At 33.0% G+C, this 72,089-nt stretch overlaps 3 protein-coding genes across 4 annotated transcripts; all 3 read left to right on the top strand.

Annotated features, from left to right (window-relative positions):
- The first annotated feature begins 2,275 nt into the window (after nt 1-2,275).
- LOC139516656 (uncharacterized) lies at nt 2,276-14,392 on the top strand. The gene is made up of 8 exons (XM_071306877.1): nt 2,276-2,427; nt 3,140-3,267; nt 3,934-4,121; nt 6,559-6,655; nt 7,521-7,581; nt 9,064-9,249; nt 10,160-10,281; nt 13,917-14,392. The coding sequence occupies exons 1-8, from the start codon at nt 2,379-2,381 to the stop codon at nt 14,130-14,132; spliced, it is 1,047 nt and encodes a 348-aa protein (XP_071162978.1). The 5' UTR covers nt 2,276-2,378; the 3' UTR covers nt 14,133-14,392.
- Nucleotides 14,393-39,172: 24,780 nt separating this feature from the next.
- Nucleotides 39,173-53,783, top strand: LOC139516655 (uncharacterized). Of its 2 annotated transcripts, none has more exons than XM_071306876.1 (8): nt 39,173-39,665; nt 41,624-41,685; nt 42,413-42,600; nt 47,228-47,342; nt 48,028-48,091; nt 50,554-50,742; nt 52,586-52,701; nt 53,114-53,783. In XM_071306876.1, exons 1-8 carry the CDS (start codon nt 39,581-39,583, stop codon nt 53,333-53,335), a joined length of 1,041 nt encoding a protein of 346 aa, XP_071162977.1. In that variant the 5' UTR covers nt 39,173-39,580; the 3' UTR covers nt 53,336-53,783. The 2 variants fall into 2 exon arrangements, with proteins under 2 accessions (XP_071162977.1, XP_071162975.1); XM_071306874.1 differs by having other exon boundaries at nt 39,285-39,665; nt 48,028-48,094.
- Nucleotides 53,784-63,354: 9,571 nt separating this feature from the next.
- Nucleotides 63,355-66,110, top strand: LOC139516654 (uncharacterized protein KIAA1958-like). The gene is made up of 2 exons (XM_071306873.1): nt 63,355-64,638; nt 65,374-66,110. Exons 1-2 carry the CDS (start codon nt 63,561-63,563, stop codon nt 65,922-65,924), a joined length of 1,629 nt encoding a protein of 542 aa, XP_071162974.1. The 5' UTR covers nt 63,355-63,560; the 3' UTR covers nt 65,925-66,110.
- The last annotated feature ends 5,979 nt before the right edge of the window (nt 66,111-72,089 follow it).

Raw genomic sequence — 72,089 nt, 5'->3', positions numbered from 1 at the left:
ACGACTAGAACACACCCGTGATATCATGGGTCCGTGACTGAATTAAAGTATATAACTATGCGCAAGCCTTATTTTAGTATTAGTATTGTCATCTGATAAAGTCATGCCGATTATAAGATACACAGTTTTTCTCTGCTTTCAAGTCTTTCTGTTTGAACCCGTCGAACTGAAACAGTAATATTAATTATTTGGAAAACAAAAGGTCATGGAATGGAGTATTTTTTAATCAACAGCATTGTCCTATATAAGTTATAAATAAAGTTGAATTCTTTGCTTCGTTGTTTTACGTCATGCCCACTAACAAATTGAAAACTGTACCTATACGCCTTATTTTTAGTCCAGATTTTTAGTATTCGTATTGTTATCTTAGAAAGTCTTACTGATTAAAATACTACAATAGGTAACAATTTGACAATTTAGTAGTGTCAACCCTGTGGTTATGACCCGTGTATATAGCATATTGATCCTGAATACAACGTTTGGTGGTGCGCCTGTCAGATGCGGAACGTACAGATAAGGTAATAGGTAACAGGTGAATATACTATTGGTATCGGTAGCAGACTCGACCCGGAACTTCTTAATTATTGGCAATATTAATTACGTGGAAAACAAAAGGGCCTGGAGTGGTGTAATTTTTAATGTACACCTTTGTACTATATTAGTTATATATAAAGTTGAATTCTGTGATTCGTCGTTTTTACGTGATGACGGCTGACAAATTGGACCTCGTAACTTTAGTATTATAGATATATTTTTAATTTGTCAGCATGAGTTCGAATCCCGGCGAGGGAAGAACAAAACATTTGCGAAAGCAAATTTACAGATCTATTATTGTTGGGCTGATCTTTAGACGAGTTGTATATATAAATATAAATATATACTTTCAGTTAAAAGTAAACAATCGTTAAGTTATAAAATGGACAACATTCCAAAGATGTACAGGGGCTACATCAAAGAGACATCTTCTTCTCAATAATTTGTATTTCTGAGTTACCTATAAGTCTTAAAAGATCAGTTAAAAACTGAGACATTACTGCCAAGAACCTTTAATTCCTTTAAACGGTATTGTTGGGACTGAACATATTCTGGAAGCTGAGGAGTTATAAATGATTATATAGATAAATCAAGAAAAATTAGATCTGTTTTGTGTCAATAGAAATATGAATAACGGATCACCTATCATTATATCAATTATTGTTTATGTGTTTATGAACCAAATCAGAACATGCCAATACAACTATCAAATTGAATATGTTTATAAAGTCCGACTTGGTTGACAAGTTATGTCTTCTGTTCCTGTGGAGTATTCTTATGTATAACGACTTATTTCATAATTTGTCAACCAAACTTTGAACTTCAAATAATTTATACGAAACGATATTCAATTATTAATTCATCAATAACATTAATATAGTTTTAGATCTCATACCAATCACTTTTACAAAGAAGTCTTGATTAACAAACAAAATAAGTTTACGGCTTGTGAGTTATTAATTCATGAAAGTGTTTATCCGTGTACAAACACCGTTAAAAATTTCTCTATAATCAGTTGCTTAGGGTTCACCGCAGGGCTCTTTGATTTTGTTCTTGTTCAGAAATTTGACCTGGGGTTGAAGTCCTTACACTTTGATCAGTGATCGGAGCACAAAAATCATGCTCGAAGCATGAAATCCAGCATTTTGAAAGTTTGATATTGGAGTGTGAGTATAATAAACTGACTCGAAAGTTTTATGACTTCAAGGACAGACCCACAATTCCAAATGAAAGTCTGGTTCTAAGTGTCTAAGTCCTACACATGAAAAAATCCTCTCGGAAGAAACGGATTATACTGGTACTTATAAAACACATTTTGCGATTTTAGATACACCTGTGACTAAGTTATAACACATACAGTAGAAGTCTCAGGAAGTCCACTACTTTCCGTCTGTACTTCTGGTATTTTCGTATACTGAATAAATGTTTTTTATTAGTATTACGAAGGATATTTCAAATGGAACTAAAGTTACGGCAAATGAAAAGAGAAATATCTCAAGATTTATCAAAGGCAAACGAGTATCCTAGTAATAAAACTGTACTGAGTGACTACTCAAGTACTCGTTGCCATCCCTAAAAGGAAAACTAATATAAGTATAATAAATTTACGATCGACAGGTTGTCTATTATATCTTCTTTTGTCGTGCGACACGTTCCATTCAGCTACCGGAACAAGTACTTGACCGTATTTTCCTTGTGAAAAATCATTTCCTGAATGATCTTTCCGGGTGTTTTCCTTACCATATAAAAGATCGACACTAACCTAATCCATAGCAAAGTGTATTACAGTTTGAAATATAGACGTACTTTTTGAAATATAAAGGTGTACAGACCAATCGAAACCAATGGACGAAACAGATGGAGTTACCAGATGTAGTAAAGAAGAAGGAAAAGGTAAAAACTTATTCCAAATTAAACACATTTCTTAACACTTGAATTCGTATCATGAAATATTCGAAAGTATAATTAATTAACTGATATAAAAGGGTCAATATGCTACATTGAGAATATTTTATCACGAATTTTTTAAGTAACATCTAAAATCCGATTTGTTATTAAGATCATTCTGTTTCTATAATCTTGTATAGTTACAACAAAAACCTTTGCGCTTATATATTTAACTAAAAACGTGCATTGTAAACCCTAAAGTTATCAGAATGCTTGACAAAAGCTCTGACATTTTGCTGATTCCATTTCCCATATATAAGCAAATCCTTTGATCACATCTGTTGTTTTGTATTTCTATGATGTATATATATTCATATAAGTTAAGGTAGTGGATCAAAATGTCCTAATGAATCTCTCGTGTACACCATCCATATTTCATTCCTATGGAATGACTGAATATGGTTTAGAACATTTTGTATTCATAAATCCTTTCGGTCAGATTTGATAAACAAAATATGATGGTCAGTTATAATTTTGAAGTCTGAATAGATCTACCCTAATATTTGTTTTAATATTACATAACATTTATTGAGCCAGACGATCATAAAATAATGTTTATAGATCCACATATACAACTCAATACTACCAAATATTCCTCATCTTTAATTCAGAGAGATTTTTTCCCCGAATTTTAGAAACAATAGCGTATATATTTTAGATTACAAGCATTTAACTGACAACAACACAAGCGAGTTTCTTAGTAGTGCAATTGAAGGTATTGATAAGAAGAAGGTTTTATATCATGCTGAAGACATCGAGTTTGAATCTGAAAATTGTAATTGTAATGTAAGTTTTATAATATAAATACACGAATTTGACTTTAAGATTGTTATTATTTGTGATTATATTTGCCTAATCAATGAACATATATTTAATTTTGTATTAATCATCATTTTCTCATTGATAAACTTGGTTTTTAAAAAATGATTAAACAACATTTTCTTGTGTGCAACTGTATATAACTAGCTCTTTAGACCTGATTTTAGACATGATGAAAAATTAATATCATACACCCTTTAACCTGTTTAACTAAAAAAGAAAACGAAACGTATGGATGTTTAAAAGAGGACACTTACATTATATACAAGACATTTAGAAGAAACATCTAATTTTCATACAAATAACAGTCAAACAATTATGATCGAACTAAAAAAAGACAACTATAGTAGATAACTAATCACTAATCATAAAACAATTATTCGAAAACGATTCCAGACTACAAACAAAAATCTACTACTAGTTTAAGAGAAAAACAACGAAACAATAGAAATACTGAACTGACGAAGAAAAATGGGTATAATTACTAATTAAACAACCAAACTGTATCAGGTAATTTTAAACACCGTGTACCAGTGGTTAAACCAGTAAAATATGCATTATTTCACAAATGACAGTTGATTTCAATTATTTAAAAAATAATACACATGACTAGTTATTGTCCCTAATTTACAGAATGTAAGTAAAACGGATATTCAAAGAACAAAGCTCTGTTTAACAGAAAACGAAATAAGTAGAAACAATGGCATGGTAAATATAGAAACTCGTTACATTTCTAAAGAAGGATACTTTCAACATACCGTTGAGTCTGAACACCAAAAAGAACTATTGTCTTCTAAATGCAGTGGTAGATTAAAATTTGGGTAAGTATATAATTAACTTTAGTAATCAAGTTTTTATCCCAAAATAAAAATATCCCATCAACGAATTATTATTTTTTATTATTTGATTCCCATCACGATGCAAAGCTAGAAGTGATAAACGATATAAAATTAGAATCCATGTCGGTATCAGTATTACACTTCCAACCAATGCATATATCGCGATGGGATCGTGTCGGACACATACTGTTGAAAAATCTGTGATATTCAAAATTGATACTTTTTTGCGTATTCAAATTACATAATCTGCATAACGCAGTATTTCCTTTAAAAACGAATATCTATGATGTTGTAAACGTGTCACTTGTCATGATTATTAATTTACGTTTCATACGAAAAAAGTAAAATCACAAAAATACTGAACCGCGAGGAAAATTCAAAACGGAAAGTTCCTGACTTTGTACAGGCATTTTCTAATGTAGAAAATGGTGGATTAAACCTGGTTTTTTTAGCTAGTAATACCTCTTACTTGTATGACAGTCTCATCAAATTCTATTATCTTGACAATCGCAATGAGTTATTGAAAGTTAATTCTGTAATGCGTTTACTCACCACTGACCAATATGGAATTACAAGGTGTATTAATTTAATCATATTATACAACAAGAACGCATAAAGGTAAAACGAAATATCATGCAAGTTACCAGCCCAGTAGCCAGTACCTCGGTACTGGCATGAAAATACGGATTTTTTGTGTTATTAAAATTTGCTGTTACAAAATATTAGAAATTATTATAAATTAAGGAATGTATCTCCCTCATGCAAAGCTCTGATTCCTTTCACGAATTTGGTTATACTTTTTGGACCTTTTGGATTATAGCTCTTCAACTTTTATATATGCTTTGGATTTCAAATATTTTGGCCACGAGCATCACTGAAGAGACATGAATTGTCGAAATGCGCATCTGGTGCAACAAAATTGGTACCGTTGATTTTATTACTACCACTGGGTCGATGCCTCTGCTGGTGGACTATTAGTCCCCGAGGGTATCACCAGCCCAGTAGCCAGTACCTCGGTACTGGCATGAAAATACGGATTTTTTTGTGTTATTAAAATTTGCTGTTACAAAATATTAGAAATTATTATAAATTAAGGAATGTATCTCCCTCATGCAAAGCTCTGATTCCTTTCACGAATTTGGTTATACTTTTTGGACCTTTTGGATTATAGCTCTTCAACTTTTATATATGCTTTGGATTTCAAATATTTTGGCCACGAGCATCACTGAAGAGACATGAATTGTCGAAATGCGCATCTGGTGCAACAAAATTGGTACCGTTGATTTTATTACTACCACTGGGTCGATGCCTCTGCTGGTGGACTATTAGTCCCCGAGGGTATCACCAGCCCAGTAGCCAGTACCTCGGTACTGTCATGAAAATACGGATTTTTTGTGTTATTAAAATTTGCTGTTACAAAATATTAGAAATTATTATAAATTAAGGAATGTATCTCCCTCATGCAAAGCTCTGATTCCTTTCACGAATTTGGTTATACTTTTTGGACCTTTTGGATTATAGCTCTTCAACTTTTATATATGCTTTGGATTTCAAATATTTTGGCCACGAGCATCACTGAAGAGACATGAATTGTCGAAATGCGCATCTGGTGCAACAAAATTGGTACCGTTGATTTTATTAATGTTGGATGTGTACCGATTGGTATTTCAGTTTTAGATGCTTGATTTTTTTTGAAAGTTGTTAAAGGCTTTTAACTAGCAGTCCGTAAACCACGTACTCTCAGATCTGTACTAAGTGTCTTTTTTTTTTGTTTCTTTTTTGGCGGATGAGTGGTGGATATATTCCCTACCGCGTTCTGTCTGTGTTTTTTTTTATGTTTTTCCTTGCATCGATCTGATATATTCAGCCTTTTACAACTGATTTTTATATTTTGTTTCTTCTCCATGTGTGCCAACCGTCGTGTTGCCCGCGTTAGTTCTAACCCGACGAAAAGTATAATTTAGTAGGTCACATTCATAGTAAAGAGCATGTTGTAGGGAAATGTTTGAACGGATATTTCTAATTTATTTCACTGGAAATATTGATTCAATAGCTTCCTTGTAAGCAGCAAAATTCCTATCGAGAGAAACAAATGAGAGGAAATGCAAGCTCTAGAGTATTCTTGGAAGATCATAATTGGGAAGATGAAAAAATCTCGTTTGTCGTAATGGTTTGTCCTCAACCGATCCCCATTGTCAATTCTTAGATGTATGTCAATTTACAGAACAGAATGAACAATATCTATTGAAGCTTTAATTTTTCATTCAAGAATGGAGGATATTAAAATAAAGTTTATAATTACCTCTATTATGCTGCATGATATAATAGTATTCCTCATATATGAAAACATTCACTGGAAATCTTAACTTGGTTTTCCCTTTTCGAAGTTGAATTAATTTCTTTTATGATTTTCATTTAGAAAAAGAAATCAGCTTCTAACCCTATTTGACGAGGATGTCACATTGATGACTCATGATGACGTGTTAGTCCGTTTGCGGAATAATATGGATACAAAGGTAACAATATTCCGTTTTTAAAATGTAATTATTCATGATGTCATGATGTGGGAATGGACATCGGATATCGCATTTGTTTTATAGTTATATCAATGTATGTATGTTTGTTGTACATGGACATGTACTGTCAACGTGTAGTAGCTCGACAGTCCGATCCATATCTTCAATTTAATTGCTTGAACATTTTCAATCTATTTACTGCCGTGAACATATCAAACTTTACTTTTGTAATTTTAAATGTTTGCTCCTTTTAATTACGAATATACCAAACACACGATACAGTTCCTTCAACATGACAAGTATATTTTAAACACCCAGAATAATATGATATAATTTGTGTATTTTATAAAAGGTATTCACCAATAACTAAAACGTTGACAAATGATAGTCTATAAATGAATGTCAACAGCATGCTCAATTTTGTTTATTCATACCAGTGTTTCTTCTTAAAGAGTGACGAAAGATACAAGAGGGACAGTCAAACTCATAGGTCGAAAATAAACTGACAGCGTCATGGCAAATAAAGAAAAAGAGAAACAGATAAGTTATAGTACACAAGCCACAACATAAAAAACTAAAGACTAAGCAACAGGAACCCCACCGAAAACTTGGGATGATATCAGGTGCTCCGGAAAAGCGGATCCTGCTCCACATGTGGCACCCATCGTGTTGCTCATGTTATTACAAACCCGGTAAATAGTCTTATACGGTAGGTCACATTCGTGAAATGGGATTGTAGTTCCCAATGAGGAACATATCCGATATCATCTGTGAAACGGTAATTCTTTGATTTAAACTTAATTTTTATGATATCAATCGTTTTTGATAATTTATTTCTTGTCAGTGAGGTATATTTTTCTTGCAGAATCAATGCAATACAGGATCAGTGGAGGAAAACATTTGTGCAACTGGCTACATTTCTTTAAGTAAGCAATAATTCTTGTTTAAGATACAGTCGACTCTCGTTATCTCGAAGTCAGCCGGACCGGAGAAATATTTCGAGATACACATAGTTCGACTCAAACGAAAACCGGAAGTTTGCCTGAACAAGGGACACAACTCTTGCTTAGCATGGTAAAGCTAAAATAAATCCGGGTGAATATGGGAAGGGGATCGATATTCTGGTATTAGATCAATGTATTTGTATGTCATGGTCTTTCGTTTTTATAATAACATTGTATTACTTATTCAATTGTTTCAGTTACAATGTTTCCTATGGCTTTTATCCGAGAGAGTAATTTCGAATCGATAGTTTCGTTATTCAGGTCGTTTAAAGTTGACAAAATTGTTTATTCTCGGATACAAAAGACTTTAGAAAATTTAGATTCCTCTTCATTTTGTTTTATCTCACTCTTTCTTTTAATAAAAGAAAATGCAACAAGATTAAAGACGCCGAATGAGTAGTTTTTAGGTGATCATCAACGGAAGTCATAATCCTTACTTTATACACACCCAAGCTCATTAGTGTAAATCACAATTAATTGTTTTGTAAACATTTGAAATACTTTTTCATGAACATTAACAATGTATCACTAATTATTTATAAAAATTCTATAAAAAATAATCTTAGGTAAACACTCGTGGAAATAGCATGTCATAAATCAATACAGTGGTCAGTGACTGGAAATTTAATTACACGTGTATTGTCAGATTAACTCTTCAATCCATTTAAATGCCGGAGGTCATGTTTTGACATATATGTATTAGTTCGAGATAAATAATGAATTTTGAATGCTTTTGTTAACATGGGATCGTAAATTTAGTTCGACTCAACCGAAATTTCGACACATCCAATTTCGACTCATCAGGAGTCGAATGCATACATTTATATGGAACAAAGGTTGGGACCACGTGAAAACTTCGACTCATCCGAAATTTCGAGTCAACCGAGTTCGAGACAACGAGAGTTAACATATATATAATAAGTGATAACTGATAACACAATCGACCGTACATTTTGATATTTTACTTTTGCCTGTCTGTTACAGTCATTGTGTTAGACAAATTTTTTTTTTAAATTATTTGTCATTTGCTTTTAAATAATTTTCGAACCTTTTCAGATTTGTATGTGTATACTTGTTCTATCTGTTTTATGCTTTTATGGATCATTTGAGTAAAGCTCTTTTAAACTATTTTTTTTTTATTGTTTTGTACAACTTAACCACTGTCCCATGCAAAGGGGAGTTTGGCGCAAGCAAACATGTTTAATCCTGCCAAATTTTGTATGTGCCTTCTTTTTCGTTTGAATGGTTTCACACTTGTCTGTGATATTCCTACTTCTAAAATCAATGTTATGGGATAAGCACAAGAGAGTAATCCTAATAATGGATATTGTGATCCTAGTGTTAGACAAAAAACTAATGATCTAACAAAACGATCTTTTTTGATACATTTATTGATTCTTACAGGTTCAGCTATTTGTGGAGCAGATCATTATGAGACTTCAGGATCAGCAAACAAATTTGTAATGAAACGTATGATTTCCCTGAATGCAAGACAAACCTCCAAGTTTATGCAAATACAAAACGGACAAATTGCTTTTACAGAACTTGTTTCGTCACGTTCGTTCATGAAAGTTGGAGATTTCCACAAAAGTAAGTCATGTACAGATGATTTTGCAGTTATAAAAAAAAGTTTTAAAGTACCAAAGCCACTGTTAAAATTATCAATAACAAGGTTTCCTTTTTGCTATCTGATTATTTGGTGGTTTTGAAAAAGGAATCATTGTTCAGAGTAGTTTTGCTAGCACTGCAGTTAATCAATATAAGAAACCGACATTAAACATTAGAATTCATCTGTATGATATTTTTATGTCTTTTATTTAAAATTTTAATTCAAATTTCAATTACGAAGAATGAAGAAATAAGATAAAAGTAGATTGCAAATGAAACAACTGTCCTTTATAGACCAAAACAGATGTAAGCAAGTATATGTCACCGAACGGCCTTTAATAATGAGCAACACGCATACGATACAGAAAGTTATATCAGATTAGGAGATGTTAATATGTTAACCAATAGAGAAACAACAACAACCGTTTTTGTGTACAACACAATAGATGAAAATCAAATATGATGGAGAGCGACAAACAACAATAACTACATAACAGAATCATATTCTCCAATACTTAGAAATTATAAAAAATTGTCTCCTAATTATTGATATCTCGTATTCGTGTTATTGGACGGATAAAATACAAACAAATGATGTAGTTGCTAATTGAGTAAAATATCTGAAGCTAATCAGATGTAGTTTTTTTCACAAATTTCATAAAGTCGTAAATGCAATTATTCAAATCTATTTCCCTCTACATAAAATTGTGTACCCATGTAACATGTAGTTTAATCTTTGTTCAAAAAACTTTGACAGAGTATATAATTTTGTTATTCAAAATATGTGATATGCAAAAAGTGTTACTGTAGCAACCAACCCCCATCCCTCACCGCCCACTCTAACCCCCACCCCAAACCTTTTCATTCTCAAAGATGTTTTTCTTTTTTGCAGGCCATTTTATAGAAGAAAGATTCCTAAATCAAGATAAAACTTTCTGGTTAAGACGTTATAGCAGTGAAGATAAGGAAAATAAGCAATATCTTAAAATAACACAGGAAGGAAACATTACATTGGTAAGGTTTATAGAGATGGTATGAGACAGATGTTTTCTCATTTATTTTACATTCGAAAATAAAAATCTTAACTCACGTTAAATACAATAGCTTCCAAATTCTTGTGCACCGACTCAAAGTCTCATATTTTATTACTAAAAGAAATGTAAAAGAACCAAAGGGACATTAACACGTATAAGCCATAGCAAATGAAATGAAAGACCAAAAACTAAACATCAGAACTAAGTATTGAAAACACATCATAGAAATCTAAAGACATAGCAATACGAACCAAATCAAAAACAGGAGGTGATCTCATGTTATCTGGAAGTGTAATCAGATCCTGCTTTACATGTGGCACCCGTCCAGAATAATATACTAAAACTATCATTAAATAAACAACAATTACAATGCATGGGCTTTTTATGATATATCAGTCTAGTATTTTTTTTTTTTTTTTTTTTTTTTTTTTTTTTTTTTTTTAAATTTGATCATACTTTATTGATAGTTTGACATTTGTTAGTGGATACATCAAATACCGGTACCTTATCCCGGCCTCGTTAACCGTTAGTAGCATTTATAAAATATAGTCAATTTGGTTAGTATTTGTTAGTTTTTTTAAACTGTAATATATACATTTATAAATCATTGTAAATTATAATATATCCAACTAAAACATTATCAATACAGAATGATGATCAATAAATCTGAATAGATAAAAAAAAATATATATATATATATAAAGAATAAATAAATAAAAATCACAGAAATTTGGAATTTTGGAAAAAGGAAAAAAAAATATATTTTACTTACAGCATTCATAATGTATCTTGCAGGATTTATTTATTCAAATATTTGCGTACATGCAATAACTTAGAGGTAGTTACATGTAGTTATAAACATCGACTAAAACATCAAGCATATATATATATAAACCAACATATAACAGTATCAAATCATTAAACATAGGTGGTGATGTGGATAAGGAAAGAAATGTACATAAAAATAATTCCGGTACATGATGTACCAATTTTTTGATAATCAACCTAGTCTTCTAAAATTGGAAGCCAGGGGTCCCAGCAGATATTGGCCATATGAAAAGGTTTTCTTTTAAAAAATAAATTCTTTTCTAATGCTAGAGATTCTTTGAGGTAGTTTTTAAGTCCTGTAAAATTTTACCTTTTTTTCACATAGTTTTGTTCTGTAAAGATAGAATTTTGTCAGGAGTATTATTAAGTTTTTTATCATATTATTTCCGTTGTTACCTAAATTTCCAAATAAAATAATATCTATATTAAATGGAATCAATATTTGTGTTTGGTTATAAATCCAATCACCAAGTTCAATCCATAAATCTGAAAGTTTATGGCATGTCCAAAATATGTGCTCAATATCTTCAATAGCTTCATTACAGAAAGTACATTTATCTGATTGTTTTATCTTAATTTTAAATAAAAATTCATTTGTGCCAATGATTCTGTGCACTATTCTGTACTGGAACCAATGAAGTTTAGAGCTTTTTGTGGTGTAGAAAGACATATTATGCACTTTTTTCCAATCAAAATTTTTATTTAATCTTAGAGACCATTTATCTTCACAACTAGGCCTTGTACTACTTTTTTCTAAGAAAACATTATACATATCTTTTGACCCTTTATTTGACAAAAAAAATGTTCTAATATTATTTGGTAGAATTGGTCCATGAACTTTATTAAGATTTTCTATAGAGATATTATGTTTAAGAGAATTTTGATATGATTTTATTGCTGATATAACTCCATTATAAACTAGAAAGTTAGATTTAATTTCATAAATATTTTTGCATTGCTCAAACGACATTAATTTACCCTCATTATCTACCAGATCATTAATCAATAAAATACCGTTATCAGCCCAGTCTTTATAGAACACACTTCTGCTACCTATTTTAATATTTCCATTATTCCAAAGTGAATCTGTTAAAAATTCTTCTTCATTTTTTGGTTTAAGTTTATTTAGCATTTCTGTCCATGCTTTAAAAATCTCTTTCCAAAAGGGGTTTTTACATTTGTTTGGTGGGCCTAGAAATACTAGTTTTTCAATATCAATATTTTCTGTGCTTTCTATAAGCTTTTTGAGTTTTGTATTGTTTTTTAGCAACCGTCGGACCCACGTTAATTTTAACCCTTTTATATATTCTTCAATATCTAACATTTTCAGCCCCCCAAATTTATGTTCCAGACATAATATTTCTCTTTTAATCTTGTCAGGCTTGTTTTCCCAAATAAATGAATAGATTGTACGAATAAGTTGTTTAAGAGTAGTATTGCAGGGTGTTGGTAATGTTAAAAACAGATGATTTAATTTTGAAATAATTAGTGTCTTGATAATTGTTATCTTTCCCACTGGAGTAAGTGTTTGTCTAGACCAAATATTTATTATATTTTCAATTTCTTTTATTTTAGGATAATAATTCAAAGATTCCATTTCTTGCAAATTGACAGAAAAGTTTATTCCTAATAGTGTAAACCTACTGGAACCCCATTCCAATCCCCACTTTACACACATGGTGTCTTGACTATATTTTTTCTTTCCTATCCACACCACCTAGTATTTTTGTCTTATAATTAAACTTCGAGTTGATTTCCGATGAATTCTGTAAGTTATATGACCTGATGTTAACATAGGTGTAAATATAAACAGACAGACAAGTGCAATCGTAAAAGTAATATTTTTATAGCCATTTTCTTGTTAAAAGATCATTGCTTTATCTGTATTTGAATGATTCTGTGTGAGCCAAATCAGCCAACAAAAGGGTTGTTCACTTTGACTCTCTTGATTTACTTTTCAAAGTTTACACTCTTTACATTTTAATAACAAACATGATTAGCCCATGCATAGTTTTATGTGTTTCAATTTAAGTTTGCATGAATAGGGGTTCAAAAGAGTTGATAAATTGTCATTGAAATTTGGAATTTTGAAATATTCCGCTTTTTATAATATCTGAAACAAAAAATGCCTACATTGTAGCTAATGCTCTGTTATAAAAACCTTGAACCGAAGTACTTGTCATTCGACAGATAATTAAGACTCTCCGGACTCCGGACTGGTAATCAACAAAAAGTGGTTTCAGATTCGTGGTAGTAACGGACGCAAAAACCTACAATGTATTTGATGAACAATCTTTTATCAGCCATTGTTGCGATCTTGAAATCGTTTGAGAATTCAAATATATAAATAAACTTAATATAAATTCAATTTATTAAAGGGGCATTAGTTGTCAAACTCAAAAATCTCATTTGTTTTCATAACATAATTAAACGTGTTTCCAAGTTACAAAAAGTCACACAATACATGGACTCGTTAACATTTCGTTTATAGTTATTAGGACCCTATCTATTTTACCATCGAGGTGATTGTAGGGGGATATGACCTGATGTAAACAATTGTCATAGGATTACAGAGGAAAGGACGTCTAATGACGATTTTTCGAGGTCGGTTAGATTTCATTTCCTATCTTTAAAAACACATAAATCATCGTTTTACCTGAATTTAAATTATTTTTCGTTGGATAAATCCTCTGAGCAAGAATCTGTCATCGAAACGGTGACATTTCACAATTTCTCTTTGATAAATGTTTGAAACAAAATAATAAACGTTTTGTTATTGTTTTGCAGCGAAAGGATGGAGGCAGTGACTTTCAATTAAAGTGTTCCGCTAAAGAAGCGTATTTTATAGTTGAGGAAATGGATGGAAAGAAATTGCTTTGTTTCAATGGACATAACGTTCAATTTGTCGAATACCCACAAAGCCGGAATGATACAAATTATATTGATTGTATTCCAGAGAAATTTAGATTCCAAGTGAACAGAGTAGTTTGTAATAGACAGTGAAATAATCATTTATCAATAACTAATAATTATCTTTACTTTGCCATGAGCTGCTAGCAAATGCAAGACAACGTAGTATACTTGCTATTCAGTATTTTAAGAGATTGCCACTGCCTATAATTGGTGAAATCGTTGGTGTCTTCATATCCATGGAGTAGTGCAGATTTAACTGATTCAATCTAGAGAACACCGGAATCAATACTAATAAACAAACAAAAACATTATAATATGTGTAATATAACAATAAAAATTAATTACAGTTATTGTAGTATAAATTATTATTCGATATTAAAGTTGTCATTCTTTGAAAATTTCTTTAGGTTACACTTTGTAAATACAGCTGTTTCTCAAAACACGCCTCTTTTGGGGAGATCTTGAATATTCATAGAAAATTAATTTTGTTTACATACTGGTTCCAAGTTATGCTCTCTGTGTTCCATCTCACAGAGAGATAACTATGGAATGTTACCAGTAAATAAACATGTGCATATTGTTTACATTGAAATCTGTGGCAGTCTTTCATTCAAGGTAGGGGTAGTTAAGAAAATTTGTGTTCGTTTAAACTCTGATAAGTTCAGGACATATAAACGTTGAAAATATGCCACAAAGGCCTATATTTTGACCTTTGAAAGAAAATGTGGTGCATATGAACTTTCAATTCTAGGATAAGATTCTTTTCAAAACTTCATAGTAAAAGTGTTACAGTTTTAGCCGTAAAAGGAGTTCCTATTGGAAATAACATTGTCAATATTTACAGAATTGCAACCTATAGCCACGAAAAAGCAAAGATAAGTCTGTTCAAACTAAAAACTACATTTAAAATACAGTAACTACAACTTGATATACTAGAATTGTAATACAAAATGTCGGAAAGCTGTGTTCAAAGCCTTGATGACTCAAACAAAACGGGAACTGATAACTTTAACAGCAAATACATTTAAGTCTGCCTCAAATCTTGACTTTCTTCTAGGGGTCAGTTGAAAACAAAACTTTACAACAAAAGAAAGGATTTCAGTTTCCCAATTGTGAACTTTTCATTTCTGTGAAGCAAACTTCCAGCAGCGCCTCAATACGAAGTAAATATCTGCCAATTGATAGCCCATGGCTTGTATTTCCTATCATGATTTCTTAATAGATGATTTCTACTCACATGGAGCTATTATACAAAGAGTTTCAATCGGTGATATTGAAATAATTTCTTCGTAAATTTTATCTCTAAAACCGTAAAAGATTTTTAGCAAGCTGTTTACACCAAATTGTTCGTCTACTCTTGAGAATGATTTGGTTTATTTTGACTTGAGTGATCGGAAGACATCTTATGGGAGTTATTTCCCTTTGTAAATTTAAGATAGGCGATTTGTTGGATAAATTCATACGTTATAAGTCGTAGAGGCCTACAGTTTTTTTATATGAAGTCCTTGGTCCATTTGAAGGAAATTGAGGTCAAGGGCAAAGGTCAAGGTTATGTTCTAAATTTTGAATTTTGCTTGTTATCGTTATTCTACAGAAACTGTGACAGTAAATAATATGATGTGTTTGCCAAATAACTGTTTACAATAAGGCACAACTTCAACCTATTTCAGTCGAAGTGTTTTGGTTAACCCTTATACGAGTTTTCTCCCCTTATGTATTTGAAATCAGTATTTCTCCACAACCATACAAATGATTGACCTGGGGTCTTTTGATTTGAGATCACTGACCTATGACATTGAAATTGAGGTCAATGTCAAAGGTCAATTTGACGTTCTAGATTTTGACCTGTGTTAAAAATTATTTTCTGTTCATAATAAAACAATTTTTAAAAGTCTTCTGCATATACCTATTAATCTTATTTTTTTTATATCAATTTGAAGAACCAAATTACATCAACAAGGAGTGACATTTCTAACATCGTTTTTTAAATTTCATTCTTATTATCGAGGTGGAAAGACCTTCAATTGTTCTCTGAAGAGTTGGTTTTTAATTATATCAATTATTGTTAATGTGTTCAAGTACCAAAATCAGAGCATGCCAGTACAAATATCAATATGTTTATAAAGTCCGACTTGGTAGACAATCTCTTTCTTCTGTTCATGAGGAATATTTGTATATATAACAACTTATCTCATAATTTGTCAACCAAACATAATTTGAACTTCAAATAATTTATACGAGACAGTATTTAATCATAAATTAAACAATTACATAAAAGTAGTCTTAAATCTCATACCAACCCCTTTTACAAAGAAGTCTCGCTTAACAAACACGAGTAAGTTTACGGCTTGTGAGTTATCAAATCATGAAAATGTTAATTCGTGTACAAACACCGTTAAAAATGTCTCTATAATAAGTTGCGTGGGGTTCACTGCAGGGCTCTTTGATTTTGTTATTGTTCAGAAATATGATCTGACCCATAATTTCAAATGAAAGTTTGTTTCTATGTTCTTAAATCCTTCACATGAAAAAAACTCTCGAAAGGAACGGACTATATTGATACTTCTAAACCACGTTTTGCGATTACAGATACACCTGTAACTAAGTTTTAACACATAGAAGTCTCAGGATAAACGTATTAAAATAATGTACCAGAAGTCCACAACTATTCGTCTGGACTTCTGGTATTTTCGTATACTGAATATTTTTTTTTTATTAGTATTACGAAGGATATTTCAAATTGAACTAATGTGACGGCAAATGAAAGGAGGAATATCTCAAGTGTCATAGGCAAACGAGTATCCTAGTACAAAAACTGTACTGAGTACTCGGCTTTTCGAGCAACTACTCAAGTACTCTTTGCCATCCCTAAAATAACAGATACAATGGCATACACGTTTTGTTATCCATCGTCTTTTGAGAAAACAAATATCAGTATAATAAATTAACTATCAACAAACTGGACACAATTGCCTATTGTGATATCTTCCCATGTCGTGACACATTTCATTCAGCTGCCGGAACAAGTACTTGAACTATTTTCCTTGTGAAAAAATCATTTCCTAAATGATCTTTCCGGGTGTTTTCCTTGCCATATAAAAGAGGGACGAAAGATACCAAAGGGACAGTAAAACTCATAAATCTAAAATAAAATCCATATAAAGGATTCACATTAATCTAATTCATAGCAAAGTTTATTTCACTTGGAAAAATATAGACGTACTGATTAAAATATAAAGTTAGGCAGACCAACCGAAACCAATGGATGAAACCTATGGAATAACCAGATGTAGTAAAGAACAAGCAAAAGGTGAACACTGATTCCAAATTTAAAAAAAATCTTAACAATTGAATTCGTATCATGAAATATTTGAAATATAATTAAATAACTTAATTAAAACGGCCAATGTACAACATTGAGTATACTTCATCAAGAATTTGTTAAGTAACATCTACAATCCTATTTATTATCAAGATCCGTCAGTTTCTATATTGTCTTGTACAGTTACTAAAATATATTAAGCCTAACATAATAAGCTAAAACATGCATTGTGACCTTAAAGTTAGAAGAGTGCTTGACAAAAGCTCTGACATTTGGCTGAGTCAGGTTGTTTTGTGTATAAACAATCCCTTTGGTCTCAATCTGTTGTTTTCTATGTCTATGATGTCAGTTCACACAAGTTAAGCTGGTGGTTTACAACTTCTATCTCGTTAAACAACTATGTTTGGGTTGCTTACACAATATTTTGATTAGGGGTCAATTTAACTAGCTTGCCCACCGTGTGCTCAGGTAACTTTCTGGACCAGATCTCATGTTTGTTTTGTGTACTTTTCCCTGCTCTAGTTTACCTATTTGGTTTAATATGTTTTGTCCCAATACCTTTTAACGACAGAACTTATAAAAATATTGGTAGATTACACTGATTCATCATTGCCAAGTGATGAAATTATTTGCAATGAACGAGAACAATTTTTTTTTAAAGATTTGTTTTAAGCAGTTAGGTACTTCTTCAATCATGGAATGTTCGTTATAAATGACTGTCATCAGCAATTTAGTAACGTTTCGATGCATGTTGTATGATGGAGAAATGTTCTGCACACATTTAACGGTTTATCAAACAAATAATGAAACAAGCTTAAGAAGGAAATAGTTGATTAAAAAATATAGTCACGTATTTGCTTCGAAATGATACCGTGTGAAGCTATTAGGTTGATACGATATTCCAGCCATCTTGAAATTTCTACGTTACAAATATTAGTTATCGTTGGTTATCTCATGACGTGGGAAAGATTATATTGTCTAGATTGAGATATATTAATTGGAAACATGTCACGGACAGGAAAAGATACTGAAAAATTTCAGTATAAATATTCAAGATCGAATTGACATCCGAACAATGTAAAAAAATATAACTTATTGCACAGAAGACTACGTTTTTTTATATATGCATGCATTGGTTCAAGAATTGGATAAACATTATTTTCACCAGTCACTCGTTCGTTTCATATTACTTTAAAGGCATGATGTATATCTTTATGTATAATTCTAATTGTGCTGCACACTTTTCTTTCATTTGTTACTTTTGTTCACATTAGCGATTTCGATTTAATGACCGCTGTTTAGAAGTGCTCTTATATTTGATTGTCGTCCAAATTAAACAATGAAGACAAGTTTTGGAAATAATTTAATGTAATCTTTCGTCAACACTACTGTGGGTTCATTTATTTTCGTGGTTATTAATTTTCGTGGATTGCTGAAAACTTGCACTTTCGTGGATATTTCATTTCGTGGTTTTACCAATCTCTGTATACAAAGCCTATTGAAAATACGTTATTCGTTGAACATTTGAATTTGTCGTTCATCTGTACCAAGAAACGCACGAAAATTGGTATCCAACGAATAATAATGAATCCACAATATATAATTTTCGCTCCTTTTAAATGACTGAATATGGTTTAAAACTTTTTGTGTTTATAAATCATTTCGGTCAGATTTGATAAATATAATATGACGGTCATTTATTATTTAGAAGTCTAATTAGATATACCTTAATACTTTTTAGTGTTACATAACATTTATTGAGCAAGACAATCATAAAAGAATGGTTATAGATCCACACTGTCCGCTCAATACTACCAAATACTCATTATCTTTAATTCAGAGAGATTTTTTTCCCGAATTTTTTGAAACAATAGCGTATATATTTTAGATAACAAGCATTTAACTGACGACAAAACAATAGAGTTTCTTAGCAGTGAAACGGAAGGCATTGATTAGAAGACGGTTTTATATCATGGTGAAGACATCGAGTTTGAAAATGAAAATTGTAATTGTAATGTAGGTTTCATAATATAAATACACGAATTTGACTTTTGGTTTTTTTATTTTTTGTGATTATATTTGCCTGATCAATGAACATATTTTTAATTTTACAGTTATAATCAGTCTGTCATTGACAAACTTGGTTTAAGAAAATGATTAGACAACATTTTCTTTTATGCAACCGTATTAAACTAGTTCTTTTGAACTGATTTAAGATCTGATGAAAAATTACCCCTGTATACCATTCAACTAAAAACGAAAAGAATTAAAATATGACACTGATGGATGTTTTAAAGAGGACACTTACATGATATTCAAAAGAATCAGCTGTTCATACAAATAACAGTCCAACACCTATGATCGAAGTAAATAAAAGCAACAGTGGCTAGATACCGCTGTTCAATATACATGACTCGAGTATGGGATAAAAATACCAGGTTACAAACAAAATATGAGGAAAAACATCAACTACTAGTATAAGAGAAAAAAACGGAACATCAGAAACACTGAACAGCAAGAAAAACAAACTGATTTTGAGTTGTAGAGAAAATCAACTTGATTCATCACCATTTAAAGTTCTTAAATCATTAAAATATGCTTTATTTCACAAATGACAATTTATTTTAATTATTTAAAAAAAAAATGCACATGACTAGTTAATTTTCCTTATTTACAGAATGTAAGTAAAACGGATATTCAAAGAACAAAGCTCTGTTTAACAGAAAACGAAATTAGTAGAAACAATAGCATTGTAAACATAGAAACTCGTTACATTTCTAAAGAAGGATACTTTCAACATACCGTTGAGTCTGAACACCAAAAAGAACGATTGCCTTCTATATGCAATGGTAGATGAAAATATGGGTATGTATATAATTAACTTTAGTAATCAAGTGTTTATCCGAAAAAAAAATAAACTATCAACGAATTATTATTCTTTATTATTTGAGTCGCATCACAATGCAAAACTTTAAGGTGGTAACTAACACTACATGGAGATAACTCTGTTAAATCAGCTAAACGTTTTAATTACGTTGTGTTGTAAAGGAAATATTAAGCTTTTCAATGATCAAAATTAGTGTTTGTCAAACTGCTATATAACCAGTGTAATTTTTTTGATAAATTGGTTGGTTCAATTTTTTTGATTTTTTTATATTTTTGTCTTTTAGGGTCAAATTAAATATTTTGTAAAATTTTATGAAATTTTATGAAAATTTTACGAGCCAAATAAATTTAAGTCAAGGTGTTGTGTACCACCTTACGTGATAAACGATATAAAATCAGAATCCATGTCGGTATCAGTATTGCACTTCCTCCCAATGCATATATCGCGATGGGATCGTGTCAGAAACATACAGTTGAAAAATCTGGGATATTCAAAATTGATACTTGATTACGTATTCAAATTACATAATCTGCATAGCGCAGGATTTCCTTTTCAAATAAATATCTACTTTTGATGTAGCAAACGTGTCACTTGTCATTAATTTACATTTTATACGAAAACAGTCAAATTTTCTATGGTCGGGTTGCTGTCTCTTTGGCACATTCCCCATTTCCATTCTCAATTTTAAATCTAAAAAATACTGAACTCGAGAAAAAGTCAAAACGGAAAGTAGCTGACTGGGTACAGGCATTTTCTAATGTAGAAAATGGTGGATTGAACCTGGTTTTTAGCTAACAAAAGCTCTTACTTGTATAGTCGCTAATTCTCTAATGCGTTTACTCAGCACTGACCGATATGGAATAACAAGGCGTATTAATTTAATCATATTATACAACAATAACGCATAAAGGTAAAACAAAATATCATGCAAGTCAGTTTCAGATGTGTACCGATTGGTATTTCAGTTTTAGATGCATGATTTTTGAAAGTTGTTGTTGGCTTTTAACTAGCAGTCCGTAAAACCATGTACTCTCAGATCTGTACTAATTGTCTTTTCTGTTGTTTCTTTTTTAGGGGGTGAGTGGTGGATATATTCCCTACCACGTTCTGTCTGTGTTTTTGTTTGATGTTTTTCCTTGCATCGATCTGATATATTCAGCCTTTTTCAACTGATTTTTATATTTTGTTTCTTCTCCATATGTGCCAACCGTCGTGTTGCTCGCGTAAGTTCTAACCCGACGAAAAGTATAATTTAGTAGGTCACATTCATAGTAAAGAGCATGTTGTAGGAAAATGTTCGAACGGATATTTCCAAATTTATTTCATTGGAAATATTGATTTAATAGCTTCCTTGTAAGCAGCAACACTCTATCGAGGAAAAGATGAGAGGAAATGCAAGCTCTAGAGTATTCTTGGAAGATTATAATTGAGAAGATGAAAAAATCTCTTTTGTCGTAATGGTTTGTCCTCAACCGATCCCCATTGTCAATTTTTAGATGTATGTCAATTTACGGGACAGAATAAACAATATCTATTGAAGATTTTGTATCCGGTGCAGTGAAATAAATAAGGGTTACCAAAAGGAAACAAAAGATGTTTTGTTCACACCCAATGAAAAAATTATTAAAAAAAAAACAACGGAAAAATGTACTTTATTCTTATATATTTTGAGTTCATATTGATAGTATTTAGTGAACTACAACCTTTTTCATTCAAGAATTGAGGATATTAAAATAAAGGTTTTAATTACCTCCTCATATATGAAAAAATTCACTGGAAATCTTAACCTAGGTTTTCCCTTTTCGAAGTTGAATTAATTTCTTGTATGATTTTCATTTAGAAAAAGAAATCAGCTTCTAAGCCTATTTGACGAGGATGTCACATTGATGTCCCATAATGACGTGTTAGCCCGTTTAATAAAAAATATGGACGCAAAGGTAACAATATGTAATTACTACACATTTGGAATTGAAGTTATTGATAACTTTATGGTGTGGGAACATCGAATATCGCATTTTTTAATAGTTATATTAATGTATTTATTGTTGTTGCACATGGACATGTACATTCAACGTGTAGTAGAAGTTCGACAGTCCGATCCATGGCTTCAACTAAATTGCTTGAACATTTTCAATTATTTTATTGCCGTAAACATATCAGACTTTACTTTTGTAATTTCAGTTGTTTGCTCCATTTAATTACGAATATATCAAACACAGGATACAGTTTCTTCAACATATTTCAACGCACCGAATAATATGATATAATTTGTGTATTTTATACAACGTATTCAATAATAACAAAACCGTTGACAAATGATAGTCTATAAATGAATGTCAACAGCATGCTCAATTTTGTTTATTCATACCAGTGTTTCTAATAAAAGAGGGACGAAAGATACCAGAGGGACAATCAAACAGATCGAAAATAAACAGACAGCGCCATGGCTAACAAAGAAAAACAGAAACAGACAAATAATATTACACAAGCCACAACATATAAAACTAAAGACTAAGCAACACGAACCCAACCAACAACTTGGGGTGATCTCAGTTGCTCCGGAAGGGTAAGCAGATCCTGCTCCACATGTGGCACCCGTCGTGTTGTTTATGTTATTACAAACCCGGTCAATAGTCTAATTCAGTAGGTCATATTCGTGAAATGGGATTGTAGTTACGATATAAGGAACATATCCGATATCATCTGTGAAACGGTAATTCCGTAACGGTCAACCAACTCGTGATGGCGTCCGTAAAATGTACGAAGGAATGATTTGAACTTCACTATTTGGAACTCTTGGTTCTAAATAAAGGAAATGCGTTTATTTCTTTTCATTTCTTTTAATTATAAATCAACACCAATAGAGGCCCTATAAGTATAGAACAGTATTTCTTTTAAAACGAAAACAAAGGGAACATCTAAATGACATTGATTTAAACTTAGTTTTTATATCAATCGTTTTCGAAAATTTATTTCTTATCGGTGAGGTATATTGTTCTTGCAGAATCAATGCAACACAGGATCAGTGGAGGAAAACGTTTGTGCAACTGACTACATTACTCTAGGTAAGCTATTCTTGTTAAAGATATTTATATCATAACAGATAACTGATAACACAATCGACCGTACATTTTGATATTTTACTTTTGCCTGTCTGTTACAGTCATTGTCTTAAACAGATATTTTTTTTAATTATCTGTCATTTGCTTTTAAATAACGTTCGAACGTTTTCAGATTTGTATGTGTATATTTGTTCGATCTGTTTTATGCTTTTATCGATCTTTTGAGTAAAGCTCTTTTCAACTATTATTTTGTTTTATTGTTTGGTACAATTTAACCACAGCCCCATAAAAAAGGGAGAGTTTGGCGCCAGTAAACATGTTTAATCCTGCCAAATTTTGTATGTGCCTTATTTTTCGTTTGAATTGTTTCACACTTGTCTGTGAAATCTCCTAATTCTAAAAATCAATGTTATGGAATAAGAACTAGAGTGTAATCCTATTAATGGATATTGTGATCCTACAGTTAGACAACAAACTAATAAACTTAGTAAACGATCTTAACGAATTTCAATTTTGATACATTTATTAATTCTTACAGGTTCAGCGATTTGTGGAAAAATTCATTATGAGTCTTCAGGATCAGCAAACAAATTTATAATGAAACGTTTGATTACCTTAAAAGGCAGACATAACTCCGAGTTTATACAAATACAAAAGGGATACATTGCTTTTACAGAACTTATTTCGTCACATTCGTTTATGAAAGTTGAAGATTTCCACGAAAGTAAGTTATGTTCATATGATTTTGCAGTTATAAAAAATAAAAGCTTTTAGAGTAAAACGTCCTTTTCCAAAGTCACTAATTAAATTATCAATAACGAGGTTTCCTGTTTGTTATCTGATTATTTGGTGGTTTTGGGAAAGGAATCAGTGTTCAGTGTTGATTTTTCTAGCCATGTAGGTTATCAATATAAGAAACCGACATTTAACATTAGAATTCATATGTATGATATTTTTATGTCTTTTATTTAAAATTTTAATTCAAATTTCAATTACGAAAAATGAAGAAATAAGATGAAAGTAGATTGCAAATGAAACAACTGTCCTTTATAGACCAAAACAAATGTAAGCAATTATGTGTCACCGAACGGCATTTAATAATGAGCAACACGCATACGATACAGAAAGTTATATCAGATTAGGAGATGTTTATATGTTAATCAATAGAGAAAAAACAACAACCGTTTTTGTGTACAACACAATAGATAAAAATCAAATATGATGGAGAGCGACAAATAAAAATCACTACATAACAGAATCATAATATCCAATACTTAGAAATTATAAAGGTTTTCTCCAATTTTGTATTCATAACCAAAAATGTTGTTGGACGGATAAGATACAAACAAATGATTTAGTTGATGATTGAGTCAAATGTCCGAAGCTAATCCGATTTCTTTTTTTCTCACCAATTTCACAAAGTCGTAAATGCAATTATTCAAATCTATTTACCGTTACATAAAATTGTGTACGCATGCTACATGTAGTTTAATCTTTGTTCACAAAATTTTGAAAGCGTATATAATTTTGTTATTCAAAATATGAGATATTCAAAGAATGTTACTGTAGCAACTAACCCTCATCACTCACCACCTACTCTAACCTCCACCCCAACCCCATTTCCCAACCCCAAACCTTTTCATTCTAAAAGTTTTTTTTTTCTTTTTTGCAGTTCATTTTATCGAAGAAAGATTCCTGAATCAAGATAGAACTTTCTGGTTAAGACGTTATAGCAGCGAAAATGAGGAAAAGAAGCAATACCTTAAAATAACACAGGATGGAAACATTACATTGGTAAGGTTTATAGAGATTGTATGAGACAGATGTGTTCATTTTTTATTTACATTGGAAAATATTAAACTTAACTCACGTGTAATGCTTTGCAAGGGCATTATTTGTCAAATTTATGTTCACCGAATCAGAACAAAACATAGAAAACTAAAGACATAGCAACTCGAACCCAATCAAATGTTGGAGGGGATTTCAGGTATTCTTGAAGTGTAATCAGATCCTGTTTTACATGTGCCGCCCTGAATAACATACTAAAAATGTTCTGATGCAACACAAAACAATGCATTGGCTTTTAATCTAGTATGTTTGTCTTATAATTAACCTTCGAGATGATCTCCGATGAATTATGTTAGTTAGATTACCTGATGTTAACATAAATGAAAATATAAATAAACAGACAAACAAGTGCAATCGTTAAACTAATAATTTTCTAGCCATTTTCATGACAAAATCATTGTTTTACCGGTATTTGAATGATTCTTTGTGAGCCAAATCAGCCAAAAATGTTTCTTCAATTCGGCTGTCTTGATTTACTTTACAAAGTATACACTCTTTTCATTTTAATAACAAACATGATTATCCCATGCATAGTTAAGGTTTCAATTTAAGTTCGCACGGATAGGGATTCAAAAGAGTTGATAAATTTTCATTGAGGTTTGGAATTTTAAAATATTCCGCTTTTAATGAATATCTGAAACAAAAAAAATCTACATTGTAGCTAATGCTCTGTTAAAAAACCTTGTACCGAAGTACTTATCATTCGACAGATAATTAAGACTCTCCGGACTGGTATTCATCAAAAAGCGGTTTAAGATTCGTGGTAGTAACGGACGCAAACGACCTACAATGTATTTGATGAACAATCTTTTCTCAGGCATTGTTGCGATCTAGAAATCGTTTGAGAATTCAAATTTATAGATAAACTTAATATAAATTAAATTTATTAAAGGGGCATTAGTTGTCAAACTCAAAATCTCATTTGGTTTTATAACATACTTAAACGTGTATCCAAGTCACAAAATATTCCTACAATAAATGGACTCATTGTTATTTCGTTTATAGTAATATGGACCATAACTTATTAACCATCGAGGTGATTTTAGGAGAATATGACCTGATGTAAACAATTGTCATAGAATTACAGAGGAAAGGACGCCTAATGACGATTTTTCGAAGTCGGTTTGATTTCATTTCTTATCTTTTAAAACACATAAATCATCGTTTTACCTGAATTTAAATTACTTTTCGTTGGAAGAATCATCTGAGCAAGAATCGGTCATCGAAACGGTGACATTTAACAATTTCTCTTTTATAAATGTTTGAAACAAAATAAACGGTTTCGTTATTGCTTTGCAGCGAAAGGATGGAGGCAGTGTCTTTCAATTAAAGTGTTCCGCTAAAGAAGCATATTTTATAGTTAAGGAAATGGATGATAGAAAATTGATTTGTTTCAATGGACATACCTTTCGATTTGTAGAACACCCAGACAGCCGGAATGATTTGAATTGTATTGATTGCATTCCAGAGAAATTTAGATTCCAAGTGAACAAAGTAGTTTGTAATAAACAGTGAAATAATCATTCATCAATAAACGATTATTATCTTTACTTTGCCATGAGCTGCTAACAATTACAAGACACAGTAGTATACTTGCAATTCAGCATTTTTAGAGATTGTCACTGCCTATGATTACTTAAATCGTTGGTGTCTCCATATCGATGGAGTGGTATACACTTATCTGATTAAAAATACAGAACACCGGCATTATTACGACAAAAAAAACCTAACATTATAATTTGTGTAATATAACAATCTAAATTTATTACAGTTATTGTAGATATTGTAGTATAAGTTATTATTAGATATTAAAAGTGTCTTTCTTTTAAGATTCCTTTAACCACGAAAAAAGCAACAAAGGCGAGATAAGTCTGTTCAAACTAAAAAATACATTTAAAATACAGTAACTAGAGCTTTAAATACTAAATTTCTAATACAAAATGTCGGAAAGCTGTGTTCAAAGTCTATTGCTCGAAATACATGTTATATGAGGGTGGATAGGGGCTGGATGTGTGTAGGGTATTTGTAAGGGGTATATTGTACTTATTAACTTCTCTAAAATATAAAATTATACGGAGATGTGATATTAATACCATTAAGTCCACTCTACACTATATACCACAAAATGATATAGTAGGTACTTTAGTTGATGTGTTACCCTCGGTTATAGCTTGTAACCCGCATTTGTTTCTTCTCAATCGATTTATGACTTTTTAACTACGGTATTCTGTTGTAGCCTTTATATGGCCCCGTTCAGCTTTCGACAATGAAAAAGATGCCCATAAAAGACCCGGAAATGACAAATGATAAACAATTCAAACGAGAAAATTAACAGACTGAACAATAATGAACGTGGCGGGATTACACATGTTTGCGGGCTGTCAGCTCTCGAGTAACCCTGAACAGTGGTGTAACAATCCAACATAAGTACAAATTGTAGAAATCAGTCAAAAAGAATTTACTCATCGGATCAATACAAAGCACAAAATTAGTGAACAAAAACATAAAAGACACTAATTACAGATCTTAAAGTACTCGAAGTTAATTAAAGCTAGTTGAAAGCCAATTATAACTAATAAGAAAATGACGTATCTAAGATTACAATATCAACCAGTACAAATTAATCTTTTAATGTATTTAGTGTGACCTGAGGTCTGTTACACTATAGTGTCTAATATTAAGTCGACAGAAAGAGTTAATTGGTGACCTTTCGACCTGATGTCTCAATCAAAATGGGAACTTAATGCCGGCGTCACACATAGGCGTATAGACCGGCGTGTTCCGGACGTTCAGAGAAAATCAGAGTCCGTATTCTTTAGTTGCACGCCAGAGGAACGCTAAGCAATCGTAAAACGCAAGTTGCATAAGTTCGAAGTACGTCGAAATGCAAAGGGATATGCTTGGCGAACGCTATGACTCCAGGAAATTTTTATCCAGCATGAAAATTTTCTTCCACCTCAAGCGTTTGCCAAACATATAACTGTATGCTACACGCTCGTAAAAAATACGCCACAAGCGCGTTGAAAACGCTACAGGTAAGTTTCAGATACGTTGTTTATGCTTCAAGCTCGTTCGACTTTAACTAAAACGTATTCGGGTGTTTTTGTAACAAACACCCTAAAATTGAACCTCCCGCATACGCCGAAAGCACCGATTATCGTCCCAAATACGACCGGGACGCGTCTCAAATACGTTCAAGAGACTTATTTGGTTTGTAGCGTGAATTCCATCTACGTTTGACAAATACCAGACATACGCCAACAGACGTTACTTGAACGCCTGATAAACGCTTATGTACGCTTCTTTTACGACCAATTCACGCTTGAAGCTCGTTATGCACAGGATACAGATATGATTGACAGGTTGAATGCATCCAAAATTTCTAGCGTATTGAAAGCGTACACGATTTGTTAACCACATGCGACGTATGTCGGAGCTACAAGCTGATGTGTGACGCCGGAATTAAAAAACAGATACATTTAAGTCTGCCTCAAATCTTGACTTTCATCTAGAAATTGACAATTGGGGTCGGTTGAAAACAAAACTTTACAAAGAAAGAAAGGATAATTCGCCGTTTCAGAATCTAATGCATCATGGGTAATATTCTTTGGTGTACGCTGCGACGCCATCTTGTTTCTAAGGACGCCGTAACGTTTACCGTAACTGGTGCAAAAAACGTCAATAATAATGGTTTGGACATGTGTCGTGTGCACTAATACATCTAGAAACACACAAAACTTGAGCTTTTTCAGAATTCCAAAAAACAAATTTCGAAAAAAGTGGTTACATGGGTCAGGATCCCTAATAGACCTTGCGATGAGGAACTCAGATGACGTAATTAATAAACAATATTAGTCCGCCATACAATTGTGGATGCTGTGATTTTAAAAATGGACATAAATGAACAATAAGAACTGTTTTATAGAGCTGATGTGATGAGAAAAGAAATATGTAGATTTGACCTGAAATAAATTATTAGAAAGGACAATTTTTTTATTGAGTTTTATGATCAAAATTTTGGGATTATTTCATGTGGAGAGTGACATTTTTCACCATCTTCCGGGGTCCAGCAATTTGCGAAAAAAGTAATCTCACTTGCCACCCCGAAAATTTAACCAGACATGTATAAATGTATCAGCTTCGATATGAGCCATCATACATGTTCAAGTAAACAATATGGACTGAGCAACGGAGGAAAACGTTACCATTACCGCCTATGTAGAATTAAGTAAAAATGTTGACCCACATGCCTTAGACTTAGAGGAGGAAGACGTAAATACGGGAACAAGAATTTGTTCTGAACATTTTTTCGCTGGTGAAAAGGTTCTGAGTAACGGTATCCCCGACCTCTCAATTGGCAAGCAAATAGGTAAAAAATGTGAACGCAAAACTCAGAAGATAGAAAAGAAATCTAAAGTAAAGCTAAATGGTCTAGTAGCAGAAGAAAATTCAGCTTACTTTTACAATGAATCTAGGTCCCAATTACCTTCAATGCCTTCTGGTGACGCTTGTCAACCAAAATCCACGGCCACGGAAAATGAAATAGTAACATAATAAACTGAAAGAGTAAATCCGAGATCAAGAAAAAGCGCTAGAACAAGAAAAGAACATAACTTAAAGTACTGACTTATTAAATGAAAAGAATATGCTCAGTAATAAACTCTTTAGATATAACAATTTCAAGAACAGTGATATAAAGATTAAAGAATTAACCGGATTACCTAATAACAACACATTTGAGATTCTGTTTACGTTATTTGACAAACCTAAACAATACTGTTCCAAGTAAGGAGCCTGTAATTCAGTGGTTGCCGTTTGTTTATGTGTTACATATTTGTTTTTCGTTAATTTTTTTACATAAATAAGGCCGTTAGTTTTCTCGTTTGAATTGTTTCACATTGTCTTATCGGGGCCTATTATATCTGACTATGCGGTATGGGATTTGCTCATTGTTGAAGGTGACCTATAGTTGTTAATGTCTGTGTCATTTTGGTCTTTTGTGGATAGTTGTCTCATTGGCAATCATACCACATCTTCTTTTCTATATTGGCTCTATGTTCAATGGTTCAATATCTACTGTTTCGTGTATATTGTCAACATAGGCCTGTCACATCAAATCAATATTTTCAAAAATTATTATGAATCCTACAATGGACGAATTACAAACATTATGTCCCCCTGATATACTTAAAAAATTCCCAAACTGCATTATGATCTTGGACTGTACAGAGTTTGAGGTCGATGAGTCCAGTGAACTCGATAAACAGTCAGCATTTTGGTCCGAATATTGGAGTCGTCATACAGCAAAGGTATTAGTTGGTTGCATTTTATGGGGGTCATTATCTTTCATCTCCGACTTGTTCCCTGGCAGTACAACATATGTTGAGATGTGCAAAAAGTCAGGTTTACTGGATAACATTCAAAAAGGCGAGGTATACATGGCCGACAAAGGTTTCACTCTTCAGAGGCAGTTTCAAGAAAAGAGTGCGCAACTTCTTGTGCCTCCTTTTGCCAATAAAAATAAGAAACAATTCAATCCACAGCAGGTCGAATATTTATAGAACATGCGATAGGTAGAATAAAATCGTATAGATTCTTAACTAGGAGAATTCCTATTTCATCTTTTTAATTGGCTTCAATACACATACAAAACATCGCTTACCTTACAAATTTCTAACGTTCATTCGTCACTGCTGCTGCTCGTCTCTCGTCGTAAAGTGCTCATTGAAAAATTTTGCAAACAGCTTTTACTACTAGATGAAAACGAAGAAAACACAGAGGAAAACAAGGAGGAATTCTACATTGCTGAGCCCATTGCAAAACAAAACGTTTGTGACGGAGACCCTGACATTCCGGAGATTAACGTCAGAGAATATGAAGAAGAGCTGGTGCTTGGGTTGGTAGATTTGGTAATTGAAGGGAAGATTGAAACCAAGGAAGTGTACAGCATTTGTTAGTCTGCAGATCTAAAATCCAAAGCATTAAAAAGATATATAGCTCGAAACTTAAATCTTTGTTTATAATAAGCTAATATCAAGAATACAGTATCCAAAACGTTGGTAATAAGAAATAATTACTTTCAATACATTTAAAGTGAAAACTGAATAGCAAATATTATATCATGCTTAAATAAACAACAACCAACAAACAAACAAACAAACAAACATACATACATACATACATACATACATACATACATACATACATACATACATACATACATACATACATACATACATACATACATACATACATACATACATACATACATACATACATACATACATACATACATACATACATACATACATACATACATACATAAACATACATACATACATACAAACACTTACGAAAATATATTTTAAAAAAATCAGAAAAGAAAAAAAAAGAAACAGATACGAAGCAAAACAATACATATATATTAAGTTGGCAATCAGCAACAGCAAAAGAAAAAAATGGAACAGATAAATTTACATTCGATTAAAGAGTAACTTCAGTCATTTGCCAGATGAATTAATTTAGAACTTGAGTTAAATTTAATTATAATAGATTGTACTATGCATGATAACGAGTCAACGGTCCGCATGAGCATCATTTGAAAGCATGCTTTTCTCTTTATAAATATTTGATATATATATAAAATCAGTCTCGTGTGTTGCCATTAAAGTGATTAGAAGTGAGGAAAAATATTGCAATACATGTAATGAAAAAAGAATCAGCACCCTTCCTACATTATATACAGGCATTGGTTGGAAGGTCAGAATGAATATCTGTTTCTTAGTTGGCACGAGAACATATTTTTATTCACATGCAATTAAAATACACAAACACGTACATAATTTGAAACAGAATCGTGTTGTTAAAAAACAAATTTATTCCTTCTTGGCATATTTAAGCTGCAATTTTGTTTGTACACGGCAAACTCTGTCTGAGAGTTGTAACTTATCAATTGCATTCTGTACACGACTTGTTATTTTGTCTTCCGTTAATAAAGGGTCTGAATTGAATGTTTTGCTTTCCAATTGTGAACTTTCTATTTCTAAGTAGCAACATTCCATCAGCACCTGCATACGGGGTATATATCTCCCAATTGATACGATATTCCCGTGCTTGCATTTCCTATCATGATTTTCTTGATAGAGGGTTACTGCTCACAAATTTGGAGATAACGACACTTTTCCCGTTTCATCAAATATAATTATCTCTTTCGAACTAGAGAAAAGATAAAATAAGTGTTTATTAATTCTAAGTAAGGGACGACATCAACGTACAGTTCAATGTAGGATAAAAAAAATCCTTAATTCATATTGTTTTTTCACTAACCTCCTACCCCCCTTTTAACTTAATTTGGGGAAAATTGAGTGCCCAATAAGGATATAATTATATATATATATATATATAAAATCGATGTCAATGAAACAAAACTTGCTGCAATTTTTACCCCCCCCCCCCCCCTTTTCCCTACCTCCAAACTATTTGAGGGTTTTGCTCATTGTTCAGAGTTACATGGTGTTATTTTAACGACGCATATCCCTTTGACCAGCATATTTGGTTTATTTTAAAGTAATTGTACAATATACAATACAACAACAATTTATTAACGTCTCACCATCAATAATACAGTATACACATTTTACATTATAAAAGTTAACCTTTTTTAAAATTATTAATGCCATTCTAAAAAGAATTATGAGAGACGGATTAAAAGGAACTAGTTTTTACAAATTTCAAAAGTTATTATAAAACAAAAGTGAAATCATAAAACATATTAACGTAAAACACGTCTTCTGCGGACTAAAATAAGCTTGCAGGTTTTGACACATTTTTGTATGACATTAATATTGTCACTCGCTAAAATAAATGAAAGTTTCAAGGAATTTGGTAATAAACTAAAATTTTCGTTTTCAAAGTTTAAAATCTTTTACACTTCGTCTCTAAGATCGTCATACAACGGACATTCAGTCAATACATGCTCCTCCGTTTCAATTGTATCGTCACAAACAAAACAAGTTCTTTGATCTATTGGAAGACTCTCGTAGCGTCCTGTCTCCACCCGTATTGGGGCAACACCATAGCGAAACTGAGAGTACGCTCTTCTGTGTGATGGTATAATAAGTTTATCTATTTAGGTAAGGTTCTGTATAAAAATCCTGTTTAAATGTTCTATATGTACGTAGTTTGTTACATGTACCTCCTGGTCCGTTTCGTCTAGTAGTGTCTAATGATAAAAATCTTCATTCCATTTCTGTTTGAAGTCGGACATAAGTTTTACATGTATATCATTGTTAACTTACTGCTTATCAATATCGGTGTCATTATACAAGTTCGCTATCCCACATGATTTGAATTGACCATAAATTCTAAAGTTTGAGTTTTTGCACGCTCGATGACGTCTGAAATTCTGCTCTGCCCAATAGTTTATTTTCGTACTATTCTACTTTCATCCATATATCGTGACCGATTCCAGTAGTTTATGATTACATGCCACTGATTCACAAACGGTGGTGTCGATCCTTAATCCTCATTAACTGCAACGGTGTAAGTATAACACGCTTGTGATTCACTATTTTACGGAATTGATCGTCTTGAATTTAGAAAAAGCCAGTTATATTTTAATAAAGCAAAGACAAACCTGTTAAAACTACAGAAAAACACGTTTGTTTTTAATGTCATCAACGGCAAAACTACAAAGCAAAATCAATTGATCAAACCCCCCGCCCCCCTCCCCCACCCTTACAAAAGTTAGTACTACTAAAGAAATTGATGAATCAACGGAAATCAATAAATACAATATTGAAATATTCTTTTTTTTATTTATTTAAAGGTCACTTTACAGAGGAGCGTCGAATAGAATCTAATAGTCATGCAATGTTGCGACGTTACATGGATGAGGAGCATAAGGATTACCTACATGTAACGTGTGATGGAAATATTATACTCGTAAGTCATAAGACAATAGAAAACGAATCAATCAGATCAATCTGTTCTTTTCATTTCTGTTTGAGATTGAAAATTTTTCGCATTTATTTTGTTACACAGAATATGTTTTTTTCTGACTGTTGCACCTTTTGAACGATGCAGATATCTAAAAGGTATTAATTATAATGTGTCAAACCCCTATTAAAGATACCAATTATTATATTTCAGTACGTTCTAGACGCTCATATCGGCTACATAAGACTCATCAGTAGCGCTCGAATCAAAATAATTAGAAGGTCGAATATACGACGTTGAAGAGCATTGTGTCATGGTGTAAATTCTGTGACTTTATTTCATATTTTTTATAACTGTTTTTTGTTGTTACAAACTGTCTCAAATCCATATGTCGTAATATGCTTGAAGTACAATTAGTAAATAGAACTTAAGCAGTCGATGTCATTTTGGGATAACGGATAAGCTAAGAGATGATTTCAGCTTTCCAATTGTGAACTTTCCATTTCTAAGTAGCAACATTCCAGCAGCACCTGCATACGGGGTATATATCTCCCAATTAATACGATATTCCCGTGCTTGCATTTCCTATCATGATTTTCTTGATAGAGGGTTGCTGCTCACAAGGAAGCTATTAAACCAAGAGTTCCAAATGGTGAAGTTGAAATCATCCTTTCGTAAATTTTACGGACGCCATCACGAGTTGGTTGACCGTTATGGAATAACCGTTTCACAAATGATATCGGATATGTTCCTTACGTCGTAACTACAATCCCCTTCCCTTTCATGAATGTGACCTACCGAATTAGACTATTTACCGGATTTGTAATCACATAAGCAACACGACGGGTGCCACATGTGGAGCAGGATCTGCTTACCCTTCCGGAGCACCTGAGATCACCCCTAGTTTTTGGTGGGGTTCGTGTTGTTTATTCTTTAGTTTTCTATGTTGTGTCATGTGTACTATTGTTTTTCTGTTTGTCTTTTTCATTTTTAGCCATGGCGTTGTCAGTTTGTTTTAGATTTATGAGTTTGACTGTCCCTTTGGTATCTTTCGTCCCTCTTTTTTTAACAGTACATTTTGTACTTGTAAAGAGACCAATTTTTTTTCAAATTTATATTAATTAGTGTCATATTATATTAGAACAATTCAAATTTTTTTATAAAGAGAGACCTTATGAAAATAAAGTCAGTGAGGATTTCCGAACGTTTGAAGGTGTCACACCACCAATTACTCCCTCAAATTTAGAACGTATGTGAAAGTAGGCCTACTCTGACAAAAAATAGTGCATTTGATGTCATTGTTTACTTAAACTACCGAACAAATTTGCAGAAATGAAACTTTTGGTGAAAGAGAAATATATTAAGACCATTTTGAGCCCAAATTTACTTGTCTATGAATTGAAAATAAAAATTGAGGATTAATGCGCTCCATAGTATACTAATTTAAGATTTCAAGAAAACCAGTGGTTATTTTTAGTGGTACATCCATTCGGAAGGTCTCTTCTTTCTTATATGGCTTTAAAGGTATGCTGAAAATTGGCATGAAGAAAGGTGATACCTGTACGATTCAGGACATACCTGGTTTGTAAGAGGTTAAACTTAAGATAAAAAATTTAGAAAGCTATGAAAATTGCAAAATTTGGTTGAACAGATAGGGACTTTTAATTGGTGGTCTGACACCTGAATACGGAACTCGTATTGCTACTTTAAGGACTTTTCAGCGGACTGTGCCGTTGTTATTATTTTATGGACTTCCATATGTATCTTTGATTTATGTTATTATTGATTTAGTTTGGATGCAATAATAGAACATTGAAAGTATAAACTGTGTATTTTTTATTTATGCAAATCTTCCGCTAGTAAAACTACGATACGTCAATTGACCCTCAAAAAATCCAAACAATTGTACCAAATATGCTTATTATTGATCAAACTGTTTTTATATTCACAATTCTTTTTTTTTTTTTTTTTTCATCTTTATTTCTTTTGATTCATAACAGAGTAGTACATGTTCCGTCTTCAAAAAGTGGGAAGCATGCGTGCTTTCGTCATTATGGAAGAGATAGTAACAGGAAAGGTTCTTTGCTTAGAAGATTTCAATGATTGTTGTGCAAAGTTTATTCATCCAACAAATTATGCAGCTGACCATAACTACATCGATCACATGGAGGAAAAGTTCAGATTCGAGAGGGATTCCGTAACTTGTTTAAAACAATAAATTCTAACTTTACTATTTATGGTCTAACGATGATCTCAGAAAGAGGATTGTCTCCCCTGAATACCAACGACGAATGAACAAGAAGAGCACAATACAACGTATGAAAGTAGTAGAGGCTAATGTGTTTATTTTCCTGTTTACTATTGCTTGTTTAAAAAAGAAAATAAAGGTGAAAACATTATTGTCAAGAACATACGATCACTTTAAAAGTTTGTCCATAATTCTCCTTTTTAAATTCTTTTTGTGTTGCTCTACGCGTACATTTATGCTTACGATATAATGCATTGCTTATAAATAAAATGTCTAGGGTTGTATATTGTTAATGTTAAGGCCAGTATGTCTTCTTATGTACAAAAATATATCATTTTGTATGTGTTGTTTTTATTATTATGTTGTAGAATAAAAGTTTTTGTTTTTACTTATATAGTTTTGAATAACATGTGCTGATATACTCAAATAATAAGCAAAATGATAAATGATGAAAAAAACATATGACATAATATTAGAACACACTGGTTCCCGAAAGTTGGATATTATAAAAAAAACAGGTACTCCCGATCTGGGCAACAGGGCAAACATTTCCACCATCATTATTTCATATATATAGTTACATATTTTTCAAGGGGCCAGCTGAAGGACGCCTAAGGTTCGGGAGTTTCTCGCTACATTGAAGACCCATTGGTGGCCTTCGGCTGTTGTCTGCTCTATGGTCGGGTTGTTGTCGCTTTGACACATTCCCTATTTCCATTCTCAATTTTAACTTATATCTGTTTGATGCGCACTTTATCATTGTTAACATAGACTGTGATCAAATAAATAATACAAAGCTTTATATGAAAGTAAAATTAGGACAACAAATAATAACGCTTCACAAGACAAGAGAGTCTGGATTGGGTGTCCGTCAGATCTGTTTTCTCTTTTTTAAGGTAATTTTTCTGTATTTATCATATACTTTGCCCATTATTTCTTTAAATCTTAGCAACCCATTTTGCTCTATTCTTTATTTTTTAGTGTGCTTTAATTTTCTCTTTATATTAATTTTGTCACATTTTGTGCACATTTTGACCATTTTTCTGTAAACCCCATCCATACCCCCAGTCAGGAAATATTTAATTTTTTTTTTTACAAACTAACTTTATTTCATAATAATGCTTATTACTTGCCATTTAATGTGTATGTGAAATGAAATATTGATAATAAAGTCTCGTTTTCATTTGAATAGGATATCAGTAAAAATATAATAGAGTACATTTTTAAGCCAAACGCAAATCTTAACAATTTCTTATTCATATTAACCTTAGTAAAAAGAGACCTTGTCATACCCTGATCAAACAATAATTGCAGAAGATTATTTGTGGAAAGTAATTTCATTTTTTGTTTTGTTGTAAAGTAAAATTTGAATGATAAGTTAATATCTGTTGGTTAATCCTGTAGTTAGGTTGCTGTCTCAATTGACAATTAACTCTCGTCTCCTTTTATTCACGCAGCACTTAATTTTCTTACACTAATGGCTGACAAAGCTTTTATATAAATCGGTTATACTAAGCAATGTCAGTGTTACTTTGCATAAAGTTTAGTGGATTGATTTGATTGTTTTTGCTTAAGGTCCAGTGGCAAATAGTCCATGCAAATAAAAGCCATTGTGTCAGAAATTCACCTCAAGTCTACTGAAACATTTTCGATTTTTGTATTATGTAAGGGATATAAGCCGATAACAGTCCATTCTGTAAAATATTGGACAGGTCTGAGGCCACAGGCTACAGAATGGGCTCTTAGGCTTATATCTTACTTAAAACATTGTTTAACACTTCGAAAAAAGGTAAAACAAAAGAAAAAGTAAGCAAAGATTAATTTTCATCAAGTATGAAAAATGTTTTGTGAATAAACTTTTAAAAATCAAATGTGTATTCAGAATCTTTAGTGTGAATTACTAAGAGGATATATATATATAGTCAAAACAGCTAATTATGGCAAGTTCTATATCTATTATATTTTAAAATGTAGTCCTCTTATACTAGTTTCTTGTTTAGTGTCGATTTTTTTAAATAGCTATAGGTAAATGAGAAGAAAAAAAATAGCATATGATATGATGATATGAAGACAGGTTGTGTTGAATCATATCGAGTTCAGCGCTGTCGATTTTATTTCAAATATAGAACTTATATGAACAAACGAAGAGATAACAACATGAAATCAGTTATATTATATTGTTAAAATTTCCAAGAGACTGGTATTGTAAATCCAAACAGTAACACCTGAATACCCCCCTTTCTCTGTTTTATTTTCTTTCTTCATAGTCGTGTAGTTCTTTTCCCGTTTTTTGTGTATTGAGTCACTTGTGCTTTTTATGTGTTCTTAAGCGTTCAGTGCCCTTATGCAAGTAGTTTCATACATGTAATTAGATACCCTGTATTTATCATGCTTTACAAAAAAATAGGATACAAAAATCGCAAAATGACCCGCTCATTAATTAGTGACAACATCGTTCTACATTGAAGATTGTTAGTTATCTTGTTGTATAAAGAATATACCCATTCGGTTTAACGCCCACAAGGTGTATCTATTACTAACATATTATTGTACTCGTTTATCTTTTTTTAAAAATCAAGTTTATGGAAATAAATCCATAAAAAAAATACAAGGTAGTAGATTCATATTGCCATTCAAAGCAGTGATTAGGTATCTCAATTTGATAACAGAAAAATAGACGCAATGAAGATTTTATTTCAAATACTATGAAACACCATCTGAAGGTTTTATTGCATCTAGAAATTTAGAGAGAACGACACTATTCCTGTTTTATTAAAGTTAATTGATCTCTTTAGAACAAGGGAAAAGACACAATAAGTTTTTATTACTAATACTTCTTAGTAAATCAGATATAGTCGTCTCATATCCCTGGGGCGAAATCGATGCGACACCTAATACGCATGTCAGCAAATCTTTATAATTATGCAATATTGTTTCTATTCAAAAAAACTATTAGAAAAATACAACGATTGTATTTCGTAACAAATAATCGGATGAATGGACAAGTATCAATGTATGAAATTTAATACGGAAAATTGGTACAATAATAATTCCTTGACTTATTGTGAAAAACAAACGTTTCATTCAGCGACCGGAAAAAAGTACTTTGGATATATTTTCCATTTAAAAAATGAATTTCCTTGATGAAGTTTCCTGGTGGTTTCTTAACCGTTTAAAGGATTGACTCTCACATACTATATACACAGTGAGGTTTTAATTTGGAATATAGCAGTGATGGATGAACTAGACAGTTGTGTTGTCCATTTAACATTGGAAGAAACCGGAGGAGAAGCTGAAAGTTGTACAGGAGAAGCAAAAGGTAAAACATAACGCCTAATTTAGATTGTGTTTGTTATAGTTGAAACACGCATCATAAAATATTCAACATGCATAACCAAATAACTTTAAACGGGCAATAAATGCGGTATGGGCTTTGTTCATCGTCTGTAGGCCGTACGGTGACCTTTAGTTGTAAAACTGTGTCATTTTGGTCTCTTGTCGGGAGTTTTCTCAATGTCATTCATACCACATTATTCTGTTTTTATAATAAATACATTTTGAAAAAAAAAATAATAATAAATACATTTTGTACTGATTTCTACTTAATTTCTTTAATACTTATGATATATGGACGTCAGATATTTTACTTCCTCATAATCATACACTGAAATACAAGTAATACACATGTATCATAATATACATAACAATTTATAACTGAGAAAGATATAACGGATGTTGTACTTAGCGGTAGTATATATATACGAACCATCATAGGATTTTAATAACCTAATACCATTGACAATCCATGAATGGGCTATAAGTGTATCTGAATGTCCCTTTTAAAATAGCATTATATTTTGAATATGAGTGGCTGTCCGTTCATCAGATATTTCGTCTGACTTGTAAATTCATGCATAGTTGTACACTAAAATGTATTTCATCTTATTTTGACTTTGGGGTCTAATCTAGAATGCATTTGATAATATGTTTTATAGAAATTCAGGTAGTTCAAGATGATCATATTGGCTACTGTGCGATTTAAATAGATTTAAATATTACAGTATCCACGAGGATGAATTATTAAAATGATCAGGGTTTTCGTCTCGATGACTCAGCCTCGATAAGGAAACACGTTTTATAGTAAGTGTTTTAGTTTAGGTATCTTCTCATTTTTTCCCTTTCTGTCTTTACTATTACATTATGTTTCAAATAGCTTTGTTCGCCGCAATTTTGCGCCTGTCCCAAGTCAGGAGACTCTGGCCTTTGTTAGTCTTGTATGATTTTTTATTTTAGTTTCTTGTGTATAATTCGGAGTTAAGTATGACGTCCATTATCACTGTACTAGTATACATATTTTTAGGGGCCAGCTGAAGGACACCTACGGGTGCGGGAATGCTAGCTACATTGAAGACCCATTGGTGGCCTTCGGCTGTTGTCTGATCTATGGTCGGGTTTTTGTCGCTTTGACACATTCCCCATTTCCTTTCTTAATTTTATTGTCTGTGCAGTTTCAAACTAAACAGTAGCACATCTTCATGCGATTGAGATTAATCTTATATAAATAAATACCGCCTGCCTCATTCTAAAAGACTTATTTTTTAATTAAATATTGAGATAGCCATATGAAATAGCACCAGTTCTATATAAATTATTCAAAAGAATCCGTTTACTTTTTTTTAAATTCCAAGAATCAAATCAGTGAAATCTGTTAAAATCATGATAATTTTATGATTATCTTAAAGAATTCCGTAATTACTACAAAAACCAACATAAACCTATGGGAAATGTCAAGTGCTCCGGGTAGGTCAAGTAGATTATATTACATCAATATCATATATATACTCAGCTTTATAAGGAATTATGTATTTAATATTCCTATTGAAACCAAACACAATAATAACTATATATATAAAAAAAACGTACAGCTATATATACCTTGACATATTAAATGAAAAGAGAGCCGAAAGATATCAAAGGGACATCCAAACTCATAAGTCGAAATTGCATGGCTTAAAAAGAAAAAGACCAACTTACAGAAAAACAAGGGTACACTAAACACAACATAGAAAACATAGAAAACTGAACACCATCAACCTATAAAATAACTTGGGGTGATCGTAGATGCTCAGGAAGGGTAAACAGATTATGGTCCACATGTGTAACCGCCGTGTTGCTTACGTTAGAACAAACTGGGTAATAATTCTAATTGGGAAAATCTTACAGGTGTAAAATAATGTTCATATAACGTGTTACTTAGTATATTTATCTACAAAACAGAACCAAGAAGAGATGATCATCTACAACAAAACATACCAGAAAGATCCGCTTCTCGTCCTTACGTGAGTATCGTATCTTACACTTTGGATTTATTAAAACTAATGATATGGTTCTTATAATACTAAAACTTCCTTTTTTTTCTATAATCATTTAAATTTTGGAAGTACATTTGTACCACGTCTTCTGGTTGCCTGAAGGTTTAATTTCTTTTAGTTCATAAACTTAATTTTGTCATGTGACCTAGACGACATCAACATTTTTTTCATGAATTACTCCTAAAAATAAATTTATAATAAAATTATAACGAATGAAAATTACAAATGAAAAGATAATATTCAGTCATAACGAAGAAGTTAAAGTGCTGTTTTTTTTTTATATAATACATAAATACGCTTAATGCTACGTTATACAAACAAAAAATGACCAACAAGCCAACAAACCACTGCTTTGCAACATATACAAACCGAAAAACTAAGCAACGCGGACTTCACTGAATACTGATGTAATATAAGGTGATCCGATAGGGTAAGCATATTATGATCCAAGCCCGGCAACCGTCATGTATATCACGATAAGTTCAAATTGACAATTTGTCTCGTTCAGTGATGTAAAACGGTTTTGAAATTCAGCACGACACATGCCAGTCACTAATGAAGGAATATTTGAACACTTGTAATCAATTATGTCTAATTAATCCAGTAAAGCGCTAATTCTGGCTCATGAATTTCTAACGTATTGTTTTCATTTTTTACTTTGTTCTCTCATTATTTTTTCTATGAATATTTTTAGAGACCAAATGAAAAACTAATCGCCAGAACAGAAATCTTTGTATCACCTAACCACATTAGTAAATTTAGTCTGATGGGAGACATTGAAAGTAGTTATATCACCCCTGATGGATATTTCCGACATAAAATTGTACTTGAATCGACACAAGAAGTATGGAACTCTGTTTGCTATGGAATGCTTAAACTCAGGTAATGATATCCATTCTCTTTATGTGTTAAGATTGCATAGTTCACTTGTATGAATTTTTCACAAAATTGTTTCCATTTTATTATTTACTTTAACGTTGAATTTACAATCCGATCAAATAAAAACATTACTACATTTTTGCATTCACAGTTGAACTGTTAGAACATATAAATCACGTGTTCTTTGCTTTGCTGCCTACCCTCTCTGCTACGAGGAGAAACTGAAAGTGTAGCGTCGTTTCCATTATTTGAGCGATATTTGTTATCGTCGAACTTCCTTAGAGTTGTAATACAGTGCATTATTAATTACACCCCTGAGATCGATGGTATATCAGTGCATTTATCTCAATGACAAAAATCGTAAATGATGAAAATTTAAACTGTCAGTCAGTTTATTTGTGAGTTTGAATGTCTCTCTGGTATCATTCGCTTCTATTGTTTTCTACAACACTTTTCACTGGTAATACCATCTCTACATTACCTTTTCATTGGACACATGGACGATAGATAGAAGCAGTCATATATTAGTAGTAGAACGCTTACTGAGAGTAATGGGGATACCTTCATGACGAATATAGGTAAACATTCTTGCCAAATGACTTTAACGGTAATTGTTGGTGCATGACGATAAAAGAGAGACGAACGATACCAGAGGGACAGTCACACTCATAGATTGAAAATTAAAATGACAACGTTAACGCCATTGCTAAAAATAAAAAGGCAAACAGAAAAATACTAGTACAGAAGACACAACATAGAAAACTATAGACTAAGCAACACGAACCCCACCAAAATCTGGGGGTGATCTCAGGTGCTCCGGAAGGGTAAGCAGATCTTGCATCACATGTGGCACCCGTCGTGTTGCTTATGTTATTACAAATCTGGTATATAGTCTAATTCGGTAGATCACATTCGGGAAAAGGGAAGGGTGTTATAGTTATAAATGTACACTTTCTATTAGACGATAAAAAAAATTGATTGATTTTGACGCAACGTGGTATTTTTTTCCGAAAATGACGCTAACGATGGTTATTTGAGACCTCTGACGAATCACGATAAGTATATTTTGACGAATCATGATAAGTATATTTTGACAAATCACGGTAAAATTTAACCAGTTTGACGCTAATGGTATCCGAAAATTACCGTTTGACGCTTGACGGTAAAGGGCATTAATACCCTCCTTACTAGATGCAATGAGGAAATGAAATTCAAATGGTTGTTTTTGTAATTTATTTAACCAGTAAATAGTCGGTACTTTCAAATTTTCGGAAGAGGCTTTCAGCTGTGTGATGGCAGTGAAATACCAAGTTCTTTTATAGTAGTAAGTTAGGTAGTTAGAAGCACTCGTACATACTCGTAGATAAGAATCAATGTATCACTCTTTGGAGCGTACTGACTTACATGTAGAATAATTGCTAATTTCCGTGTAGTGTATGCGTCACACCACCACTACATAATTGGCGGTGTCTTCTGGCTATTCCTACATTTTGTATTTTACTATTCTGGCTATTCCTACATCGGCAATGGACATTTGAGCGCATTGACAGGACATTTGAGCGAAAAAAAAGGACGTTTGAGCGCCAAAGTATAGGACATTTGAGCGCCTAAATTTTAGGACATTTGAGCGAAAATAAGAATAAGCGTAGGACATTTGAGCGAAAACAAGTCTTGGATAGAGAATTGTCTTATTGGCAATCATACCACATTTTCTTACGAATATAGTTCATTAAATGAGGAGTTTACCAACAAAAAGATTAAAACATATTTTAATTGTAAAAAACAAAGCACTAAAAACAAAGCACAGTCATAAAACAGGAGTTTACCAACAAAAAGATTAAAACATCTTTTAATTGTAAACAAAGCACTAAAAATAAAGCACTGTCATAAAACATAAAACTCGGCAACGGCATTATTTACAAGTCTGTTCGGGCTTGGAACTTATATCCCAGGCTTCTGACATAAAAATCCCTCGTAATTTCCTGCTGGCAGTATTTCGAATGCAAATCCCGGAGATTCTGTTCCTTCTCCTTTTCTGTTCGGCTCTGCGGTGCATCAATGTTCAAACTCCGAATTTTTATGTAAGTCACAGATTGCAATTTGATAATAGTGTCAAGGAAAGTATAAATTGATGGATGACTGTGATAGAACTGCTCGTTATAATGGGCATGAAATGATTCGGGCCCATTGTTAGTACGTTTTAACGAGGATGGAACTTCGGCCCAGAGATGAGGGGGAAATAACGATTCATCTGTTATATAAGTATCAGTCAGGTAATCTGCAAATTCTATACAAGGCTTGTCGTTAGGTACAACGGCCATAAAATCTTCTACGAAACAGTCGGCTACTTCGTCTGGAGCTAAAAAGGCTATCCCAAAAATCCCTTTAAGCCATTTACTAATGTCTGAATCAAGCTCTTTGTATTGTTGACTAAGTCCAACTTTCTGGTTGAATTGATTGGTAAATAGAGATCAACTTAGGATTTCACTTACATAAACCAGCCAGAACCGGTCGAATTACTCGGGTGTGAAATAAAATAAAAAATATTTATAACTAAATCTTACTTTTTTTTCTTACTTTTAAAAAAAAATCTTAATTCGTGTAAAATTATCAGGGAAAATTTCGCTCAAATGTCCTGTCTGAAAACTCAGGTAAGGTTAATATCCCGGCGCTCAAATGTCCTATGAAGTCGGCGCTCAAATGACCCTATGTGCTTTTTTCTTTTTCGCTCAAATGTCCTATGCCCTCCTACATGGGGGATTAGTGGAAGAACAATACATGTTGTTATTGAAAGAGATGTTGTTTTAGTCATTATAGTGTCTAATTGGGTCAAAGGTAAATTTACCTGTTGAAATTAAATAAAAATTATTTTTTATATGTAAAATAATGGGATTTTTTTTGTTTGAAAACATGCATTAAGTAATAAAATTAATTATTTTAATCTTATGGAATTTGTAGAAAATAAAACTATTTAGAAGAAAAGCAAGTAAAAGCACTGGAATAGAAAAGAAAAAGAAGTAAAACATTTAAAAGTCTGTAAAAAAACGTATTTAAAAAGAAAATTAATAGATACCCAAACTTTCAACTTCAGCCTCAAAGAAATTATTAATTTCATTATTTTAACAAAGTATGATTTTTAAAAATGAATATAATATCAAAAGTAATGCTTAACATGCTTAAAGTACTTAATCATTATAGATAAGTGTATATTGGCCTAATAGATTAAGTCAAGCCAATTAACTTTGAACTCTGATTACCTTTTATTCGAGATCTATGTAACCAATTCAACATCCTACTGCAACCAGCCAAGATGTTCCTAGCCCCCAAGGGTGACTGGGGAATAGAAATATGGTCACTTGGTTTTCTTCCGACCGGCAGTAACTTGAAACGCTTGCCGAAGTGGGGCGTCCGTTTGGATGTATCAAGTTTGCAGTCACATCCGGTCAGATTGGGGACGTTAAATCTGATGCCTCGTGTAAGGAGAGTGCCACGCTCTTTGCACGTTAAGAACCCTAAGTAATTAGTAAAGGCACATCACCTAAACATCTTCAGTATGATTAGGTTGTTAAGACAAGAAGAAGCCTTCAGTGTTCTCACATTGATTCAGTAAAGAGCTGGCGGGAAACGTATCCCAAGAAAGAGGAAGTACAGGGAAATAGATGACAGACTCCAAACACTCAAAAAATAAGGTTACAGAATGATGAACTTATCCCAGTTGAGTATGGAGATGCTGCTTCTCATCTCCTGCACATTGATTAAGAATTTGTATTCTCTTTTATGTTCAATTTATGAATTATGTGCAATGTATTAATGTGTGAGTGCTATGAATAATGTCAATTCAGTGTACTTTTGGTGCTTGGTTTAGTGTAACTCAAAATTTAGTGCTTTGATTCAAAGAATGATTTAACATTTATATTTCAATTGATATTATTTACTTGTATACAATAATTTAAATAATTACAATTGCTTGTGTATACCATTATGTCATTAAATTCATATTGTGCTTTTGAATATTATTTTCACCAAATATGCTATGAAATTATTATATAAAAGAATGTAATAAAAGATTGTGATATAAATTATTCTTTTTCTATATATTACAGAAGAATTCCCTGGATTTACCTTGATTCATTAGATCTCATTAGTTTTAGTGTTGTTACAGCATAATCCTACATAATCCCTTTGTTTACATACGAACTCCTACATAAAATTTTACTAGTTTACCTATAAAATTCAAAATGTAGGAATAGCCAGAATGAACCATAATTGGCTGGTACGAACACAAATTTAACCGCTTTGCGAGTGCTTGATTTTTTTGTTTTATTCTACAAATAGGTATATATCATAGACCCCTATTATTAATTTCAAAATTGTTTTCAAAATGAGATATACAAATATCAACAGTATTCATAATTATATTCAAATAACTGTCTAGAGATTTTTGTAAGATTTTTCACGTTTACACCATTTGTTCCAGTAGGCAGACAGCTAGAGTGTGACGACACTAATTCCAATCTATTATAGATTGTGGCCGATAAAGGCGATATATAGGTCCTCTCTTTAAAAAAAAGTTTTGACCTCACTGTATTAAACAGGTTTGACACCTATCGATGCATTATTTTTTTTTTAGGAATGGAGATCAGCTTCTCAGTATCAACAATGAAGATACCACATTACTTAGTCATGAAGACGCTTTAAGAGTTTTTGAAAATCTTCCAGGCAATAAAGATGAAAATATCACAATGGTAGGTGCTATAACTTTGAATATAAAATACACATCAAAACATAAATTTCTTCAGGAAAATGTACATCCATCTAATGAGAGGGTAGGGGAGGAGTTTGAAATGAGTATCATGGGCTGGTAAGAACTAAAAAAATACTTTTACCCGAAACAGAATGAAATGATCATTCTGCAACAAAAAACCGCAAAATATTGATGGTGTACAAAAGTGAAACAAATCTTCGCGCATTTATGCGCATAGAATAGTAATTTGGTATAATTGATGCAAATACTATTTTTAACATAATATATATATATCTTATGAACTTTGGAAAATATATTTTATAGAAATGTTTTTACAAAGTTTACTCACAATCAAGACAATCGGTGTTTTTTTCTCTTCAATCGCTGTTTCAAATATAGCCAATATCTTGTCATTTAACATTTATTTTAATGTGCAGTTAATTTTATATAAGAAAGACGTCATTCCAATATGTAATGTTATTCTAATCTTTAGCTACCCTCATCTTGAAATATTTTCGTTTTTTGCTTGGGTTCATAGCAAATGACAATCTACTCAAATATAGGCGACAGTAGTATACCGCTGTTCGAAATTCATAAATCGATTGAGAAAATAAATCAGGGTTACAACTAAAACTGAGGGAAACACATAAGATATATATTTTAATCGAAATTCCCATTATTTTCAGACTTACAGGCGACCAAGCACTAGAAATGTTGTCGACTTTTGTTTTGAGTTAAACTGTTCGCTAGGTAGTATGTATGAGTTATGTCATTTATAGAAAGTAAACTACAACAAATAAACGTATACCGAAAAATAGAAACGAAAATAAATTACAATTGAAAGAAAAAGATATAAAAAGTATGATTTTGTAATCGAAACTTTATTTTTTTTTAATTTTAATTGAATCCTTACGGAAGTCGATAAGGGCCATTCAAAAAAAATATTCTATGTCGTAATTACGATATAGCATGTCGTAATTTCGACATAACATGTCGTTATTACGACAGCAATATGTCGTAATTTCGACATAACTTGCCGTTACAACGACATCGCTACGTCATTATTTCGACATAACATGTCGTAATAACGACATCACTATGTCGTTACAACGACATAGCTATGTAACGACATAGCTATGTCGTGATAACGACATCGCTGTATATATATATATATATATAAAAGAATATGTATTATGATTGCCAAGAGACCGTCTAAATGACACAGAAATTAACAACTATAGGTCATAATAATGCCCTCAATAATAAGAAAATCCCCCGCATAGTCATCTGTAGAGGGACGAAAGATACCGGAGGGAGAGTCCCCGAAATGCTGTGTGGCAGACAGGGTTATTAATTAATTTTTAGGTCCCTTGGTAAAACTCCAAATTTCAAATTTAATGTATTTCATTGTTAAATAATTTACATGAAGCTTAATAAGTATATTTTTGTTAATTGCATAGCTTTTGCTATTTGAATTCATTGGTAAAAGATATTTATTTATATTGTAAAGTTTAATATTTGCATCGTCGCAAAATCTTTGGTTCCCTTCTGTGAAAAAACTTATATATTTTATAGATCCCATTCAAGTTTCTCCAATTACCATCAGTGGAAGGGCTGTGTAGCCAGTCAAGGTCGATATTATACAAATATAGCCTTTGTATGAGGTCGATACAAGAAGATATACTTCTTTGGGTCGATATATCCTGTATTGACCTCATGCAAAGGCTATATATGTTATATTATTAATTTCATTAATTTCCTACCATATTTGTATCAAAATCGTCATTTAGGTTTGTTGGAATTTTATAGATATTACATTGTCTCCTTGACAATAACAACATATTAGTTGTTATTTCATTTACTTTTTTTTTGACATCTTATGTATTTGAAGATTTTTTTCGTCAAATAATCGATCACAGATACATCATTTGTTTCAAAACGTTAAACAATATCCTGAAATTCATTACATGACGTCACAAAGTATATCGGTTTTTAGATATTCTAAAAATAACCGTGCAATATGCTTTTTGTCGGTCAATATGCTTTTTGCTATCCGCTGTTTTCTCTCTACCTTCGAAAATATAGTTTAACATGTGACTATCCCTAAACGAATCAAATTTGTTAAAATATACGAATTAATAATATAAACTTATATTAGTTGGAAGAATAATATGTGGAATTAAATGAGGACTGACAATCAATCGTACGATGGCAAGCCAAGTTTTCACCCTCCCTTTAATTCATCGCTAACTACATGGCTTCTTGTAATAAGGGTGAATTAAAGTATTGATTGCTCTATTTCTATTTTCAAACGTTGGGCACGATGTTCCTACAACACGTTGCACTTAAAATGCGGCGTCGAAGAGGGTTTTTGACTTCGATTAATTTTTGCAAGTTTTTTTTCGGTTTTTTATATGTTGGTTGATTCTGGTTCTGTTCGTTTTGTGATGTCATTTTATCATAAATTACCTCAAGTTGCGGAAATCGATTTAATAATGTTTATCTTTTGAGTTATTTCAACTGAAAATGCAGTACTGTCGCAAGTAATGTAGGAAGGAAAGATGGGACGGAAGTACTTGTATACGGTTTTCCATAAAAAAATATTTTTTTTAGATGTACAAAATTTTTATCATAGGATGTTTAACTTTCAAGGTGCATATCATCTGTCATTGTAAAATGTCTATATCCTAATTCAACCCCAATTCAAATATACTAAATAAATGTTATTATTTTTTATTTCAAAGTATTTTTATACATGAACGAAAGCTTCAATATTTGAACACGTTTGATAAGTAATTTGAATAAGCAATACACAATAATCGATACTATGGTGTATAGTAATTATTACACTTAAATATTAAATATACATCATAGTTTTTTTTATGTCCCATGTATAGGCATTATGTTTTCTGGTCTGTGCGTCCGTCCATCTGTTCGTCCGTTCGTCTGTTCGTCCGTCTGTCCCGCTTCAAGTTAAAGTTTTTTGTTCAGGTTAAAGTTTTTGGTCGAGGTAGTTATTGATGAAGCTGAAGTCCAATCAACTTGAAACTTATGTTTCTTATGATATGATCTTTCTAATTTTAATACCAAATTAGAGATTTCCCCCTATTTTCAAGTTCCACTAAACCTAGCAAATGATAATGCGGATAGGGTATTCGTGTACTAGGGGCACATTCTTGTTTTACATATTTTACAAATGTATATCAACACAGGCTCTGCAGTTGAGGCACGGATAAATAATGTGTCGTCAGTACCCGAATCTGACTGGATAAAAAAATCTGCAGTAACCATACAAAATCGAGGAACAAATAGATATATGCAAGCACTAGAGAAAAACTGCGTGATTTTTAAAGAACTTATATCGTCAATTCCAGGACAAAAGCCAAAGGATTTCCATATATGTAAGCTTTAAGTAACTAATAATTTAAAAATTTAAATAAAATATTCACATGCATGTATTACATACAACACTGTCTATTATTGAAGACACTGAAATCTTTTTGATGTTTGTGTTGCTTGGTTACTGTAAACATATTCTATTAAAAAAAAACACAAATTAAACAATATACATAATTTGGCCTTGCTGGGTTATTGCCTATTTGACGCAAACCATATCTACTGTAAACAATATTGACAAAACCAATATTTTATTACTTATAAATGTGAACAAATTTCATCAGCATATTAAAACAAAGGTTTAAAACAAACAAAAACAAAATTAAGCCGTACGTTATTTTTCTTATCGGAATTGTTTACATTTGTCATTCCGGAGCCTCTTGTAACTGATACTATGTGCGGTAGGCTTTGTTCATTGTTGAAGACAGTACGGCGACCTGTAGGTGTTAACTTCTATGCCAGTTGGTAGTGATGAGATAAGAGAACGAACGACAGTGCCATATAGATGTATGTATGTTCTGTATCTCCCTCCTTTAGTAGGAGCACCTACATGGGTTATGGTGTAAAAAGGAAGACGTTTAACACACTTAAATGTGAGCATTTGCCTATCCAGTTTCCTAACTTGGCCGTGACGGGTCTTGCTACCAGAAAGTTAACCTTCCCCAAAAAACAACAAGTACAATGTAATTAAATATATATATACGAACACACCCACTCACGTGATTCCCTAATCCTAAAAAAAAATGCAAAATATAAAAACACATTTTATACAAATTTGAGGATAAGGTCACCTCGGATGCCGCACAAATGCATAGACAACGAAGGGGAAACCGGAGAGGACATACTTGGAATCCAACCGATACCGCTAAATGCCTAGTTGTGTTCCTGGTAGCGGAAAGCCGACAATCCTACGATAAAGAATCTCGAAAAGAAACTACCAATCCATTAGAGGAACAGCTAAAACCCTCAGACATCAAATAGATTGGTCTGATAGTTTCCCACGTTGAAACTACTAATGGATCCCATCTGACTACATGTCTCAAACAAACCTGAAAATATCTGCAGAAACCTTCTTCAACAAAAAAAATCATAATCTAAATCATAAAATATACGATGTTAGGCAGCAACCATTTGATTTTCTGGGGGGGGCTATGGTTTTTTTTTCAATTTTAGCATTACATATAGTGGCAGCTGAGGGTGAAACAAACAATTTTTTTTTCTCAAAATCAAAAACAAATTATTTTTTTCTCCAAAAACTGGAAACAAACTTTTTTTTCCAAAAAAAACCATAGCCCCCCCCCCCCCCCCCCCCCCAGAAAATCAAATGGTTGCTGCCTTAGGATAATAATATTTATCAATGAAACCAATTTAATAAAACAATTTCAATGCTGTTGAAAAGTTCTCTCTGCAACAATTTTCACGTCCGCTCTCATCGGCATGCTCGACTATATTGCTATAATGTTTTGATAAAGGCAAATATGTTTAATTTCATAATTATCTTCTTAATTCAGTGTCGCAGGATGTTTTTTTACGACGTACTTTCTTTTGACATACATATTTGATTTCTTTGAAAGTAATTTCATGTATACAAGGCTTAGATTCACTATTGTACGGGATTGGATGTCCTGAAATATTTCAATAAAACAAATGAATGACATACCCCTTCAAGCTACAAAAAACACGTTTAGTTTTACACGACATTGACGAACCATTGTTAGAAAAACTGCAATACAAATATAATTGAACAATTTTCCTCAATCAACAAAAATCAGTACATGTGACAAAGGAAATAAGAATCCAGTGACATAATAAATACAAATATTCATTTTTGTTTAAATATATTTATAGGTCACTTTACAGAGGAGCGTTGGATAGAATCTAATAGTCATGCTATGTTGCGACGTTACATGGATGAGGAGCATAAGGATTACCTACATGTAACGTGTGACGGAAACATTATACTGGTAGGTTATAAGACAATAGAACACGAATCAATCAATCACTTGGTCGTTTTCATTTCTATTTGAGATTGAAAAATTTCAGCATTTATTTTGTTACACAAAATATATAAAAAAAAATTACTGTTGCACCTTTTGAACGATTCAGATATCTAAGTTATAATGTGTCAACCCCCTACTAAAGATTTCAGATATTATATTTCAGTACGCTTCTAGACGTTCACATCGGCTACATAAGACTCATCAGTTGCGCTCGAATCAAAATAATTACAAAGTATAATCAAATACGACGTTGAAGAGCATTGACAAATAAAAAATCCGAAAATTTGCACTAAATATGTTTATTATTGATAAACTGATTATATATGCACAAGGCTTGTTTTCCTTTTTCATATTTATTTATTTTGATTTACAACAGAGTAGTACATGTTCCGTCTTCAAATTGAAAGTAGAAAGAATGCATGCCTTCGTCATTATGGAAGAGATAGTAACAGGAAAGGTTCTTTGCTTAGAAGATTTCAATGATTGTTGTGCAAAGTTTATACATCCAACAAATTATGCAGCTGACCATAACTACATCGATCACATGGAGGAAAAATTCAGATTTGAGAGGGATTCTGTAACTTGTTCAAAACAATAAATGTTTATGTTACTGTCTATGGTGTCTAACGATGATCTCAGAAAGATTATTGTCTCCCCTGAATACCAACGACGGATGAACAAGAAGAGCACAAAACAACAACAAAAAAAAACGTATGACAGTATAATGTATTGGAGAAAAATGTGTTTATTTTTCTTGTTACTATTGCTTATTTAAAAAAAAAAGGAAAAAGGGTGAAAACATATTATTGTCAAGAACATACAATCACTTTAAAAATTTGTTCATAATTCTCCTTTTTATTTTTTTTTTTTGTTGCACTACGCGTACATTAATGCTTACGATATAATGCAATGCTTATACATAATATTTCTATGGTTGTATATTGTTAATGTTAAGGCCAGTATGTCTTCTTGTGTAAAAAAAATATCATTGTGTATGTGTTGTTTTAAGTATTATGTTGTAGAATAAAAGTTTTTGTTTTTACTGATATAGTTCAGAATAACATTGTGCTCTTTTATCGCTATTTTACGGAATTTTCCTTAGATCTTCCTGACTGACAATTTTCTTTCTGAAGGGAGTCGAGTGATATGACAATTATCGTTAGAGACTAAATTGGCGTTGCTAATGAAATTGACATGAGATTGAAAACGTGTCATAGTCGTCATAGGTGAAATAGCGATAAACAAATTATCATTGGTCATCTCAACTCGATTGGTTATCTCGGTTTCGCCGTACCGGCTCAAGCGAGAAAACCAATCTCGATGAGATGATCAACGATAATCTATAAATATATTCATGATGCGCACTTTATTGACTGTGATCAAAAAAATTATACAAAACTTTACATAAAAGTAAAATCAGGACAACCATAAACGCTTTGCAAGACAAGAGAGTCTGGATTTGGACGAGGTGTGTGTGTGTGGGGGGGGGGGGGGGGGGTCCTTCATATCTGTATTCTTTTTAAGTCATTTTTCTTTATCATATGTATTTCCCATTATTTCTTTATATCTTATAAAAGATGAAAAAAGATGCATATGACATAATATAGGAAAACACTGGTTCTTGAAAGTTGGATAGTATAAAACAGGTACTTCCGATCTGGGCAACAGGGCAAACATTTTCCCCATCATAATTCCATATATCTATTATATTATTCACGAGAAACTACCATCAAGGGTTTTTTGTCATCCTAAGAAATGGACCCTTTCAATTGATACCAATTATTACAGATTTTTTAAGTTACAAATCTACAGCTACTCGTAGAAACTATTTTGCCTAAAATATGTACTACTTTCTTGTATGTTCTTTGTGACTGAGCCTGAATTAATCTACATGTATATACCTTATTGGTGTCAATCGAAACAAAACACAAAGGAATTAACGCACTTATCAACTTTATCAAAAACTACCTCGACCAAAAACTTTAACCTGAAGCGGGACAGATGAACGGACGAACGGACACACAGACCAGAAACCATAATGCCCATAAATAGGGCATAAAAAAACTGTAAATTTTCATCCGGTTCAGTTTTGTGCTGTTGGCTAGCTGTTTGATTGATGTATACTCGGCATCTCCTTTTATTTATGTGATTGTTTTATATGTAAAAAAATGTGTTGCTTATTTACTAAACAATGAAAGTATTTTGCATTTTATAGCTGATGATTATCATTTGAAAAGCCTGTTTCAAGGCATCACCCTTTGTTAAATAAAATAATGCAAAAGCAAAACTAAAAACATCAAAATACCTAAACAATCGTTTTCTAGACATTACAGGTAAAAAACACAAGCAAGTTTTCTTTGTATAAAGTAGAGTGGATTGATTTGATTAAGATTTTTTTGCCTAACGTTCAGTTGACAAATATTCCATGCATACTAATGAAAGCCATTGTGTCAGAAATTCACCTCAAGTCTTCTTGAACGTTTGTTATTTTTTTGTATTTTTCTGAGAGAAGAAAAACAGAATTCTATAGAAACGCAGACACGTACTTGCTGCAAATGTGTTTTCTGGAATAAAACCACTTTGCAATTTATGGCTATTTTAACTTAGAATAAAGCGGCTGTTATTTCATATGAAATTATCTGATCCCGACTTGACTGTGATTAAAAAAGCAACATAAGATGTGACAACGGATTTTCACCATCTAAAATGGATAATTAAAACAATAGGATATGCGAAATCATTTCTTTTATCGCAAATTAAGTACTATAAATGATACAGATACAGGGGGAAATGCATGGAAAGGTGAGTTTACATAAGCTCTTATAATTACGGTACAAGTGATACGAAATGGGATATTTTTGAAAAACTAAAAAGTAGCGGATTAAGAGGTAAATTGTTCTGTAAGTTAATTTATGATGGTCGCCAATAGAACTTCAATATCAGATGCTTATGACAGTTATGCAACTCTGGGTGCATTAATGACTTTCGATAATGATGTTTTGCATTTCATTAAAATTTGCAAAAATTATTAAAAAGACAGATTTTTTCTCCATTATTGAAACAAGATTTCTTCAGATTCATTGTTTGCAAATACATTAAGTAACAACAGTCAAAAGAGAAAGATTTAGTCGCTTTAAAACATACATAAAACATAGAATTAAAACGAATGTTTAATCAGTCAGTTAACATGTGTTTATATATTATATTAATTCAGCATAGTATTAGTAGATCTATAGATTCACATTAAAATAAAATATAAAACTATAACAAATGTTACTCGTCCAAACTTCCCCAAAGCCATCCTTTACCAACAAGTGAAAGCGCTTCAACGGTGATTTCGTTATCTAAAATAGCAATTCCAATTCGTTTCCCAAGTTTAAGTCCACATCCAGCAACCTTTGCCTCTACGGTCCCATTTTCTATCTTAGCCCCGGTTGAAACACCAACTCCGAGATGAACATTGAAAGGGCCTCCTGTAGCATCTACCAATGTCCCTCTAGCTTTTATTTCTGCTCCAATCACATGTCCCTTTTTGACGAACGCCTCTAAATCAGCCCCAGCTTTTGCAGCGACGTCGACTCCAAAAGCTTTAAATTCAACAGGTGCTTTTTTACCCTTCATATTAAATACGTGAGCTTCCGCTCCTGCTCCGGCGCCTGCTCCATATATACCATGTTGTACACCGGCATTGGCATTTGCATCAAACATAAGCACGTCGGCATCGTCATTGTGTTCTGAATATGCATGTACCCCAACTTCTGCATTCATTATAAACTATAAAAAAAAAGTTAAGAATTGATAAAATTATGTATCCTTGTAAGACTTAAGCTTCATTCTTATATTTTCATATCTTATTACTTACATAATAGATATAGGAAGATGTGGTATGGGGGCCAATGAGACAACTCTTCATCCAAGTGACAATTTATAAAAGTAAACCATTAAAGGTCAAGGTACGGCCTTCAACACGGAGCATTGACTCACACCAAACAGCATACTATAAAGGGGCCCCAAAAATTACCAGTGAAAAACCAACGGTCTTATCAATATAAAAAATTGAAACACTTATGAACCACATAAACAGACGACAACCAATCTTTATAGGTTTTGGTATCAAGGTTTTAATTTTTGATTTTTATCGATTTTATAAACTGAATAGTATATACTTTCTGGGATTTGAAAAAAAAACCGGTAGTGACATGGTCTTTACGTTAGTATGATTATTCAAATCACCGTCTAGTTTTTGCATTATTATTGAGTGAATCCACTTTCTCAGAAATGGGTGAATGGAGATGAGAATTTAAAAAAAAAAATGCACTTCATTCCTTTACCAGTATACATTTATGTTGTATTTTGTTTATGAAATAAAACATCAGCCAAATTGTAGTACTGTCCAATGTTCACCTCTCGAAACAATCTTCCGAGCATTAGGGTTTGGACACAGGTTTCCATATCAACTGAGGTAACTCAGAAGTTGGTTTTTCCGTGCCGACAGGTTTTGTTTTTAAGACAGAGTTAAACTTTTCAACTCGTCATTGGAAGAATGAATAGTATTAATATTTTCATAAAATTAGTATGTCTATTAATAGTAATAGATTATTATAAAAAAAAATCACGTGTACTTCTAGGCTTGAGTGCGAATTATTTTCTCCCATAGGAAGTTTCAAATGATATACATGGAAATAATACATTCTAGTCATGTACAATATCTTGTCGTCATGTATACTGTTTACATGGAATTGTTTGATTGTTGTCTGCTTTACGTCCTGTGGCAAATATCTCATATACATTTGTATGTTACGTTTTTAAAATATCACTCTATTTCATTTATTTCATTTTAAAACAATAAGAAAAACCAAATTTTCTTTACATGATAAAACACTAACTAAAGCACGATTAAAAACTTATTCATTACAAAACCTTAAAAAAAATATGAACGTGTAAGGTTCAAGCGTGAAAAGGGCGAACGAGAATGGGAGCGAACGTGATTCTGGACGAGCGGACGAGCGGATCTGGATTCAAAGTAACATAAAACCTGTCTCAGAATTATCTATGCGAGAAAACAAAAATGATAAAACGAAATATATTAACCTTAAAAAAATAAATATTTGACTTACCTGAAAACAGTTATTACTATGATTGAAATTGCTTTAAGGTCTTCTTTCTTTAAAAGCATATGAAAGTGCCACTTTTCAGACCAAATTTTACTTTTATTGCAATTTGGCGTCACTATTTCATGTTCAGCCAATCATTTGATAAACAATCAAGCAACCTTAGTTACATTGTACTCTGATTTTTATGTTATGTAAAAAGGGGTGTGGCCAAGAACTTTAAACTAATCAGAACAATCAAGCTTCAAAATCACCAGGTAACCTACTCTTATGTAATTTAAATTAGTAGACAAGACAAGACAAGACAATATTTTATAATAATAATCTTTTATTCGTAAGCAATACAACTTATAGAATATAAATATTACAAATATTCAATTACAATTTATTTAATTATAAAGTCTCACCTATTCATCTTTTAAAACATACAAATAGTTAAAAAAAAAAAAAACAATTGATTTTAAACATACAAGAGCCACTCTAAAAAAAATTACGAGAGACTATATAAATAGTATAAAATACATTATTTACACAAAAATTAGCAATATAAAATACATCTTCTTTTTAAATAAAATGTCATTGCAGATTGTATGCTCATTTAAATAATGTTTCATACAAGTGAAACTGCGAGCTACTGCTCACTGATGATACCCCCGCCGCAAGTGGATAAATCAGTATTAATACACGGCCGACACTCGGCTAACCGAGAGATTGGTCGGTTAATCTATATTGAGTATACGGCTATATCGGCGGTTGGTCTGTTAATCGGGTTGGCTAAAGTCTGTTAATCAGGTGTTATCGAGAAAATTATTGAAAGTTTAGCATGTTTCATTGTATAACTTTTTAAATATATTTTTATTATAAACATTATTCATGTCTAACAAAACAATTCAATATACTGAATCCAGTGGTGTAATTATTAGTTTTCTAGCTTCGATGTACGATCTTTAAAATGAAAAGGCGGGTTACTCATCAATAAATTTATACACATTTTACACACACAAAATGTACACAAAATGACACGTTGGTTGATTTTACTTGCATGCAATATTTTGAACATCGAAAAAAGACAGACATTATGTTTGTTAACCATATTGATATCTTTGTGTGAAAAATCTACACGAAAATCTGTATTTTGGTGACATAAATCAATCTTTATTTAAAACCTGGTCTGTTAATGGGTCGGATGTATAAAACCCTGTCTGTTAATTGGTCTGTTAAGAGTTATGAATGGCAATAAAAATATAATTTTATTGCTATATGGGGTGTTATCGGATCAAATGGGTAGGCTCAATACGAGCAGCTAAAATATACGGAAACAACACATGAGCAATGAAACATAAAATATACGATAGCAACACATGAACAATTAACAATTTAGACAATGGAAATTGAAAATTGATAAAAATGCTTTCAAAAAGTGTTATATTAAAGTAATATTAATTTCATCCAAAAATGGTAGCATATATAGTATGGATTCTGTTTACATAATGAATGAAACCAATTTGTCATCTTCATTGGTAACCAGTATATAAATCAGAGATAAAGTCGTAATGTAACTAAACATCAGTAAGTAAAATATATTGGGATGCTAAAATATAAAGAATAGAGAAAGAATAATATACATTTATTTCCCGTGCCTCAGGGAGATATGAAGATTTGTTCAATGACACGTGGGATAGTCTCAACCAATCAGATATTGATTAAACTATCAATGTGTATAAACAGTGGAATAATATACAATTATTCTTGTATTGCCCTCATACAAAGGCTATATTATAGCCTTTGTATGAGGGCAATACAAGAATATATTGACATGAAAGAAGTATATTGACTGAGGACGAAGTCCTAGGTCGAAATACTTCTTTGGGTCGATATATCCTGTATTGACCTCATACATAGGCTATAATTGTTATATTATTAAATTTCCAACCATATAATTTGTATCAAAATCGTCATTTGATTTTTGTTTGAATTTTATAGATATCATATTATCTCCTATACATTAACGACATATAAATAAACCGTGCAATATGTTTTTTGCTGTGTAATATGCATTTTGCTATCCGCCGTTTTTGATGACCTTCGAAAATATAGTTTAACATGTGACTATCCCTGAACGAATCAAATTAGTTAAAATATACGAATTAATAATACTGAGTAAGATAAATAAAATGTAGATAAAAGTGACATAACAATTTAAAGAATACAGAAATAAACACCACCCCCAATCCGAACCCTCATGGTATACACGAGAATCTGGATGGAGACGCAGAATATAGAATAGTAGATAAGGACAGTAGAGATTGATGCATTGCTAAAAAAAGGGAGAAAAAATAATAATTGTTTGAGAATACAGACATGAAACACCCCTTGGTGTTGAAACAGTAACGGATTGCAATGTACTCATATTGGTGACGAATGCTAGAAGTTTACATGCGGACAACTGCAGTTCTCCTCTGCACTTATGTAGAAAAGAACTATATATAAACGGAATAAAATGAATTAAAACTTAAGTTAACAAAATGTAGCTGCATTCGCTCCTTTCCATTTACTTCTTTAGAATGATTTGAAAACAACATATGATTAAGTAATAGAAGAAAAGAACCAAATAGATGATGCTGACGAATTAGGGGTTAACGTCCAGTGACAAATATCATGTGATTATGGGAACGACAACACGTTTTATCGGTAATTCGTATATTTTCCCTTTGATCTTACTGCCTAATATTTTCGAGTATCAACGTACTGGCTGTATCACTGAAAATATTAGGCAATACATTGTGTGACGTCATAATTATCGATAAACAGAATAATAGGTAGTTGAGTTTTTGATACTGACTATATCATGTGGAATATCTTAACTCGCCCTAACGGGCTCGTCCAGATATACCACATGATATAGTCAGTATCAAAAACTCAACTACCTATTATTCTATGTATATGTACCCCTGTGTTGTATTAGAAAGACACTTTCAGTCGGATTTGAGAACGTGCTACTTTGAACAGATTCAAAAATTAAGGCTGATTGAACATGTTGAAAACGTTGATATTAAATGCATGCATATTCCAGCGGCCAATCCATATCATGCTATATTGAAGTGACACACCCTTCAATAAAATGCAAAGAAAGTCAAAATAAAAATGCTCTTACTAGAACGATACTGTTGCACCGTATTGTCACTTTTTTTTTACTCAAGAACATCTTATTCTTTACTTTTTCAATGGGAAAATATAAATGTAGCAAAACTATTGCCGTGACTAAATAACTCTTAACTGACACAATTTCAATTGTCCAACCCATTAACAGACTTTATTCCTATAATTTTCACTAAAACGTGGTATTATTCACGTTATATTACAATTATGAAATATTTACAAATGTCAATTTATTTTTTAGAACCAAAGTATATTTTGTGTCCTTTAAATGATATCTAAAATTGTTAGTTTCGCCTTTTATTAAAAAAATTGCTATGCGTATAAGCATAAATTATACATACTTACGCGACGCCTTTTAGTTTTACTGAAAACTGCGCAGACTATGAAATGTTTTTACAGGTGGAAAATATTCTGATAGATATCATTTTGTCAGACACTTTTCTTTTTTTGATTTGGTTCTTATAATATTCCAAAAATCTGTATATTTGATAGAGTTTAACATAAAATTGTGTGTTTTACTCTTAACAGACGTATAACCAACCCGATTAACAGACCAATCGCCCATATAGCCGCATACTCAATATAGATTAACCGACCAATCTCTCGGTTAGCCGAGTGTCGGCCGTGTAATAGTGTAAAAATATGCAAGTGTTCGGTAAACAGGAAGTTGTCGAGTGATGAATCTGAAAACGCATCACACGGTATAGCTGACTTACCGTTATAATTATTATTGAATTTTCTATGTACTATTTTCACATTTCCTGATCGGTGTGAGAAAATGTTTCTCCTCACTAGTGAAAAATCTGTTCTCGGCAAATGATTGGTTGAAATTTTATTGTGACGTTAAATTTTCTTGTTTTCTTCTGAATTTTCTTATTGTAACGTCATGAAAAAAGGCGCCCATGCCTGATGACGTAACATTAAAAGGACACAACTTTCCTCAAATCTTTGAAAAGGAATGATAAAAACCATAAGAGAAACAGATTTCACTACTGTAACGCGCGTATTACGATATTTTTCCACTCTCGACAGTTAAATTTTAATTATTTAAAAAGCATGGCAAGCCTCGCGCTTGAAATAATAAAATTTAACTGTCCCGAGTGGAGAAATATCGTAATACCTTTGTTGCAGTGAAGGAATCTATATATAATCACATATCAATGTCATCAAACGCATATACAAAAGAACTGAGTGTTTGATAAAGAACGAATAACTGGACACTTCATTGATGTGTTTATCCCAATACTCCTGTATATAGATGGACTGGTCTTATATACGCGAACTTTTTATAAAACCCGCCCAGTCAAGTGAAACAAATCTAGTAATATCAATAATGATCTCTTGTAACACATTGTTAATGTGCCCGAGTGTTTTCCTAATAAATCTTGAAAATCTTGAAATCTTGTACTACTGTATATTTATGTAATGAAAGTAGTAAGACTATAATATACGGAAGCGTATTAGCGCCACACATTTTTTTATTTTATTTTTCTTCCTATGTTTGCGTTTCAACGCAAACCTTTGCGTTACAACGCAAACCTAACGCAAACCTTTTGCGTTGTAACGCAAACCTTTGCGAAATAACGCTAACCTTTGCGTTATAACGCAAACATTTGCGTTACAACGCAAACCTTTGCGATATAACGCAAGCCTTTGCGTTACAACGCAAACTGTCAAACCTTTGCGTTGTAACGCAAACCTTTGCGATATAACGCAAACCTTTGCGTTAAAACGCAAACATTTGCGTTACAAGGCAAACCATTGCGATATAACGCAAACCTTTGCGTTATAACGCAAACATTTGCGTTAAACGCAAACCTTTGCGATATAACACAAAGGCTTTGCGTTGTAACGCAAACATTTGCGTTATAACGCAAACATTTGTTTTATCTTATTTCTTATCTAAGATTCAAAGGAAACAGTATTTATTAATGAAGGAGGCTGTATATATTAAAATTTATCACCTTTGTAGTCATTGCAAAGTAAAATGCTAGAATAATTAGATCATATCAATGACTAATAATGAGCAGAATAATATAAGAAGATGTGGTATGAGTGCCAATAAGAAATCTCTCCATCTAATTCACTATTCGTAAAAGTAAATCATCATAGGCTGAATTACGGTCTTCAACACGGAGCATTGGCTCACACTGAACAACAAACTATAAAGGTCCCCAAAAACGATATCCATGTTACTACTAGTATATATATTACAAAGAAAATTGAGTAAATTGAGTTTATACCTAAGAAAAAAATCAACCCTTCTAAGTACTATATATACCATGGTTCTTACGAGTTAACATATTTAAACAAACGAATCCGAAGGATGAGTTTGTTTAAATATGTTAATGAGTAAAACACATGGTATATAAAATTTGTAATATAAATAAAATGATTGACAGCTTTGAAGACCTTGAACTAATATTGGAAATTGGTCACGTTACAGTTTTATCCAATGAAAAGTAAGCTCGCGCAAGTCACTTTTGCGCCTCGTGTATAATCTGCGTGTTTCATTTAGAAAGCCCGCCGCACAATTTGCAGAAAGAGAAAAAAATGGCAGAACTTCCCGATTTATTGGATTTTGAGGAAAGCGAACTCATTATAACGGCAGCTGAAATGGAAGACGATGTTCATTTATCACAAATTGCGGCCGAAATAGAGGAAGATATTCAATTATCTGAAGTCGCGACCGAAATCGAAGATGATATCAAGTTGGCAGTCTGTTCTCAAGAGATTGAGGCCGACTATTTTGACGATCTGGCTATTTCTCAGGCAGCAAATATAATGGATGTCAATTTGACAATTTCACAAGCAATGAACGTATACGATGTTGAGTGCGAAGAAAATTTTGACTTGGGAACATTTGAACTTGGTTATTTGGCCCGGGAACCAAATACCAGCGGAGTCGAAAACCCCATGAACACAGGGATTAATCGTTTTTCTACATGTGTTTCTGCTGACGAGATCGATAAACTAATAACTTCGCAAACCAACCCGAATACACAAAAGAACACAAAGTGGGCTATAAAAGTGTTTAATGAATGGCGGGCAGCTAGAAGACAAAACGGTGTTGAAATAACAGATTTGTTAACAATGGATGTTAATACGATGGATTATTGGCTACAGAGATTTGTTTTGGAGGCTCGGAAAAAAACGGGAGACGAATATCCTCCGAAGTCGTTGTATTACATCGTCTGTGGTTTAATGAGACATTGCAAGGACAACAAATTATTTCATGTTAACTTCTTTGATGAAAAAGACGGCACATTTGCACAATTTCGCAAAGTGCTTGATGCAAGAATGAAATATTTGCTGGCGAAAGGACTGGGGACTAAACAAAAAAAGGCCGACGCAATATCGGAGGAAGATGAGGAAATGTTGTGGTCATCTGGTGTTTTTGGACAATCAAATTCAACAACACTTCAGTATACTGTTTTTTATTATGCCTGTAAAATGTTTGGCTTGAGGGGTAGGGATGAACATAGGAATTTGCAATGTTCTCAGTTTGAACTTGGAGAAGACGGAAAGGGGAAATACATTAGATTTATTGGCCGTAACAACAAAACTTTCAACGGTGGTCTGGCTCATATGAAAATTAGCAATAAGGATATAAAACATTATTCTAATGACGGTAAGTTTTGTTTTATTGTTAATAATCAAGATATCGTACTGTAAATATAATTATTTTGCATGTTGTTCCTTTCATTAAAAATGCTAAAACATGTACAATTAAGAATTTCTTGGCAAACTCCTTTAACTCGTTATTTAATGAATTTGAAACTTTATTTAATTATTTAATTATTCATTGATGAATCATATTTTTAAGGCTTATATTACCAAACACTAAACAGTAAAATAGTAATTAGGGAGCGTGAGAAGTGTACAGTGAAGTTCCATCTATTTGATCACTAACAAATTCATGTTTTTTACGATTTTTTGTGTTTGCTCTGTCTATCACGACTGACGAAAAACTGCATTCTTTACAAGAGTTATCTCCCATCCACCGTTAGTTTTAAAATTGAAAATGTAAAGCGCAAAGCCCGTTACCGTATTTAAAGTGACAAAATCAACCGAATCGAACACTTCTGTCATATTCAAGACTTGATACAGGAATTTTTGTATGTAGAAAATGGTGGATTAAACCTGGTTTTATAGTTTAACTCTCAAATTGCAAAATACTCATAAATAAAAGACAATGTAACTGCTTTTAATGAAGATGTATATTTTTATCACTTTTCGAAATTGTGCAAATCGAGGTACCCCTCCGTTATACATGTACTAAGTTTACCTACGGTAACTGATTATTTCTTAAAATCGCCATATATACAATATTTGTATTATTTTTAGTTTTATAATTCATTTTCAGGACCTAGGTGTATGTACAACATTTTTGAGACATATCTCAACATGCTTGGTAATGATGGATGCTTTTATCGAAAACCTTTGGCTATGGTCGGAAATACAATCCGGTATGGAAAGCAGCCGCTTGGTGTAAATAAACTAGAAGGGTTAATGAAAGAGATGTGTCAAAAAGCGGGCTTAACTGGAAATTACACAAATCATTCTGGGAAGAGGACGTGCGCAACAGCATTGTACAAAGCAGGATTAGATGAACAAACAATAATGGATCGTACTGGACACAGGTCGTCAGCTGTAAGGGCATACAAATCAAAAACTGATGAAATAGAGCAAAAAGTGTCTTCTGTGTTAAATCCACCAAGTATTGATACAGTTTCTGTTACCCATAATGAATTGGAAGTTGAGGAGCCACCTTTCAAGTGTACAAAACTGGAACCAGTCAACACTGAAAATTCCGCAAATTGTCGTGACATTTCAACGCGCCTAAAATGTTTGAATGATATTACTAACACAAGTGGAACTGTAAATTTTAACAACTGCAATTTTTCTTTCACTTAAACATTTGTTAAAAGAAAGTTAATTGGAATTTTCGCAATGGAACAATTTTTTTATTATTTTTTTCAAAACTGAAAGAAGGAACTTTTCGAATCTTTTTTCAACTTACGGGAGCTAGTGAAAAGCAATTTTTGTTTTGAGTTTAAAACATGTTTCTTGCGATGTGTTGTGTTACAATTGACTTATTGCTTTGTGCAAATGAAACAAATAAATGTTCATGACCTTTCACTTTTTTTTCTGTTTCCAAAATATTTCAGAGGCGGATATCTTTCAAAAAATGGGGTGGAGCTTCAGCCATGGAATAACATGAACATGAATATGTTGTACCATAGCTAAGCTCCGCCTTTATTCCTTTGGATTCTAGTTGAGCTGCATATTTAATTAGCAAGTATGGTACAACATAAATTTGCATATATTATACCATGGTTTTCCCTCGACACACTTTTTAAGCAAATTATTTCATTAAAACATCAAAGGAAAACATCCAATTTATGTTACAATATAGCTATAACCGAATATAAATATACTTCCAAAGTAAACTCTCGTTTGAGAACTGTGTAAAGTAGGTTAGATTCAAACAAGCTACCCTTTGGCAATTAATGTATAGAATGAAGATGTTTTATTAATAAAATTATGTTCTCTCTATTCAAATTGCTACCCAAGCATCTTAAAAATACTTCATTATATTTAAAATGAAAATTCAATGACTTTCTATCAAAGAATCTTGATCATATTCTGAGATTTAAAAAAAATGTTTCCTTATTTAAAATAATTCATTTTAAAGCAGAAAGATCATTTTGTCTATTTGACTTGGAGGTTTCACAATTGTATGACATTATTTTTGATCTTTCAATTTAAATATGACTATATACTAAACTATATCTATTTTCTTGTTAAATTATATAATTTTCTGATGCACAAATCAGTCTTAATTTATGTATAATTGCACTTCAAGTATTCCATTATTCCTATGCATATTTATCATAATGATTTGGCCTTGTATGTCTGTTTCTTTTTTTATCTACTAGTAAATCACACTAGTGTGGATCTAGCCGGCGTTAATATTCATGAGGCTAGCCGTCAATAATATTCATGAGATCAAAACCGCGTTCGATGAAATGTTTGGGTAGTTATTAGATTGTGACAATAAAATAACTTTTGCTGTTAATATCCAATATGGTTATGCTATTTATAGCAATATAAAGTAATTAGGAAATAGTAAGCCAATAGGTGTCTTCTGCAAGGTCCGCGTCATTTAAAATGAAAGTAAATGAAAAGTTTAATTGCATTGCCTCACACAACACAAAACAATTATGAACATTAAAATGTTGTTATTATTGAATCAATGTAAACTATAGTAATTAAAACAAGATGATTAAATATAGGGTAATTAAATGGAATTAATTGTCATATGGGCATTCCATAATCTGTTCGTTGTCTACAAATATAGTCCAATTCTAAAACTAAAATATACAATACATACGATAGTATCACACAAATATAGTCCAATTCTAAAACTAAAATATACAATACATACGATAGTATCACACAATTAAAAAGATCAGAAAAACAAGAAACATAGTTTGTTGAAGGAATATAATAAACAGAAAAATAGAAACTGTCAATTACTATTTCAATGACATAATTCTTCAAAATTACGGAGATCAATAAGAGTCTTTAATCTCAACATTACCAGTCCATTTAATTGCCTCTAAAATGTCCCATAGCACTTATGCCCTAGACCCGTACGAGTTAGTCAGAAAAGGATAAGGGGGGTACCCTGGTATATCACAAATTCGAAAATGAACTATTGCCGGCTGGCCAAACGAAGAGATTCTCCACGTGGGCAATGATACCAGAGGAAGAGGTACTTATTGCCTTTAAAATGGCCCATAGCACTTATACCCTAGACCCGTACGAGTTTGTCAGTAGAGGGTTCAAAGGGGGGATATGGTATCCCGGATACAACAAATTCGAACTGAACTATTGCCGGCTGGCCAAACTAAGAGATTCTCCACATCGGCCATTATACCAGAGGTAGAGGTTGGTATTGCCTCTAAAATGGCCCATAGCACTTATGCCCTAGACCCGTACGAGTTAGTCAGAAAAGGATAAGGGGGGGGTACCCTGGTATATCACAAATTCGAAAATGAACTATTGCCGGCTGGCCAAACGAAGAAATTCTCCACGTGGGCAATGATACCAGAGGAAGAGGTACTTATTGCCTTTAAAATGGCCCATAGCACTTATACCCTAGACTCGTACGAGTTTGTCAGTAGAGGGTTCAAAGGGAGGATATGGTATCCCGGATACAACGAATTCGAACTGAACTATTGCCGGCTGGCCAAACTAAGAGATTCTCAAAATCGGCCATTATACCAGAGGTAGAGGTTGGTATTGCCTCTAAAATAGCCCATAGCACTTATGCCCTAGACCCGTACGAGTTAGTCAGAAAAGGATAAGGGGGGTACCCTGGTATATCACAAATTCGAAAATGAACTATTGCCGGCTGGCCAAACGAAGAGATTCTCCACGTGGGCAATGATACCAGAGGAAGAGGTACTTATTGCCTTTAAAATGGCCCATAGCACTTATACCCTAGACCCGTACGAGTTTGTCAGTAGAGGGTTCAAAGGGGGGATATGGTATCCCGGATACAACAAATTCGAACTGAACTATTGCCGGCTGGCCAAACTAAGAGATTCTCCACATCGGCCATTATACCAGAGGTAGAGGTTGGTATTGCCTCTAAAATGGCCCATAGCACTTATGCCCTAGACCCGTACGAGTTAGTCAGAAAAGGATAAGGGGGGGGTACCCTGGTATATCACAAATTCGAAAATGAACTATTGCCGGCTGGCCAAACGAAGAAATTCTCCACGTGGGCAATGATACCAGAGGAAGAGGTACTTATTGCCTTTAAAATGGCCCATAGCACTTATACCCTAGACCCGTACGAGTTTGTCAGTAGAGGGTTCAAAGGGAGGATATGGTATCCCGGATACAACGAATTCGAACTGAACTATTGCCGGCTGGCCAAACTAAGAGATTCTCAAAATCGGCCATTATACCAGAGGTAGAGGTTGGTATTGCCTCTAAAATAGCCCATAGCACTTATGCCCTAGACCCGTACGAGTTAGTCAGAAAAGGATAAGGGGGGTACCCTGGTATATCACAAATTCGAAAATGAACTATTGCCGGCTGGCCAAACGAAGAGATTCTCCACGTGGGCAATGATACCAGAGGAAGAGGTACTTATTGCCTTTAAAATGGCCCATAGCACTTATACCCTAGACCCGTACGAGTTTGTCAGTAGAGGGTTCAAAGGGGGGATATGGTATCCCGGATACAACAAATTCGAACTGAACTATTGCCGGCTGGCCAAACTAAGAGATTCTCCACATCGGCCATTATACCAGAGGTAGAGGTTGGTATTGCCTCTAAAATGGCCCATAGCACTTATGCCCTAGACCCGTACGAGTTAGTCAGAAAAGGATAAGGGGGGGGGGGTACCCTGGTATATCACAAATTCGAAAATGAACTATTGCCGGCTGGCCAAACGAAGAAATTCTCCACGTGGGCAATGATACCAGAGGAAGAGGTACTTATTGCCTTTAAAATGGCCTATAGCACTTATACCCTAGACCCGTACGAGTTTGTCAGTAGAGGGTTCAAAGGGAGGATATGGTATCCCGGATACAACGAATTCGAACTGAACTATTGCCGGCTGGCCAAACTAAGAGATTCTCAAAATCGGCCATTATACCAGAGGTAGAGGTTGGTATTGCCTCTAAAATAGCCCATAGCACTTATGCCCTAGACCCGTACGAGTTAGTCAGAAAAGGATAAGGGGGGTACCCTGGTATATCACAAATTCGAAAATGAACTATTGCCGGCTGGCCAAACGAAGAGATTCTCCACGTGGGCAATGATACCAGAGGAAGAGGTACTTATTGCCTTTAAAATGGCCCATAGCACTTATACCCTAGACCCGTACGAGTTTGTCAGTAGAGGGTTCAAAGGGGGGATATGGTATCCCGGATACAACAAATTCGAACTGAACTATTGCCGGCTGGCCAAACTAAGAGATTCTCCACATCGGCCATTATACCAGAGGTAGAGGTTGGTATTGCCTCTAAAATGGCCCATAGCACTTATGCCCTAGACCCGTACGAGTTAGTCAGAAAAGGATAAGGGGGGGGGTACCCTGGTATATCACAAATTCGAAAATGAACTATTGCCGGCTGGCCAAACGAAGAAATTCTCCACGTGGGCAATGATACCAGAGGAAGAGGTACTTATTGCCTTTAAAATGGCCCATAGCACTTATACCCTAGACCCGTACGAGTTTGTCAGTAGAGGGTTCAAAGGGAGGATATGGTATCCCGGATACAACGAATTCGAACTGAACTATTGCCGGCTGGCCAAACTAAGAGATTCTCAAAATCGGCCATTATACCAGAGGTAGAGGTTGGTATTGCCTCTAAAATAGCCCATAGCACTTATGCCCTAGACCCGTACGAGTTAGTCAGAAAAGGATAAGGGGGGTACCCTGGTATATCACAAATTCGAAAATGAACTATTGCCGGCTGGCCAAACGAAGAGATTCTCCACGTGGGCAATGATACCAGAGGAAGAGGTACTTATTGCCTTTAAAATGGCCCATAGCACTTATACCCTAGACCCGTACGAGTTTGTCAGTAGAGGGTTCAAAGGGGGGATATGGTATCCCGGATACAACAAATTCGAACTGAACTATTGCCGGCTGGCCAAACTAAGAGATTCTCCACATCGGCCATTATACCAGAGGTAGAGGTTGGTATTGCCTCTAAAATGGCCCATAGCACTTATGCCCTAGACCCGTACGAGTTAGTCAGAAAAGGATAAGGGGGGGTACCCTGGTATATCACAAATTCGAAAATGAACTATTGCCGGCTGGCCAAACGAAGAAATTCTCCACGTGGGCAATGATACCAGAGGAAGAGGTACTTATTGCCTTTAAAATGGCCCATAGCACTTATACCCTAGACCCGTACGAGTTTGTCAGTAGAGGGTTCAAAGGGAGGATATGGTATCCCGGATACAACGAATTCGAACTGAACTATTGCCGGCTGGCCAAACTAAGAGATTCTCAAAATCGGCCATTATACCAGAGGTAGAGGTTGGTATTGCCTCTAAAATAGCCCATAGCACTTATGCCCTAGACCCGTACGAGTTAGTCAGAAAAGGATAAGGGGGGTACCCTGGTATATCACAAATTCGAAAATGAACTATTGCCGGCTGGCCAAACGAAGAGATTCTCCACGTGGGCAATGATACCAGAGGAAGAGGTACTTATTGCCTTTAAAATGGCCCATAGCACTTATACCCTAGACCCGTACGAGTTTGTCAGTAGAGGGTTCAAAGGGGGGATATGGTATCCCGGATACAACAAATTCGAACTGAACTATTGCCGGCTGGCCAAACTAAGAGATTCTCCACATCGGCCATTATACCAGAGGTAGAGGTTGGTATTGCCTCTAAAATGGCCCATAGCACTTATGCCCTAGACCCGTACGAGTTATTCAGAAAAGGATAAGGGGGGGTACCCTGGTATATCACAAATTCGAAAATGAACTATTGCCGGCTGGCCAAACGAAGAGATTCTCCACGTGGGCAATGATACCAGAGGAAGAGGTACTTATTGCCTTTAAAATGGCCCATAGCACTTATACCCTAGACCCGTACGAGTTTGTCAGTAGAGGGTTCAAAGGGGGGATATGGTATCCCGGATACAACAAATTCGAACTGAACTATTGCCGGCTGGCCAAACTAAGAGATTCTCCACATCGGCCATTATACCAGAGGTAGAGGTTGGTATTGCCTCTAAAATGGCCCATAGCACTTATGCCCTAGACCCGTACGAGTTAGTCAGAAAAGGATAAGGGGGGGGGGGGTACCCTGGTATATCACAAATTCGAAAATGAACTATTGCCGGCTGGCCAAACGAAGAAATTCTCCACGTGGGCAATGATACCAGAGGAAGAGGTACTTATTGCCTTTAAAATGGCCCATAGCACTTATACCCTAGACCCGTACGAGTTTGTCAGTAGAGGGTTCAAAGGGAGGATATGGTATCCCGGATACAACGAATTCGAACTGAACTATTGCCGGCTGGCCAAACTAAGA

Source organism: Mytilus edulis, chromosome 3 (assembly GCF_963676685.1).
Source record: "Mytilus edulis chromosome 3, xbMytEdul2.2, whole genome shotgun sequence".
NCBI classification, from domain to species: Eukaryota; Metazoa; Mollusca; class Bivalvia; order Mytilida; family Mytilidae; genus Mytilus; species Mytilus edulis.
The sequence above is the reverse complement of the archived record's forward strand: the minus strand, read 5'-3'. Positions and strand labels throughout refer to the sequence as shown.

What these genes read in the sequence shown, in the direction of transcription:
- LOC139516656 (XM_071306877.1), top strand. Translation starts at nt 2,379, where the DNA reads ATGGACGAAACAGATGGAGTTACCAGATGTAGTAAAGAAGAAGGAAAA. An exon ending in CTGAAAATTGTAATTGTAAT is followed by an intron (nt 3,268 to 3,933) that starts GTAAGTTTTATA and finishes CCTAATTTACAG; the next exon opens with AATGTAAGTAAAACGGATAT. An exon ending in AACTGGCTACATTTCTTTAA is followed by an intron (nt 7,582 to 9,063) that starts GTAAGCAATAAT and finishes TGATTCTTACAG; the next exon opens with GTTCAGCTATTTGTGGAGCA.
- LOC139516655 (XM_071306874.1), top strand. Translation starts at nt 39,581, where the DNA reads ATGGATGAACTAGACAGTTGTGTTGTCCATTTAACATTGGAAGAAACC. An exon ending in TTGTACAGGAGAAGCAAAAG is followed by an intron (nt 39,666 to 41,623) that starts GTAAAACATAAC and finishes TCTACAAAACAG; the next exon opens with AACCAAGAAGAGATGATCAT. An exon ending in GATCCGCTTCTCGTCCTTAC is followed by an intron (nt 41,686 to 42,412) that starts GTGAGTATCGTA and finishes GAATATTTTTAG; the next exon opens with AGACCAAATGAAAAACTAAT.
- LOC139516654 (XM_071306873.1), top strand. Translation starts at nt 63,561, where the DNA reads ATGGCAGAACTTCCCGATTTATTGGATTTTGAGGAAAGCGAACTCATT. An exon ending in AAAACATTATTCTAATGACG is followed by an intron (nt 64,639 to 65,373) that starts GTAAGTTTTGTT and finishes ATTCATTTTCAG; the next exon opens with GACCTAGGTGTATGTACAAC.